Below are 72,089 nucleotides of genomic sequence, written 5' to 3'. Positions count from 1 at the left end.
AACAATCTCATTTAAATTTGCATCAAAAAACATAAAATACCTACTAATAAAATTATCCAAAGAGGTAAAGGACCTGTACTCTGACAACTATAAAGTGCTTATGAAAGAAATTGAAAAAACACAAAGATATGGAAAAATATTCCATGCTCGTGGATTGGAAGAACAAATATTGTTAGCATGTCTATCATACCCAAGCAATCTAGACATCCAAAGTAAACCCTATCAAAATACCATTAACTTCTTTCACAGAGCTGGAACAAATAATCTTAATATCTATATGGAACCAGAAAAGATTCTGAATAGCCAAAGGAATGATGAAAAAGAAAACAAACAAACAAAACTGGTGGCATCACAATTCTGGGCTTCAATCTTTATTACAAATCTGTAATCAACAAGACAGTATGGTACTTGCACACAAACAGACACATAGATTAATGGAAAAGAATAGAGAACCTAGAAATGGACTGTCAACTCTATTGTCAAGTAATCTTTAAAAAAGCAGAAAAGAATACCCAATGGAAAAAACACAGTCTCTTCAAAAAATCGTGTTGGGGGGTGCCTGGTTGGCTCAGTCGTTACACATCTGCCTTTGGCTCAGGTGTGATCCTGGAGTCCTGGGATCGAGCTCTGCATCAGGCTCCCTGCTCCGCTGGGAAGCCTGCTTCTTCCTCTCCCACTCCCCCTGCTGTGTTCCCTCTCTCACCGCCTGTCTCTCTCTCTCTCTGTCAAATAAATAAAATCTTAAAAAAAAATGGTGTTGGGAAAAGTGCACAGCCACATGTAGAAGAATGAAACTGGACCATTTTCTTACGCCATATACAAAAATAAACTCAAATGTATGAAAGACTTAAATATGAGATAGGAATCCATCAAAATCCTAGAGAACACAGGCAGCAACCTCTTCAACCTTGGCTGCAGTTACTTTTTGCTAGACACATCTTCAAAAGCAAGGAAAACAAAAGCAAAAATGAACTACTGGGACCTCATCAAGATAAAAAGCTTTTGCTCAACAAAGAAACCATTTGACAAAATTAAAAGGCAACCTACAGAATGGGAGAAGATATTTGCAAATGTCTTCTACTAGATAAACAGCTAGTATCCAAAATCTGTAAGTAACTTATCAAACTCAACACCCAGAAAACAAAACAAAACAAGAAATACAGTCAAGAAATGGGCAGAAGACATGAGCAGAGATTTCTCCAAAAAAGACATACAAATGGCCAACAGACACATGAAAAAATGTTCAATGTCACTTGGCATCAGGAAATACAAATCAAAATGAAAATGAGATACTACCTAACAGTAGTCAGAAATGCTAACATTAACAAAACAGGGAACAACAAATGTTGGCAAAGATGTGGAGAAAGGGGAACCCTCTTATACTGTTAGTGGGAATGCCAACGTTTGCTAAAACAAACGTTAAAGGAGTTCAATACCACAAAACTGGCCTTAGAAGAAATGGTAAAGGAATTTCTTGAAGCAGAAAAGGAAAGGTCATGTTTAGAAGTATGAAAATGATGAATTTTTATCATCTTAGATGTAAAATATGACAATATATACATAAAACCTGGAGGAACATGTAAGAAGATATGTTCTTTTAGAATGTGTTCATTTTCAACAGTTCCTTGGAGATTCGGGGTCTTTTCTGGTTCCATACAAATTTAAGGACTATTTGTTCCAGTTCTTTGAAAAACGTTCTCGGTATTTTGATCGGGATAGCATTGAAAGTGTAGATTGCTCTGGGTAGCATGGACATTTTAACTATGTTAATTCTTCCGATCCATGAGCATGGAATATCTTTCCATCTTTTTATGTCTTCCTCAATGTCTTTTAAGAGTGATTTATAGTTTCTAGAATAAAGGTCCTTTACGTCTCTGGTTAAGTTAATTCCAAGGTAACGTATGGTTTTTGGTGCTATCGTAAATGGGATGGATTCCCTGATTTCTCTTTCTTCGTTCTCGTTATTCGTGTACAGAAATGCAACTGATTTCTGAGCATTGATTTTGTATCCCGCCACGTTACTGAATTGCTCTATAACTTCTAATAGTTTGGGAGTGGCTTCTTTTGGGTTTTCCATATAGAGTATCATGTCGTCTGCGAAGAGAGACATTTTGACTTCTTCTTTGCCGATTTGAATACCTTTGATCCCTTTTTGTTGTCTGATTGCTGTTGCAAAAAAGGAAAAACAAAGCTGGGGGCATCACAATGCCGGATTTCGAGCTGTACTACAAAGCTTTGATCACAAAGACAGCATGGTACTGGCACAAAAACAGACACATAGACCAATGGAACAGAATAGAGAGCCCAGAAATGGACCCTCAGCTCTTTGGGCAACTAATATTTGATAAAGCAGGAAAAAACATCCAGTGGGAAAAAGACAGTCTCTTCAATAAATGGTGCTGGGAAAATTGGACAGCTACATGCAAAAGAATGAAACTTGACCACTATCTCACACCATACACAAAAATAAACTCCAAATGGATGAAAGACCTCGATATGAGACAGGAATCCATCAAAATTCTAGAGGAGAACATAGGCAGCAACCTCTACGACATCGGCCAAAGCAACCTTTTTCATGACACATCCCCAAAGGCAAGAGAAACAAAAAATAAAATGAATTTATGGGACTTCATCAAGATTAAAAGTTTCTGCACATCCAAGGAAACAGTCAGAAAAACTAAGAGGCAGCCCACGGAATGGGAGAATATATTTGCAAATGACACTACAGATAAAGGACTGGTATCCAAGATCTACAAAGAACTTCTCAAACTCAATACACGAGAAACAAATAAACAAATCAAAAAATGGGCAGAAGATATGAACAGACACTTTTCCAATGAAGACATACAAATGGCTAACAGACACATGAAAAAATGTTCAAAATCATTAGCCATCAAGGAAATTCAAATCAAAACCACACTGAGATACCACCTTACGCCAGTTAGAATGGCAAAAATAGACAAGGCAAGAAACAACAATTGTTGGAGAGGATGTGGAGAAAGGGGATCCCTCCTACATTGTTGGTGGGAATGCAAGTTGGTACAGCCACTCTGGAAAACCGTGTGGAGGTCCCTTAAAAAGTTAAAAATTGAGCTACCCTATGATCCAGCCATTGCACTACTGGGTGTTTACCCCAAAGATACAGACGTAGTGAAGAGAAGGGCCATATGCACCCCAATGTTCATAGCAGCAATGTCCACAATAGCTAAATCGTGGAAGGAGCCGAGATGCCCTGCAACAGATGACTGGATTAAGAAGTTGTGGTCCATATATACAATGGAATATTACTCAGCAATCAGAAAGAATGAGTTCTCAACATTTGCTACAACATGGACGGCACTGGAGGAGATAATGCTTAGTGAAATAAGTCAAGCAGAGAAAGACAACTATCATATGATTTCTCTCATCTATGGAACATAAGAACTAGAATGATCAGTAGGGGAAGAAAGGGATAAAGAAAGGGGGGGTAATCAGAAGGGGAAATGAAACGTGAGAGACTATGGACTATGAGAAACAAACTGAGGGCTACAGAGGGGAGGGGGGTGGGGGAATGGGATAGACCGGTGATGGGTAGTAAGGAGGGCACATATTGCATGGTGCACTGGGTGTTATACACAACTAATGAATCATCGAGCCTTACATCGAAAACCGGGGATGTACTGTATGGTGACTAACATAATATAATAAAAAATCATTATAAAAAAAAAAAGAATGTGTTCAAACTTAAATGACTATCCAATTAATATGGAATGTTGTGCACTTAGGATCATACATGTCTGAATCTCATCATGACCAGGAACTCCAAATATATAATACATACAAAAAATATAGAAAATTATCCAAACAGGGGTGCCTGGGTGGCACAGCGGTTAAGCGTATGCCTTCGGCTCAGGGCGTGATCCCGGCGTTATGGGATCGAGCCCCACATCAGGCTCCTCTGCTATGAGCCTGCTTCTTCCTCTCCCACTCCCTCCTGCTTGTGTTCCCTCTCTCTGGCTGTCTCTATCTCTGTCAAATAAATAAATAAAATCTTAAAAAAAAAAAGAAAGAAAATTATCCAAACATAACACTACATAATGCATTCAATGCCATAAAAGAGCAAGAGAGGAAGAAAGGAACAGAGAGGGGGTGCCTGGGTAGCTCAGTTGGTTAAGCATCCAGCTCTTGATTTCAGCTCAGATCTTGATCTCAGTGTCGGCAGCTCAAGCCCTGCATTGGGCCCCATGCTGGGCATAGAGCCTACAAAATAAATAAATAAATAAATAAATAAATAAATAAATAAATAAATAAAACAAAGAACTACACAAACAACTACAAAAAAGACCCCAAAATTTCAATAAGTCACGTTCTTATCAATACTTATTTTGAATGTAAATAGTCTGTATGATCTAATAAAAAGACATAAGATGGCAGAATGGATAAAAAATAAGACCCACCTATATCTAACTACAAGAAACATATTTTAGATCTAAGGAAACATACAGATGGAAAGTGAAAGAATGGGAAAATATATACCATGTTAATAAAAGTTAAAAAAAAAAAGGCATGGTAGCAATACTTGTATCAGACAAAATTGACTTAAAAAAAGACTGTAACAACAGACAAAGAATGACATTACATTATGGTAAAGTGGTCAATCCAACCAAAGGATATTGAAATTATAAATACCTGTGAACTCACGTTGGAGCTCCTCAATACATAAAGCAAATGTTAACAGACAGAAAAGGAGAAATTGATACTAATACAATAATAAGAGGTGACCATTACACCCCACTCACATCAATGTGGATGAATCACCTAGGCAGAAAATCAATAAGAAAAGAGTGTCATTGAAGGACATATTAGACCAGGTAAGCTTTATATATATATATATATATATATATATATATATATATATATATATATATATATATATATATATATATATTCCCTCTGAAAACAACAGGACACATATTCCTTTCAAATGCACATGAAACAGCCCCAAACATAGACCACATTTTTTGCTATAAAACAAGCCTGAATAAACTTTTAAAAGTTTGAAATCATATTATGCATCTTTTCTGACCACAAAGGTATGAAACTAGAAATGAATCACAAGAAAAATCAAACAAATAAACACAAAAACACATGGATGCTAAACAGCGAGTTATGAAACAAACACTGGCTCAATAAAGAAATCAAAGAAAAAATTTTTAAAAACAAACAGGATTGTATGAAAATGCAAACAAGGTTGTCAAAATTGTGGAGATACAGCATAAGAAGTTCTAAGAAGGAAATTTATAGTGATACAGGCCTACCTCAAAAAATTTTTTAAAAAAAATCTCAGGTAACCTGAGTTGCTCAATCAGTTAAGTATCTGCCTTCAGCTCTGGTCATGATCCCCATGTCCTGGGATCGACCTCCACATTTGGTTCCCTGCTCAATAGGGAGTCTGCTTCTGCCTCTCCCTCTACCCCTCTTCCCCCACTTGTGTCCTCTCACTCACTCTATCTCAAATAAATAAAATAAATAAAGAAATAATAATAATAAATAAAATCTTAAAAAAATAAATAACAAACAGGATTTCAGAGGGTAGGTGGGTGGGGGATTGGGCTGGGTTGATGATGGGAAGTAAGGAGGGCACGTATTGCATGGAGCACTGAGTGTTATATGCAAACAATAAATCATGGAACACTACCTCAAAAACTAATGATGTACTGTATGATGACTAACATAATATAATAAAAAATTTAAAAAAAGAAAAATGTCAAATAAACAATATAACTTTACACCTAAAGGAACTAGAAAAAGAAAAAAAACTCAAGGTGAATACAAGGAAGGAAATAAGTATCAGAGGAGATATAAATAAATAAATATCATATATATATATAAATCAATGAAACCAAACACTTATGCTGTGAAAAGAAACTAAATTATTAATACTTTATTTCGACTCATCAAATGAGAGAAAGAGAACAAAATGTATAAAATAAGACACTAAAAAAAAATAACAATCAACACCACAGAAATACAAAGAATTATAAGAGAATACTAGGCAATAACATGGAAACGAATTGGACAACCTAAATGAAATGGATAAATTCATAAAATAAACAATATTCCAAAACTGAATTAGGAAGAAATAGAATTTGGGGTGTTTAATTATTGGTAATTTAATTGTATCAGTAATTAAAAAAAAAACCCTCTGGACATTGTGCGTGTGTGTGTGTGTGTATGTGTATATATATGTATATGTATATGTTAACAGAGATGTTATATATATATATATAGATCTATCTATCTATCTATCTATCTATCATCTATCTATCTATATCTGTTAACTGTTAGTCTCTTGGTGGACCCTTAGATTGCTTCCATGTATTAGCTATTGTTAATAATGTTGTAATAAATACAGGAATGTGTATATCTTTTCAAATTAATATTTTTGTTTTCTTTGCGTAAATAGCCAATATTGGCATTATTTTATTATATAGTATTTCTATTTTTAAGAGGGGAGGACAGAAGATTGGGCTAAATAGATGAATGGGAATGGGTTATATAGGCTTCCAGTTATGAGAATAAAAGACAATATAAGGAGTACAGTCAATGATATCGTAACAGTGATGTATGGGGACAGTTGGTAGCTATCCTTTTGGTGAGCATAACATAATATATAAAATTGTCAAATCACTATGGTGTACCCCTAAAACTAATGTAAAATCGTGTGTCAACTACACTCAAAAAATTAACAATGACTAAATTGAAAAAATAAAACAACCTTCAAATGAAGATCCAAGACTAACTAGCTTCATAGGTGAATTCTACCAAACATTTAGAGAGGATTTAATACCTATTTTAATGATTTAAAAAAACAGAAGATATGCAACTAATGAATCATCTAACTTTACATCAAAAACCAGGGATGTACTGTATGGTGACTAACATAATATAATAAAAAAAAACATTAAAAAAAATTAAAAAAATGAAGAAGTAGAACTTCGAAATTCATTAAATCATGCCAACACTACCTTGGTAGCAAGATATGATAAAGACATTACAGAAAAAGAAAACTATAGAATGATATCCCTGATAAACAGAGATGCAAAAATCCTCAACAAAATATTAACAAATCACATTTAACAATGCATTAATATGATCATTCATCACGATCAAGTGGATGGAAGAATTGTTCAATATTTGCAATTCAATCTTTGCAATTCATATCAAGAAAACAAAGAATAAAAACCATATGATCATCTCAATAGGTACAGAAAAAGCATTTTACAAAATTCATTCATAATAAAAACTATACAAAGTAGGTTTGGAGGAAACATACCACAACAGAGCAAAGGCTTTATAAAAAAAAAAAAAAAAGCAAAACCAAAGAAACAAGTAAACAATGACAATGACAAAACAGCTAACACCATACTCAATTGTGAAATACTGAGCTATTTTTCAAAGATGTGGAACAAGACAAGCATATCTACTATGCCACTTCCTTGCCAATATAGTACTAGAAGTCCTAGCCACAGCAATCAGACAAGAGAAAGAAACAAAAGTTATCCAGATCAGGAAGGAAAGAATTAAACTGCCATCAATTGGAGACATCATAATACTATATGTAGAAAACACTAAAGACTTGAACAAAACACTTTTAGAAGTGATGAGTGAATTCATTCAATTTGTAGGGTGCAAAATGAATACAGAGAAACCAGTTGTTTTCTGTACACTAATAAAAAAATAGCAGAAAGAGAAATTAAGAAAACAATTCTATTTACAACTTCCCAAAAAGAACAAAATATCTATTATAAATTTAATGAAGAAGATGAAAGACCTATACTCTGAAAACTATAAAACATTGGTGAAAGAAATTAAAGAAGACAAACAAATGAAAAGATACTACTACCCAATGCAATCTACAGACTTAATATAAGTCCTATGAAAATACCAATAGCATTTTCACAGAATTATGACAAATTACTTGAAAATTCATAAGGAGACACAATGACCTTGAGTAGCCAGAGCAATCTTGAGAAAGAAGAACAGAGCTGGATATATCACCATCCCAGATTTCAAGATATACTACAAATCTGTAGTAATCAAGGGTATTAAACTAGTACACAAATAGACACATAAACTAATGGGCCATAATAGAGAACCCAAAAATAAATCCATGCTTATATGGCCAGTTAATCTACAACGTAGGAGGCAAGAATATACAATGGGGAAAAGACAGTCTCTTCAATTAAAGATGCTTGAAAAATTGGACAGCTGCACCAAAAAGAATGAAACTGGACAACTTTCATACATAATACTCAAAAATGAAGTCAAAATAGATTAAGGATTTAAATGTGAGAGAGGAACCCATGAAACTCCTAGAAGATAATATAGGTAGTAAGGTTTTTGAAATTAGCATAGGAGGGGCGCCTGGGTGGCACAGCGGTTAAGCGTCTGCCTTCGGCTCAGGGCATGATCCTGGCGTTCTGGGATCGAGCCCCACATCAGGCTCTTCCACTATGAGCCTGCTTCTTCCTCTCCCACTCCCCCTGCTTGTGTTCCCTCTCTCGCTGGCTGTCTCTATCTCTGTCAAATAAATAAATAAAATCTTTAAAAAAAAAAAAAAGAAATTAGCATAGGAATATTTTCCAGGGATGGGAAATAGAAGCAAAAAATACACTACTAGAATTAAACCAAAATAAACACTTTGGGACAGTGAAGAAAACCATCAACAAAACAAAAAGACAACCAACTGAATGCGAGAAGATATTTCCAAGTTACATATGCATTAAGCGGTTAATATTCAAAATATATAAAAAAATCATACAATTCAACCACCAAAAAACAAATAATCTGATTAAAAATGAGCAGAGGACTTGAATAGACATTTTTCCAAGGAAGACACACAGATCATACAGAGGGCCAACAGATATAAAAAAACATGCTCAATATTATTAATTATCAGGGATGTGGAAATCAAAACCACAATGGATCTCACCTTATACCTGTCAGAATGGCTAGAATCAAAAAGAAGAAATAATTAGTGTTGGCAAGGATGTGGAGAGAAAGCAAGTCTTCTACACTGTTGGTGGGAATGGAAATCAGTGCAGCCACTGTGGAAAATGTAATGGATGTTCCTCAAAAAATTAAAAATAGAAATGCCATATGATCAACAATTCCAATATTAGGCATTTACCCAAGGAAAATGAAAACACTGATTTGGGAAAAGAAATACGAACGATGATGTTTATTGCAGCATTATTTACAACAGATAAGATGTGGATGCATCAATAGCCAGATGGCTAAAGAGGATGTGTACACAAAACATGCACACACACACACACACACACACACACACACACAATGAAATATATTACTCAGACATGAGAAAAAGATGAGATCATGCATTTGAGACAATATAGGTGGATATAGAGGGTGTTATGCTAAGTGAAACCAATCAGACTGAGAAAGACAAATACCCTATAATTCCACTCATAAGATGAATCTAGAAAAAATGAATAAAAATAAATAAATAAAAATAAACCCAGAATAAGAACTATAAATGCAGAGAAGACACTGATGGTTGTCAGAGGGAAGTGAGTGGGGGCTGGGCAAAATGACTGAATAAGAGTGTGAGATACAGGCTTTCAACTATGGAATGAAGACATCACAGAAAAAAAGGCCCAGCACAAGGAATACAGTTAATGATATTTTAATAGGTAGGTAATTGGACCAATTGTACCTACACTTGTGGTGAACATAACACAATGTATAACTAGTAAAATCACAAAGTTGTACACCTGAAACTAATCATATTATATGACAATTATACTCAAATTTAAAAAAAATAGTAAATAATACATAAGTGAATAAAATATAAATGAATAAAAATAAGAAAAATATATATAGATTGAATATTTTGAATATTATGAATAAAAACAAGAAAATATATAACATATATAACTTAATGAATTCTGTAAAGACCTATTCTCTAAATACCATCACATTTGGGTTTAGAGTGCAGATCAGAGTAATTTGGAGAAACACAGTTGAATCCATAGTGCAGAGCAAAGACACACTTAGGAAAATCAAAATCTTGAGATCTTTTGAGAGCTGTTGGTTTCAGAATCTGAGCTGAGACAAGGGAACACTTTTGTATAATGGATTACCCTTCTCTTTACACTTGAACCATATTGGAAATATGTGCTATCCATCACATGTACCTTTGCTTTTTGGATAGAGTTCCAGGTTCCCAGTTCAGGAATGATACTTTCATCAGAGACATATTAATAGTTCCTCTAAACCAAAAAACAGACCTGCCAGCAGATGTTTTGAGCTCCTCATGCCAGCATGTTCCTTGTGGGAAAATGCCAAACTTCTCTGTATCTTTATACTGGAAGGAAACTACACATTTATTGAACTGGTCATTCTTGCTAGATGTTTCCTGTGCACTCCTTCACATGATCCGCACACACTGTGCAATGGGAAGCCAACCTGTGTGATGGCATCCGAGAGTCCCCTTCCCTCTGACTTCTGATGGAGTGTAGCTCATGGAGTGTACCTTGCATGACTGTGTGCTCCTATACTTCCCTTATCCTTACAGAACTGAAGTACCTGTTGTTCCAGCTATCAGGAGTGCAAGCATTGATCTTGGTTGAGGAAAACTGTTTAGCCTAAGGTCACGATCCCTTCCTGGTGGCAGGCCCCATTAGATAAGTACTTCTGTGGGGGCCCTATTGCAGGAACACATGGAAGGTCCATCTCAGAAATCCACCTAAGGTAGCTGAGAACTTGGTATGGTCTGCCTCCCAGTTCAACATCTCCCTGTGCCCAATTCTGCTTCCTTTATTGCATGGGTGTTGATCCTTAGAATACTATCCCAATAAACTTCCCACATGGCAATATCATTCTTGAAGGTTTGCATCTTTGAGTTGGTTTAAAAAAAACGTTATATTTCTTTCTTTTGCTTCCTTCCTTCTAGTTTGTGGCTTTCTGTATCTGCTGTTTGGCTGGGTCAAAGCATCTGTTGTAAGGTGTTTTCCACATAGCTTGTCTAGATGGAGTCTGAAATCTACTCCATCCCTGCATGCTTGCAGGGGGAGAGTGGTTGCAAAACTTGCTCTTGCTAAAATGGAGGTCTGTAACAACTCTTTATGGTTTTCCAAAATTATGCTCACACACTTATAAACAGTCCTAAATTAATCTCAATTTTGACACCCAGAGTCATTGTAAGTTCATTGTAATTTTCTTTTAGAGTTCTGAGTGTTATGTGCCTTTCCTCCTCTGACATGAAGGTTATCTGTTCCTCATTCTCCTGTCCCGTGGAAATCTGCAGAGCATTTGATCTACATAGCACACAGTCTATTTGCCACATCAGACAGTGGCACCCTGTTTTACTAGAGCATTGTTTGACAGCCCTTTGTCATGAGGCACAGCAGAGCTTAAAACAGAAAAATATGAATATTTACTGAAAATAATATTTCCAGTCTTCCTGCAAGTCTTACTTGTAACTTGACATACTACCTGTCTATAATGTACTTCTCAAACTTAGCTAGGAGCCTGTAGTTTTGTCCAGATGTAGATTTCACTCACGTGGTAAATTATGTTTTAAATCAGAGTAGGATTTGCCACTGTCATAAAATTCAATATCCAAAGGCAGAAGTTTAAAATTTACACTGTGCTTACCTCCTAAACAAAAAATGATAATTCTTATAGCTCACATGGGTTAAGCAATTATATTATCTCATATTTGTACAGAGGCAGCATTTTACATAAACCATTGCATTCAAGAGACCTTTTTTTTTTATTTTACAATTGTGGAATGTCATCCTAATATCTTTTTTAAATTTTTTTTAAATTCCAGTTAGTTAACACATAGTGTAATATTAGTTTCAGGTGTACAATACAGTGATTCAACACTTCCATACAATGCCTGGTTCTCATCACAAGTGCATACTCCAATCACGATAATCTATTTCCATATATATATTCCATAGATATTCCATATATTCCATATATGTATGTGTGTGTATATACACACACATACATATTTCTTAGGCAAGCCAAGGTAAATGAAGTGGTAAAAATGTCACCAAGAACCAAGGTTTGCTTGGAAACTGAAAATACATGGCACAAACAATAACAAAATCTTTGGAAAGAACCCATATCAAATCAAACAGCGAAGTGATTGGCACAATAAATGCATTCTGCTCTGTTATTGCTATTATCATAGATTGTATAACTTACCTACAATATCAAATAAAATAAAATAGTAAAATAAAATAAAATCATAAAAACACAAGCTAATAAGTTTACAACACAACAATTAAGTTTAATGAGAAAAAAATAGCTAAAACCTACATGGGCTTGATCACTTTAATTACTGTCTTTGACAAAAGCTCTCTTTCAATAATGCACTGTTATCTGCCCCATCAAAGTTTAACATAGTGCAAGCATTACTTAATTCACTCCTAATGTACTTTTATTTTGTTAAAGATTTTACTTATTCATTTGAAAGAGAGAGAGAGAGTGAGAGAAAGAGAAAGAGCAGGACCAGAGGGATGGGCAGAAGGAGAAGCAGACTCCCCGCTGAGCAGGGAGCCTGTTGTGAGGCTGGATCCCAGGAACCCAGGATCATGAAATGAGCTAAAGGCAGAAGCTTCACCGAGTAAGCCACCCAGGTGCAGGAAGTTTACGGACATTTATTTACATTTTGATTATAGATGATTCTCATTTTAATTTTAATGAATCACAAGTTTCTGAAAGAATGTAAAATCTGTGATCTTTAAAATCTTCGAAAATTAAACATTTTTGTCATCCCAAGATTCAGATTTATTCTGGTCTGCTATACTAATAAGATAGTATTTTTGGCAAAAGACGTCAATAGGCCACACCCCTTAGTAGGGCACTGGATGCACTGATACAAGTGAGTTTGATGCTGCCAGACTATAAGATCCTTCCTCCTCCCAAAGAGATGCATTAGGATGACCGAGCTCAGAGAGGAAACATTTCCAGCTTGTTGAAGTCACCATTTTTATCTATGTGAGTAGCTCATAGTCATCTTTAATATTTAGTACTTTATCAGGTCTGAACTCCAGAAAATCCAAAGTCACATTACTTTCTCTGCGTAGTTTCACAAATATTTTTTTTTGTTTAGGTATATGACAATTTGAAAAACTAAAAGGTATGATAGTCTATGTAATTGTCAGGTTAAACCTCTTGCAGTAACTTGTCAATTCAGTCTAATAAATGATTTAGCTGTTATTATTTTATTTTCAACAGAACAAATTGATTAATAACCCCAGTATTTTGAGGGAAACAAATCACAGTTTTTAGGTTAAGTTATGGCAATGGGGATCAGAAAAATACAGAAGGAAAATTATCAGAATCCCGTAAATTTTCTGTGATTACAGTATGAGAAAAAAAAAAGGAGTATATATTAGTGCCTTCTATTATCAATGAAAAATATATTAGTTTATGATTCACATAAAGATACCACAATTTCAGCACCATTCTAAGTAAAAGACTGAAAACATAAAAAATGATTTCTCTTTAAAACCAGAGGGGGGGGGAATCAGAATACTAAATTTTCAATCCTATATTAGTGTTGAAATTTCTTTCTTCTACTTGATGCCATTTTAGATAGTTTATTTGCAGGATAATTTAATTTCTCATTTGGATTTTCAACCACTTTGTATGCATAGTCAATTAGGATATCCTGAATCCTCTTTGTGTAAATTTTCTATCATATTAATTAGTTAACACAATTGTGTCTCTTATATAATATGAAAATATACTTAGGAATTTTGATACAACACATAATTTAACATTATGGTTCCTGGAAAAATGTAATTTTCTACCAGTGATATTATTTAACACTTTTAGCTGATCTTGCCAGTAAATACTATAAACAAAATAGCATATTGAAAAGACAATTAGATCTGGGATGATGAATTGTTTTTATACATATATTTCACCTCAGAATAATACATAGATACATACCTACCTCCATTCAAAAGTTAAGGACTAATAATTCCAAATTTTAAAAGAACAAAAATTATAAACTTCCCAAGAAACAGTATTTACTAGTTGAAATAATAATTTTAGTTGTTGTAATGAGTCTCTAAAAACACATCCATCTCTCTTGCATACATGTAAAGGAAAAAACAAGTAGATCAAATTGCTATATTATTAAGCTATATATGTTCACATTATAAAAATTAAAACAAATATTAGACTGGTGATGGATAGTAAAGAGGGCACGTATTGCGTGGTGGACTGGGTGTTATACGCAACTAATGAATCATCAAACTTTACAACAGAAACCAAGGATGTACTGTATGGTGACTAACATAATATAATAAAAAAACATTAAAATAAAAAAATATTATAAAAAAATCCACTTAATTTATCCTTTAATATACAATTGAAGTGAATGACAGCAGCCCAAATGTCCATAGATGGAATGAATTAATAATGAAAATGTTGTATATACATACAAAGGGATACTATTCAACTTAGAAAGGAAGGAAATTCTGTCATGTTACAGCATGAACAAGTTTTGATGACATGATGTTAAGTAAAATAAGCCAATCATAAAAAGACAAATTCTGTGTAATACCACTAAACTAAAGATCCTATAGTAGTCAAATTCATAGAGCCAGAATAACAGAATGGTGGTTGCCAGATCCCAGGGACAGGAAGAAACAGGAAATCATTGTTTAATGGGCACAGAGTTTCTGTTATATATTGGTCATGGTTACAGAATAATGTTGAATATACATAATGCCAGTGTAGTGACAGTACATTTAAACATGGGTAAGATGATAGCAAGAGTTATTTTAAGAATCTCACTCAATATCCTGCAGTTATTATATTACAGATATTGCAGAACTTTAAGCGAGTTTTAAATTTTACCATTTTTCAAGAATGAGAGAGTTTAGAATAATTAAAATAAGAAGGCTTCAAGTTAAATAAATGAGTTAGGAGGGATTGGATATCCTTCAGGAAGGCACTAGAGAGACCCACAATTAGTAAATTCATATAGTTCCTAGGTGCACTGCAAATGCTACAGATTTGAGGGTGTGCAGATAACAAAGTTTTGGGAAATGCAGAGTATATCTATGAGGAGAAGTGTGTTTCAATCTTTAACTTTGAAACAACCAACTAACAACCTGAAGTAGAATGCTATCAGTACAATGATGATGCTGAAGCAATGGAGTTAGGGTTGGAGTGACATTTTTGCACTTTCTGTGTCTTGATTGGCATTCCAGTACAGGAGGCATCTGTAAATTGGGAGCAAATCAAATGACCATGGAAGAGGTGGATTCCTGTCATGCCATTCCATTGAATTAGACCATATATTTGAGATTGAATTAGCATCTTCATCTCTTCAAGCATGATCCTATTCATTCAACAAGCTAGAATGGTTTCAGTACTAGAAGATCAGCAAAGAGAATGCCTTTAGAGATTTAGATTCTCTTGGGCCTGAAGAAGAAATGAACTGATATCTATATTGGGTACTGACACATTTATTTTCTCTTATTTACCCAAAGAAGATTGTGCCTCTGTGGCTTTGAAGGGAAATATATCATTACACAAAATCCCTTTATACAGGTAATGAAATGTTGCATTTAGTATTATAGTCTTGCATTGGGGAACATATTCTAAGAAAGTAATTATATATTCAGTGCATAACTTGATAAAGTCAAACTAAATACACTAACAATTCCAAGTTAAGTTATGGTTCTATCTACAGACTACTTCCTTCTAGTTCCTACACCTGAAAATACAACTTCTCTTCTTCGGAAAGTAAAAATGTCTTCCCAGAATAATCAATGTCAGGAAAAACTATCAGATTTTGGTAGGTTTCAATAAATTGTGCTATGTTATATATGAGTAACCCTATTTAACAAGAACTTAGCTTTTTTTGTTTTTTATTATGATAGGTTAGTGACCATAGAGTACATCATTAGTTTTTGATGTAGTGTTCCATGATTCATTGTTTGCATATAACATCCAGTGCTCCATGCAGTATGTGCCCTCCATAATATCCATCACCGGGCTAGCCCATCCCCTCACCCCCTCCCCTCTAAAACCTTCAGATTCTTTCCTGGAGTTTATAGTCTCTTGTGGTTCATTTCTCCCTCTGTTTACCCCCCCTTCATTTTTCCCTTCCTTGTCCTACCGATCTCCTTGCTATTCCTTATGTTCCACAAATGAGTGAAACCATATGATAATTGTCTTTCTCTGCTTGACTTATTTCACTTACCATAATCTCCTCCAGTCCCATCCATGTTGCTGTAAATGTTGGGTGATCATTCTTTTTGATGGCTGAGTAATATTCCATTGCATATATGGACCACATCTTCTTTATCCATTCATCTGTTGAAGGGCATCTTGGCTCCTTCCACAGTTTGGCTATTGTGGAAAATGCTTCTATGAACACTGGGGTGCATATGGCCCTTCTTTTCACTACATCTATATCTTTGGGGTAAATACCTGGTAGTGCAATTTCTATTGATAGCTCTACTTTTAATTTTTTGAGGGACCTCCACACTGTTTTCTAAAGTGGCTGTACCAACTTGCATTCCCACCAACAGTATAAGAGGGTTCCCCTTTGTCCACATCGTCTACAACATTTGTTCTTTCTTGCCTTATCAATTTTTGCCGTTCTAACATGGTATCTCAATGGTGTTTTGATTTGAATTTCCCTGATGGCTAGTGATGTTGAACATTTTTTCATGTGTCTGTTAGCCATTTGTATGTCTTCATTGGAAAAGTGTCTGTTCATATCTTCTGCCCATTTTTTTTAAAGATTTTATTTATTTATGTGACAGAGAGACAACCAGCGAGAGAGGGAACACAGCAGGGGAGTGGGAGAGGAAGAAGCAGGCTCCCAGTGGAGGAGCCCAATGTGGGACTCGATCCCGGAATGCCGGGATTACGCCCTGAGCCAAAGGCAGACGCTTAAAGACTGCGCTACCCAGGCGTCCCTTCTGCCCATTTTTTATTTGATTATTTGTTTCTTGGGTATTGAGCTTGAGAAGTTCTTTATAGATCTTGGATACCAGCCTTTCATCTGTAGTGTCATTTGTAAATATATTCTTCCATCCTGTGGGTTGTCTCTTTGTTTTGTTGACTGTTTCCTTTGCTGTGCAGAAGATTTTTATCTTGATGGAGTCTTAAACATTCATTTTTGCTTCTGTTTCCCTTGCCTTTGGAGATGTGCCATGAAAGAGGTTGCTGTGGCCAATGTTGAAGAGGCTACAGCCTATGTTCTCCTCTATGATTTTGATGGATTCCTATCTCACATCAAGGGCTTTCAACCACTTGGAGTTTATCTTTGTGTATGGTGTGAGAGAATGGTCAAGTTTCATTCTTCTTTTTTTTTTTTAAAGATTTTATTTATTTATTTGACACAGAGAGAGATAGCCAGCAAGAGAGGGAGCACAAGCAGGGGGAGTGGGAGAGGAAGAAGCAGCTCCCAGCAGAGGAGCCCAGCAGAGGAGCCAATCCCAGAACACCAGGATCACGCCCTGAGCCGAAGGCAGACGCTTAAGGACTGCGCCACCCAGGTGCCCCAAGTTTCATTCTTCTGTACAGAACATAGCTTTTATATTGCTGAACCCATTGATTTAATTCAGCTTGTAAGAATGTTGACTATGCATGATAAAAGCAAGCACAAATATAAATAACAAACTGAATATTTTCATCCTTGACCATTATGTTGATAGGTAGCATGAAAACATGCTTACAACGTATTCTCAATTCATCAAGAAATTTTATTCATTATATCAATTAAGCAAACTAAACCTGAGAAGTACTTGTAAAGAAAATGAAAAATAAAAATGAAATTAAAATTATGTCCAAGTTAAAAAGACTTTACAAATCACAGATGAAGTATCTGGAATAGTTTTTTAAAATATTTTCACACAAATACTTTGCATGAAAAATGTAATTGAGATAGAACATTGAAATGATGAAAACTCTGTCATCTATTTCTTCATATGCAGTGTCACTCCTGTTTGAAATCATGAACATTTGGAACACCACCTCAGATTTCATTCTCCTAGGACTCTTTAACCACACAGAAACCCACCTATTTCTCTTTGTGATGGTTCTGATAATTGCCATCACCTCCTTAGTGGGCAATGCCCTCATGATTTTCCTGATTCACCAGGATGCCCAGCTCCACACTCCCATGTACTTCCTACTGAGCCAACTCTCCCTCATGGATATGATGCTGGTCTCCACCATTGTGCCCAGAATGGCAGCTGACTACTTGACAGGCAATAAGTCTATGTCCCCTGCTGGCTGTGGGTTGCAGATCTTCTTCTTCATCACTTTGGAAGGGGGCGAGTGCTTCCTCTTAGCATCCATGTCCTATGACCGCTATGTGGCTGTGTGCCACCCACTGAGATACGCCGTTCTCATGAGCTGGCAATTATGCCTGAGAATGACTGTGGGGTCTTGGTTCCTGGGGGCAGCTGATGGGCTCATGCAGGCTGCTGCTACGCTGAGTTTTCCATTCTGTGATGCACATGAGATCAATCATTTCTTCTGTGAGGCTCCTACTCTGGTGCGTTTGGCTTGTGCTGACACATCAGTCTTTGAAAATGTCATGTACATTTGCTGTGTATTAATGCTCCTGGTCCCATTTTCTCTCATCCTGATTTCCTATAGTCTCATCTTTGCTGCAGTTCTCCAGATGCATTCTAGAGAAGCCCGCAAGAAGGCTTTTGCCACCTGCTCCTCACATCTCTCTGTGGTGGGACTCTTTTATGGAGCTGCTATTTCTATCTACATGAGACCCAAATCCTACAGGTCAGCTAACCATGATAAAATAGTGTCAGTGTTCTATACTATCTTCACTCCTTTGTTGAACCCTATCATCTACAGTATGAGGAATGGTGATGTCAAGGGGGCCCTGAGAAAGTGTATGAGTCAGTGTCCTACCTTAAATCATGAATAAGATTACATTGATTTGCCCCAAATTTCAAGGTTATACAAAAGAAATTGTGTGAAATTTCCTAGGAAACAGTTATTTATGCATTATATCTATAACTGTTACTATTTTAATTTGAATAGTTGTGTCTACAATTATCTACTTTGGATCTTTTTTATGTATAATAATTATTTTATAGTATTTAAAAATTTTTCTTGACTTTGTTTTTTTTTCTTTTTCAACTTTTTATTTTAATTCCACTTAGAATACAGTGTAATATTCAAGTGTAGAATTTAGTGATTCAACACTTATATACAATGCCCAGCACTCACCAGAAATGACCTCCTTAATCCCCATCACCTATTTAACCCACCCCCACCTACATCCCCTCTGATAACCACCCTTTAATAAAGTGAAAAGATAGCTCATGTAATTGAAGCAAATATGTCATGTAAAGAATAAGCACCTAGAGTACATAAGTAACTCATAAATCTAAAAAACAAGCATGTTAAAGCATGGGTGAAGGATTTAAATACACATTTCTCCAAAGAATATATACAAATGTCTGATAAGCATATGACAAGATAGTCAACAATCTTAGTCATTAGGGAAATGCAAATAAAAACCACAATGAAATATTCCTTTCCCCCATTATGAAAGATACTATTAAACATTATTAGTAATAACAAATGCTGACAAGAATGTGGAGAAATTGGAATCTTAGTGCATTCTTTCTTTTTCTCTTAGTGTATCCTTGATGGGAATGTAAAATGGTCACGTGCTGTGAAAAACAGTATGACAATTCTCTGAAAATTTAACATTGAATTATCATGTGATTTAGTAATTATTCTTCTAGATATAAACAAAAATAATGGAAAGTGGAAACAAGCAAATATCTGTGCACAAATATTTATAACAGCATAATTCACAATAGCTAAAGAGGTAAGAAAAAATGCCTACAGGAGGAGGAATGCAGAAATGAAAAGTGTTATATATGCACAATGGATTATTATTTGCACTTAAAATGAATGAAATTCTGAGACATCCTACAACATGGATGAATCTTGAGAAAGTTTGTCTACGTGAAATAAACCAAACAGAAAAGGAAAATATTGTATGGTTACAGTTATATGAGGTACTTAGAATAGACAAATTAATGGAGGCAGAAAGAATTGTTAGTAGGATTATAGGGTGAGAAAATGTGGAATTTTTTGTTATAAGGTGAGAAACTTCTGTTTGGGATGTTGAAAATACGCCAGAGGTGGATTGTGATGATGATTGAACAAAAATATGAATGCATTTATGTCACTGAGTTGCACAAAGATGGTTAACATTGTCAATTTTGTAATATATATTTTATCATAAATAAGTTAGAAAAGAACCCTTTAAATTAGACTAGTGGTACCCCTTTCCCAAGAAAAATGTATCACTGATGCAAATACTAGAGTACATACAAAATCTAAGAACATTTAAGGGGTTATCTGCAATAAAAATGAATTATTATATAATCTAAATAGTAGTCCATCAAAGTAGTACTATCATTTTGTTATCTGTTTTAAAATGTAAAACATGTTTTATAACTTAATGGTAATCTCTAACTTAATGAGAATAATTCAAAAATAAATATCTACACTAAATTAATGATTATATCTGAATTGTGTAGTATTTTAAGAATTCTGCTTGTTTATATAAAATGTATCACTTTTCATTATAATGTATCTAATTTTTAAGCCAGTGTTCTACAAACTGCCAAATAAATTAATATGTTTACACATTATTATGCAATTACTGAATAACAATATATAAAAGTTATGACTCCATAAACGTTTAGAGACATAATAGTATTGGAAGAATCTGAATAAATATATTTTTCCCCACTGAATTGACCTTAAACACATCTTTGAAAACATGTAAATAAATTAATAGAACTCCTTTCCAATCTTGGCCTGAGGCCATCTTGAGCTATTAGTGACTTAAACTATATCATTCAAGTCTCAGCGGGCTTTCACAAGTGAACACACACACACACACACACACACACACACACACACACACACAGAGAGAGAGAGAAAAGGGTTATTTTCTTTAATCTCTACCTAAAGAACTTGAATCATGGTTGCTGCTGAGTTTTCCTTAAATATCTAAGATGTCAAGTGCAGGGATAGGAGATGAATATATATATTTGTTTGGAAGGTATTCAAAGAAATCTGTTCAGAAAAATGACTTTGTTCATATGATAACAGTAGGATCCCTGTCAGCTATTCAACCCAGTGATGTTGAAAAATTGGGAGATAACAAAGAGTACATGTCATAACTGTTTTTTATTTTAATTTATTACATAAGAGATAATAATCCTCTACAAGTGCTTAGAAAAATTAGATTAGAATTAATTAAGAACTGCTCTTTTTAAACCACTAAAGTAAGCAATTGATATATTAAGGTATCTCACACCCAAGGGATTTCAAAAATAAAATTTCATTTAATGGAAATGTATTTGAAAGATTGTGTGTTTGTATCTTGGAAAGGATTGGTGTTTCTCCTAAAAAATCTATTATAAATTAGCAGTGAAACAGTTAAATTGATAATATAGTCAATGGTTGATATTATCTATGAACTTCTTTCCTCGATTTATGCTGAAAAAGATTAAGGTCTATACTAAATGATGCCATGTTCATGAAAATATGGTCACTTTAAGAGTAGTAATAATTCTGTGTCACAAAATGTATACAAAATTTTATATGGATACAAAATAAAATTCAAATATGAGAAGAATTTATTTGTCCCTTAATTGAGCCAACATATTTTGAGAAACAATTTTATTTGAAATATAAATCATATTTATCAAGAAAGGGGAGCTGCATTGTCCACAGAGCCTGTGATGAATCTTCTGGAGATGGGAAAAATTGTAGTTAGGTGTAGAGTGCTTTAGTATGGTATGTGTAACCTGATTTACACTCTCCAGAAGTAGAACTTTTTTCATGCAAGCATGTGATGTGCTCATGTCAATGTTGATGCCATTGCATTAATTCTGGCAGTTAGGATTACTGTCTAGATTAAAATCATTATAATTTTAAGGTGATCTGTTTAAGAAATTAGTGACTTACTCTATGTAAAAGTGGGTCAAAACCAGAGGTAGAAGATTTTAAGTAGTGTTTGAGTAGGAACGGCTTTATTTTTACAATAAGAAGTGATTTTGGAGTTAGTTCATAAATATGGTGTCTGAATGGGAAAGGATATGAAGGTCCTTGTAAAATATGGGATTGAGTCTTAATGCCATAGGCTTTACATGGGCTTACATAAAATTTGATGAACAAAACTGACATGTAAGAGTCCAAATCCTCAATAACAACAGTAGAGAGTAGAATTTCCTTTCTTACATGTATATGTGTGTGTGTGTGTGTGTGTGTGTGTGTGTATGTGGTTTGTTTTATTTTTTTATTTTATTTTTTTTACATTTTTTTATTTGAGTATGGTTGACACATAATGTTGCATTACTTTCAGGTGTAGAACATAGTGATTTGGCAAGTTTTTACATATGCTATACTCACCATAAGTGTAGATACCATCTAACACCATACAACACTATTATGATATAACTGACTATATTTTTATGCTGTGCTTTTATTCCTGTGATTTACTCATTTAATAACTGGAAGCCCGTGTCTCCCCCTCCTGTTCTTTCTGAGGAATTTTTGCCAATGAGCACAATGGTTACATGTTTGCCAGGGCAAACTTATTATTGTTACACATTGTTTTAATTTATATGAATCTGTTACTTCTAGTTAAATGATTCCTTCTTTCAATTTTATTAAAAAATGTAAAATTAAACCATAAGAAAGGTAAAATAGTAAAATCAAAATTTGTCTATTTCTGGGGCAATTATATATTTCTAAATTTAAAGGACACCTAGAAATAATTCAAGTTTTTGTGGAAATAGTAGATATATTAGTTATCGATTTTTTTTCCAAACACAAATGGTGACTAATTTTACTGGTTTCTGAGTTTGAGTTTGGTGTTTTATCTTTTAATCCTGTGTATGTATAACTGAACTTCTAGTGAAATGAGATCTACATTAGAAATTGAGGATACTTTGTGAAAATCAGATGGAAATGACACACAGAAATGATTTGGGAACTATACTGATAATGAATCTAGGCATATCAGGTGTTGGATGAAAATAATTTGATGGTACCTTTCTTGATGTTGCTGGATGATGATAATAAAGATAGTAAATGCCACAGCTCTTTTTCAGTGATAACTTATACAAAGAACATTTTAAGTAACATTATCTTATACAATCTTATAATAACTCTTGGTTTTTTTTTCTTCCAGCTTTATTTAAGTATTTTTTGCTAAATACAAGTTATATATATTTAAAATGTATAGCTTGAGTTTTTAGTATATGTATACATTGTGAAATAATCACCATAATCAATCCAATTGATATGTCCATCAACTTACATAGTTAGCTTCCTTTTTTCTTCCTTTCTTTCTTTCTTTCTTTCTTTCTTTCTTTCTTTCTTTCTTTCTCTCTCTCTCTCTCTCTCTCTTTCTTTCTTTCTTTGCTAGTGAGGTCACTTAAGATTAATGCTCCTAGATATTTCCACTATAAAGTATAGTATTGTTAATTATATTCACATTGTTGTGCATGAGATCTTCAGTACTTACTTATCTTGCATAATGGAAATTTTACAGCCTCTGATCCAAGTCTCCCCAAATTCTCCCTCCCCTCACCTTTTGATGACTGTCATTTCTACTTCTAAGAGTTTGACCATTTTAGATTCCACATGGTAGTGTAATTGAGAAGTCTTTGTACTTCTGCATCTGGCTTATTCTACTTAGCATAATGTCATCCAATTCCACTGTATGATTCTTTTGCATGTTGCTGTTCAGTTTTCACAACATCATTTATTGAAGACACTGTCTTTTTTTGCATTGGATAGTCTTTCCTGCTTTGTCAAAGATTAGTTGATCATAGAGTTGTGGGTTCATTTGTGGCGTTTCTATTCTGTTTTACTGATCTATGTGACCATTTTTCTGCCAGTACCATACTGTCTTAAACACTACAGCTTTGTAATACAGTTTGATGTCTGGAATTGTGATGCCTCCAACTTTACATAGCTTTTTCAAGGTTGCTTTGGTTATTTATTCTAGCTCTGTGAAAAATACTGTTGGTAGTTTGATAGGGATTGAATTAAATGTGTAGGCTGCTTTGGTTAGTATAAGACATTTTAACAATATTAGTTCTTCCAATCCAGGAGCATGGAATGCCTTTCCATTTATTTGTGTCCTCTTCAATTTCTTTCATCAGAGTTTTATAATTTTTAGATTACAGGTCTTTCACCACTTTGCTTAGGTTTATTCCTAGGTATCTTATTGTTTTGAATGAATTGTAAATGGGATTGATTCCTTAATTTATTTTTCTGGTGTTTCATTATTGGTGTATACAAATGCAACACATTTCTGTGCTTTGATTGTGTATCCTGAGACTTTACTGAATTTGTTTATCAGTTCTAGCAGTCCTGGTGGAGTCTTTTGGGTTTAATACATATTCCACACTTTCTTTATCCATTCACTTGTTGATGGACCCTTAGTTGTGTGTGTGTGTGTTTTACATATCTTAACTGTTGGAAATAATGCTGAAAAATTCATAAGAGTGCAGATATTGCTTCAAGATACATATTTTACTTCCGTTGGATATATACCTAGAAGTGGGACTGAAAGATCATATGATATTTCTAATTTTAATTATTTGAGGAACTCCCATATACTTTACATAGTGTCTATACCAATTTACATTCCCAAGAATGCTGCAAAAGGATTCCCTTTTCTCTACATCCTGGCCAAAACTTATATTTTTGATAATAGCCACTTTAGCAGGTGTCAGTGGATATCTCATTGTGGTTTTGATTTGCTCATCTGTAGATGAGACTCATAGAGTTAAATTTACTAATCCAAGCTCATATTGTTAAGTTTCAAAACTAAAGCTAGATATAGTTTGGACTCCAAACAATCTGTAACTTGCTTGTGCAATAATACAGAGCAGACATATCTTTAATCTGAATCCAGACTCAAAGTGTAATTATTTTCTTTTCATCTCTCAAAGTATCTATCTACCTATTTGCCTATTTATTTACCTTTTAATGCTGATTCATCACATGAGATTCCATATGCTAAGTGAAATAAGTCAAGCAGAGAAAGACAATTACCATATGGTTTCACTCATTTATGGAACATAAGGAATAGCAGGGACATCATTAGGAGAAGGAAGGGAAAAATGAAGGGGGGGGGAACAGAGGAGGAGATGAACCATGAGAGACTATGGACATCAGAGAACAAAATGAGGGTTTTAGAGGGGAGGGGGTGAGGGGATGGGCTGGCCCAGTGATGGGTATTAAGGAGGGCATGTATTGCATGGAGCACTGGGTGTTATACGCAAACAATGAATCATGGAACACTACATCGAAAACTAATGATGTACTGTATGGTCACTAACATATAATAATAAAAAACTAAATAAAATAAATGTTGAAGTAACTGAAATTTAAAGTAAAAAAAGCATATCATTTAGAGGTACACAAATATGAGTATGGTTCATTAATATATGAAGCTGTATACCCTTTTAAACAATTAAATCACATGTTTCTTCAATGTGTAATAAAATTACTAATTCTAAGTAACTAAAGTACACAAACTATATATTCCTTGTCTTTTTTATAGTAGAATCTAGTGGAAACACTTGAAAGGATGTGTAATCTTATGTAAGATTCCATGAAAGGATAATGTGTAGAACTATGCTTGCCAACACCCCAGGGGACACTCTTTTGGGTTATCTGATTTGGAATCTCTGAAAGCCATCTCACAATGCTGTAAATTCTAGGTGACTGATGTCAATGCTAAATAATTATTATCTAGGGATATGCAAATACAAGTATGATGAAACATTTCAAATAAATATGGCAGATTTTATGAAGCCAATGAATTCAAAGTTCTCCTGGGAATCTGAACTGGTACTTTTTATTTTTTTAATAAGCTTCCTCCCTTACCGGTGAATAAGAAAGTTCCTTTTGGGAAATTTAAGCACTGTAGACTCTTTCAGGGATCTTGAGAAGAGAGGGAGTGACCCAAAATGATGTGAAATCAAAAGGAGAGTTTTTACAATTAGACGATTTTAAAGTCTAATCTGATAAACTTACAAGAAATCCAACTTAAGGCTTCTTTGGTATTTTTACATTCTTGCTGTACCAATTTAAATGATCAGAAAAATGTGACCAAACTTATTTAGTAACCAGTAAGATCTTCCTTTGGAATTTATTTTCATCAAAGTCAAGGTGGTGTAGACAACAAAACAAAACAACAACAAAAAAACACAACAACATTTTTTTTTTCTTCAGGGGAAACTGCATCATCCAGCTTCTGGAGGTCACTCAAGCAGATCTGTCACTGTATCACTACACGGTCTTGAATAATTCTCTTTATAGGAATCACTTTTTTCATCATTGTAATAAGGCTAATTTAAAAAATATATATCTCTCATCTATGGAACATAAGAACTAGGAAGATCGGTAGGGGAAGAAAGGGATAAAGAAAAGGGGAGTAATCAGAAGGGGGAATGAAGCATGAGAGACCATGGACTCTGAGAAACAAACTGAGGGCTTCAGAGGGGAGGGGGGGAGGGGACTGGGATAGGATGGTGATGGGTAGTAAGGAGGGCACATATTGCATGGTGCACTGGGTGTTATACACAACTAATGAATCATGGAACTTTACATCAAAAACAAGGGATGTACTGTATGGTGAATAACATAATATAATAAAAATATTATTATAAAATAATAATAAAATAAAAAAAATACAAATCTATTTCTTCTGGTATCTCAATGTGGTTTTTATTTGAATTTCCCTGATGGCTAATGATTTTGAACATTTTTTCGTGTGTCTGTTAGCCATTTGTATGTCTTCATTGGAAAAGTGTCTGTTCATATGTTCTGCCCATTTTTTTTATTTGATTATTTGTTTCTCATGTATTGAGTTTGAGAAGTTATTTGTAGATCTTGGATACCAGTCTTTTTCCTGTAGTGTCATTTCTAAAAATCTTCTCCCATTCCGTGGGATGTCTCTTAGTTTTTTTGACTATTTCCTTGGCTGTGCAGAAACTTTTTATCTTGATGAAGTCCCACAAGTTCATTTTTTTCTTTTGTTTCTCTTGCCTTTGGAGATGTGTCATGAAAAAAGTTGCTGTGCCCATGTCAAAGAAGTTGCAGCCCATGTTCTCCTCTAGTATTTTGGTGGATTCCTGTCTCACATCAAGGTCTTTCATCCATTTGGAGTTTTGACAAGGCAGGAAACAACAAATGCTGGAGAGGATGTGGAGAAAGGGGATCCCTCTTACACTGCTGGTGAGAATGCAAGTTGGTATAGCCACTTTGGAAAACAGTGTGGATGTTCCTTAAAAAGTTAAAAATTGAGCTACCCTATGACCCAGCAATTGCACTACTGGGTTTTTACCCCAAAGATATAGATGTAGTGAAGAGAAGGGCCATATGCACCCCAATGTTAATGGCAGCATTGTCCACAATAGCTAAATTGTGGGAGGAGCCAAGATGCCCTTCAACAGATGACTGGATTAAGAAGATGTGGTCCATATATGCAATGGAATATTACTCAGCCATCAGAAAGAATGATTACCCAACATTTGCAGCAACATGGACAGGACTGGAGGAGATTATGCTAAGTGAAATAAGTCAAGCAGAGAAAGACAATTATCATATGGTTTCACTCATTTGTGGAACACAAGAAATAGCAGGACGATCAGTAGGAGAAGGAAGGGAAAAATGAACGATGGGGTTAACAGAAGGGGGAATGAAACTTGAGAGACTGTGGACTCTGGGAAACAAACTGAGGGCTTCAGAGGGGTGGGGGATTGGGATAGGCTGGTGATGGGTATTAAGGAGGGCACATATTGCATAGTGCACTGGATATTATATGCAAATAATGAAGCATGGAACACTACATCAAAAACTTAGGATATACTCTATGGTGACTAACATAACAATAAAATTTTTTTAAAAAACATGAAAAAACAAAATAAAACAGAAATATATATATTTCTTCTGTAGATGTATAAAGTGCTAATGTGAGGCTTTTTTTCAGTTTTCATTTTAACTAAATACAAGCATACAAAAATGTATCTATGCAAGCAATATAATGGCTATTGAATTCATCTGATGATAATTGCCCATCACTTTGAAACTCATGCAGCAATTGGGAAATTTTCCTCATCATGGTGTAGGAATAAACTGAATATGTCTTAAACATGCACATTTGCAACTTGATTTACAGAGGAGATAATATGGGTGCTTTTTTGTTTTTGTTCTTGTATTTTTGGTAATCAGTATCACCTAGGACATTTTGGTACTGGGGGCAAGGCATGAATTGCAGTTCATTTGGAGGATCTGGAAATGATGTCTTGATTCACTACACCATTCATTAAAGCTGGATATTTATAAGGACAAGTGACAATGGGATGAACACAACAGAAGAAACAGAAGAAGATTTAAAAATGAGCAAAAATTAAAAACTAAATCAATTTATTTGGGCATAAATGTCATATATATTCATGACCCACTTTTATCTATACTGAATTTCTATTTTAAGATCATTCATTTTTTTGTATTTATTTTTTAGTTTTGACAAGTTTAAACAATATCCACTAATGTCAGAATTATCTTTTGAAGGATAAGACAGTTTATCAATTTAAATACAATCTTAGCTGTAAATATCTGTATCTATTCATCTAGAAGCTAAATTAGTAGGAGGGGAACCAGGAAAAGTTACATAAAATCTGAATCTTGGTTTATCATCTATAAAAATTTTTTTAAAGATTCTATTTATTTATTTGACAGAGACAGCCAGTGAGAGAGGGAACACAAGCAGGGGGAGTGGGAGAGGAAGAAGCAGGCTCCTAGCAGAGGAGCCTGATGTGGGACTCAATCCCAGAACACTGGGATCACACCCTGAGCCGAAGGCAGATGCTTAATGACTGCGCCACCCAGGCGCCCCTATCATCTATAAAATTTTTAGGTTAGATCTACCTCAAGAGCCATTGTTCAGGTTTAAATGAAATTTAATTATGGCACAAATATTGACACAAGACAGATTCTGTCCAGTGGAGATGGCAAATAAAAGCTCATAGTTCTATATTCTCTGTGTATAGGCCTTGTTCAGGTTCAAGACTTGTTTCACCAACTCAATAAGAAACCACTTGATTGATTTTCACCCTTGTATACTTAGTAGAACTAAAAAAATCAAGACATGGGAAAATCTTTTGTCAATGGTTTGTAAATATATTACTCATTGTATTTCATTTGGACTAAAGCAAAATGAAAGGGGAATATGTAATTCATTTTTGTAAAAGAAAAAAATATCTTTACTTTAGACCTTGAAATAGGTATCTACTGGCTGAGGTTGCTTCCCTTTCAGATGCAACATTTCTTTAAATAATATCACATGTAGGTTATTAGCACATACAACAGGGGAACATAGATAATTCAAAAAGATTCTGCATTGGCAGTCATGTGACAATGGAATTAAAGAAGAAATTTGACTTTCCTTTTATTATTTTGGTTCTGTGTTGTTTTCTCAGAATTAATCTGGGATAATATCAACTACCTAAGGGAATCTCTGTCATATCAGCCCTATATATGTACTACAAACAACAAGAATACTAACAATCTTAATTCCATTGGTAATTATAAATATTACATTTTCAAGTTTGTCAATAATTGAAGTTATGGATGTAAATTATACCCAATGATATCAATCTAATATTCTGGTCTCATACTTAATACAAATGACATTTTAGGAAAATAAAATAGCTCTCCTAGATTTTCCTCTGCAAGTTGTCAAATGACGCACAAAATTTGAAAATCAGTTGTTCCATGTAGACCCAGGACCTGCTGTCGTTTTTTATACATTGTATGTGGAGATTCACATACGCAATAATTTAAGTACATAGACATTACTATCTTTGAAATAATTTGTATATGACTTTAATATTTTATTCAAATAATGTGTTACATGGCATCGACAAACCACAAGGTAAAGTGATTGTCCTATAACCCACTCCTACTGACACCCAAGGTGAATACTTAAATTATTTTGTAATTTGTTCCAATATTTTCTTGATATTTTAAACAGTATGTTTACCTTCTAAAGCTTGATTTTTATTATTTATATTTTTTGATGTAAAGTTCAATGATTCATTAGTTGCGTATAACACCCAGTGCACCATGCAATACGTGCCCTCCTTACTACCCATCACCACTCGTGGTTTGTAAATGAGGCCACTGTGAATGAGATGCTGTTCCTTCTCTATATCACCACTTTTATCCTCTTTCTCTCCTCCCATGCTCTCATCACAGTTACATCCCACTGTATGTTTGGGGACATGCATTTATGGCATTGTTTCATTTTCTAGAAATTATTGGTTTTATATAAAAATATAAGATTATTGCAAAACCTGACACTATTTTATTGGTTATTACTGAATGTAAGTCTTCTAATTATATCATTATAATTTCTCTAAAGAAGTTTAAGATTATAACTTTCTGGCTGATATTAAGAATTGTCAAGAAATTGTTTACAAGACAGAATTTTAAAAAAATAATAAATAACTTATTTTCTGTGCTTCTGTGTTCTTTGCATTGTATTTAAATATTATACCTCATGTATAACAGTTCTGAGAAAAGTTTTTGTTGATAATATCACTTCTTAATTATTATAACATATGCATTTTTAAGAATACCCATATGTGGGGTGCCTGCGTGGCACAGTGGTTGAGTGTCTGCCTTCGGCTTGGGGCGTGATCCCGGCATTGTGGGATGGAGCCCCACATCAGGCTCCTCCACTACGAGGCTGCTTCTTCCTCCCCCACTCCCCCTGCTTGTGTTCCCTCTCTCGCTGGCTGTCTCTATCTCTGTCGAATAAATAAATAAAATCTTTAAAAAAAAAGAATACCCATATGTGTAAATTGAATTATATTAATGCTCTAATTATTTTATATTTTTTTAAATTGATTTTATTTTTAAAATGATTGATTGATTTAGAGTGTCATTGGGGGGAGGGGTAGAGGGAGATGGAGAAGGAGAGAAGCAGACTCTCAGCTAAGCAGGAGTGAAGACATGGTGCTCAATCCCAGGACCCTGAGATCATAACCTGAGCTGAAATCAAGAGTCTGATGTCAACTGAGCTGTCAGGCATTTTTTTTTTTAGTGTCAAACTTTTTATATTTCCTTTTTATTCTTGCTTACTTTCTGGTCAATTTTCTCCAGTTTATCTTTTGAAACTTTTAATGAATTTATTATATTAATTATTACATTTTTAATTTCCAGAAGTCATTTATTGTTATCTGACACTTCCATATATATATAAATTTGTGCTATAGATTTAACAACTTCTAATGGTATACTGAGCTTGTTTGCTGATAGCATTCCCTCTGCAGGAAAATGCTTCCACTCATTCCCGTGAAGAAGACTCTCAGAATTATATTTCTCCTTCTCCTTTTTTTTTTTGAAGATTTGATTTATTTATCTTAGAAAGAAAGAGTGAGAGAGTGTGTGGGGGAGGGGCAGAGGGAGAAGAGAATCTCAAGCAGACTGCACTTGAGCTCAATGCAGGGCTCAATCCCAGGACCCAGAGATCAGGACCTGAGCCAAAATGAAGAGTCAGACATTTAACTGATCTTGCCACCAGGCAACCCACTCTCTCCTTCTCCTTTTAAATGTAGAACTATTTCTTAAAATACCTTTTTCCAAAAGGTCCTGAACTCTTTCTTCTCTTACCCCTCTACACCATTTTCTTTTCCCATTTTCCTTAAATTCATAATGTATTTCTTTCTTTTTATTTTAAATTCAACTTATTTAATATATAATGTATTGTTAGTTTAAAGGTAAAATTTAGTGATTCATCAGTTGCATATAACATCCAGTGATCATTACATCTAGTGACCTTCTTTATGCCCATTAACTAATTACCCCAGCCCCCCACCCCCACCCCTCCAGCAACCCTCAGTTTGTTTCCTAGAGTTAAGAGTCTCTTGTGATTTGCCTCCCTCTCTGTTTACATTATATTTTATTTTTCCTTCCTTTCCCTATGTTCATTTGTTTTGTTTCTTAAATTCCACATATAAGTGAAATCATATGATATTTGTCTTTATCTGACAGACTTACTTTGTTTATCATAATATCCTCTAGTTCCATCCATATTGTTGCAAATTGTGAGATTTCCTTCTTTTTGATGGCTGAATAATATTCCATTGTATTTATGTACCAGTTCTTCTTTATCCATTTATCTGTCAATGGATATCTCTTACCATATTTTGGCTATTGTGAACATCTCTGCTATAAACTTTGGGTTGCATGTGCCCCTTTGAATCATGATACAAAAAAGGGTATTTATTTCTTTATTATCATGCCCTTGGGGTTTATGACAGAGTAGTTTTAAATATATGTGCTTATACTCTCACACTTACCTACAAATGAAAAAAGTTTCAAATGCATTACAACAAAATAGGAAAAAAGGAATAAGTAAGAAACATGCCATAAAGCAATGTGTAATGTTATGTAATATTGAGAAACAGATGGATAACATACATCTTTCAAGAGAACTTGAACATACATGGAAGTAAAAATGAAATTGGATTATAGATTCTCAGAGAAAGGGTCTATTTTAATTAAAGCATTCAAAACTTGAGTGAGGAGGCAGAAGAAAATGGCTTTGGGACACCTGGGTGGCTCAGTCGGTTAAGTACCTGCTTTTGGTTCATGTCATGATCTCAACGTCCTGGGACATAACTCCATGTCAGGCTCTCTGTTCAGTGGGGAGCCTGCTTTTCCCTCTGCTTACCTTTCCACCAGCTCCTGTATGTGCTCTCTCTCTGTCAAATAAATTAAAAAAAATCATTTTTTAAAAGAAGAAAATGGCTTTACATAAATGGTATTTGCCAATAGAGATTTGCTATAGATTTCTGAAAAATGTCATTGGTATTTTGATTGAGATGGCATTGAAAATGTAGATTGCTCTGGGTAGCATAGAAATTTTAACTATGCTTATTCTTCCAATCCATGAGAATGGAATATTTTTCCATCTTTTTGAGTCTTCTTCAATGTTTTTCTTTTTTTTAATAATTTTTATTTTGTTATATTAGTCACCATACAGTACATCCCCAGTTTTTGATGCAATGTTCCATGATTCATTATTTGCATATAACACACAATGCACCATGCAATATGTGCCCTCCTTAATACCCATCACTGGCCTATCCCAATCCCCCAGCCCCCTCCCTCTGAAGCCCTCAGTTTGTTTCCCAGAGTCCACAGTCTCTCAAGGTTCATTCCCCTTCTGTTTACCACCCTTCATTCTTCCCTTCCTTCTCCTACCGATGTTCAATGTCTTTTAAGAGTGATTGGTAGTTTCTAGAATACAGGTCCTTTACATCTCCAGTTAAGTTAATTGTGAGATAACATATGATTTTTGGTGCTATTTTAAATGGAATGGATTTCCTAATTTTTCTCTCTTCTGTCTCATTGTTCGTGTATAGAAATGCAACTGATTTCTGACCGTTGAGTTTGTGTCCCGCCACATGACTAAATTGCGCTATAACTTCTAGAAGTTTGGGGGTAGAGTCTTCTGGGTTTTCCATATAGAGTATCATGTCATCTGCGAAGAGAGACAGTTTGACTTCTTCTTTGCCGATTTGGATACCTTTTATCCCTTTTTGTTGTCTGATGGCTGTTGCAAGGACTTCTAGTACTATGTTGAATAATTATGGTGAGACTGGGCATCCTTGTCGTGTTTCTGATCTTAACGGAAATGCTCTCAGCTTTTCCCCACTGAGAATGATATTCTCTGTAGGCTTTTCATAGATGGTTTTTATGAGAATGAGGAATGTACCCTCTACCCCTACACTCCGAAGGGTTTTAATCAGGAAAGGATGCTGTATTTTGTCAAATGCTTTTTCTGCATCTATTGAGAGGATCATATGGTTCTTGACTCTTTTCTTGTTGCTATGATCTATCATACTGATCAATTTGTGCATATTGAACCACACTTGCATCCCAAGGATGAATCCCACTTAGTCTTTGTGGATAATCCTTTTAATGTACTGTTGGATCCTATTAGCTAGGATCTTGTTGAGAATTTTGGTGTCCATATTCATCAGGGATATCGGTCTGTAATTCTCCTTTTGGAAGGGGTCTTTGCCTGGCTTGGGGATGGGGGTAATACTGTCCTCATAGAATGAGTTTGGTAGTTTTCCTTCTGTTTCTATTTTTTGAAACAGCTTCAGGAGAATAGGTATTATTTCTTCTTTGGATGTTTGGTAGAATTCCCTGGGAAATCCCTCAGGCCCCGGACTCTTGTTTTTTGGGAGGTTTTTGATCACTGCTTCAATCTCTTCATAATTTATCTGTCTGTTTAAATAATTAATTTCTTCCTGTTTCAGTCTTGGTAGTTTATATGTTTCCAGGAAGGCATTCATTTCTTCCAGGTTTTTTAATTTATTGGCATAAAACTGTTGATAAAAGTTTCTAATGATCCTTCCTATTTCACTGGTTTTGGTTGTGATCTCTCTCCTTTCATTCATAATTTTATTAATTTGGGTCCTTTCTCTATTCTTTTGAATAAGTCTGGCCAGTGGAACAAAGAAACAAATAATGACAATTGATATCTAAAGAGCTGTTATGACAATCTTTTGGAGGAGGACTCAGAAAAAGGAATGTAGATTGCACATGACCTAATAGGCTACTGAAGTTTCTGAGATATTAGGGTTTAAATATAAAAGATAAAAATTATCCCCTAAAGGTAAACAAAATTTACTCAAATTTGAGTCTATAATTTATGCATTTACATTTATTTAGTATGCATACATTTAACTTATAAGTTCTGTCTTTGAAGATAACTGAATTTATGTAGGAAAATAAAAAGTATATATCTTAATGATGTTATTAGAGAAAAGTATACATAATGCAATAGAAAATAAACTAAAATATAATATATATTTATTTGTATATATATATTTATATATACATATATGCATAGTGCAATATAAAATAAACTAAAAAATATATATAAATTTATATGTATATATTTATATATACATATATATAATGCAATAGAAAATAAACTAAAATGTATATATATACATATTTACATATATATACATATATATATACATATTTACATATATATACATATATATATATATATAAAATTTATTTATTTATTTGATAAGTGAGGAGATGCAGAAGGAAAAGAAGAGGGAGAGGAAGAGAGAGCACCTCCATCAGACTTCCCACTGACTGGAGATACTGATGTTGGGCTAAATCTCACAATCCTGAGATCATCACCTGAGCCAAAATCAAGAGTCAATGCTCAAATGATTTGCACTGAGAAATATATTATTCTTACAAATTCATAGACTTGTAAAGAATATTTTGACCACAGATGTTTGCCTCATGAAGATTTTACCTGTAAAGCAAAAACTGAGGATCTTTATTCATAGTAATTAAGTTTATTCTTCATTTAGAAGCTGCAATATTCAATGAGTAAATCAAAATGTGAATGAAATAATGAAATAAAAATAGCATTCTGTTCTATATTAATTTACTGTTGTGTCTGTTTTTAGGGAAAAAATAAGAATTAATACCCCATGAAAATTACAATCAAACTTCTGATTTCATCTTATTGGGGTTATTTCACCTTCAAGAATTGGCCTGTTCTTCATTCTCATTGTTCTCATTTTCTTAATGGCTCTGTTTGGCAACCTGTCCATGATCATCCTCATCCTCCTGGACAGTCATCTCCACCTACCCATGTATTTTCTACTTAGTCAGCTCTCCCTCATGGACCTGAACTACATCTCCACCATTGTCCCCAAGATGGGTTCTGATTCTCTCTCTGGAAACAAGTCTATTTCTTTCATCAGGTGTGGAATGCAGAGTTTCTTCTTCTTGACTTTAGCTAGTGCAGAAGGATTACTATTGGCCTCCATGGCCTATGATCATTATGTGGCTATTTGATTTCCTCTTCACTATGCCATTTGTATGAGCAATTGAGTATGTGTGCTGATGATAACAGGATAATGAGCTTGATCAACTCCTTTGCCCACACAACATATATTCTCCATATCCCTTAACCAGTCCAGAGCCATCAACTATTTCTTCTGTAATGTTCTGGCCATGTTGACTTTGGCTTGCATGGACACCTGGATCTAAGAGTACACAGTGTTCGTAAGCTCCACCTTCTTCCTTATGTTTCCTTTCATTGTTATTGTACTATCCTATGGCTGAGTTCTCCATGCAATCTGACACATGCAATCAACAGAAGGGAGGAAGAAGGCCTATTCAAACTGCAGCACCCACATCACTATAGTGACTTTCTTTATCCCCCCTTTGTTTATACTTATCTATGCTCTAGATTCCTCCAATCGCCAACAGAGGACAAGATTCTGCTTGTCTTCTACACCATCCTGACCCCAATGCTCAGACCCATCACCTACAGCCTAAGAAACAAGAAGTTGATCGGGGCTCTGAGACAATTGATTCAGAGAATCCACTCAGTGAAAATGTAGACAATATACATTAGTTTTCAAGCCTCAGTTATATGTCAATTTAGCTGTACAGCATTGTGAAGAAAATATTATATGCGTATAGTGAAAGAACATAAACTAATATAGAAAATTGAATAAATTGAGGCTTCTGTAATAATTTTATTTTCCAAGGCATTATTTTTGTTTTTCTTTATGATCCTTTAAAGGGAATGCATTTCCCACTAAACTTGTGGGCAAAATTATTTTACTAACATGTTAAATGGAAAATGAAAACTGACTAAATTAATGATGTCATTCAGCATATCAGTTCTACAATATTTTTTCTACAATATTTTTTCTTTTTTTAACCAAAATTAGTAAATTAGGACCTAAAAATAATAAATAATTTATGATGAACATAACATAATTGGAAAGAAATACTTTATATATTTGCATAATAATTTATACTTTTTAAACTATATTGACATCATTGACAAATAAAGTTGTATATTTTATGGTATACAATGTCATAATTTGATATACATTGTGAAATCATCTCCACAATTTAGTTAATTAACATATATATCACCCTACATAGTTACTTGTGTGTGTGAGAGAACAGTTAAGAACTTTTTTGTTAGCAAACTTCAAGTATGTGATATAATACTGTTAACTATAGTCATTTTTATTGTATATTAAGGCTCCAGAATTTCTTCATCATGCACATCTGAAACTTTGCATTATTTGAGTAAAATTTCCCTATTTACCCACCAGCTAGACCCTGGAAAGAACATTATACTGTCTTTTATTAAGAGTTTTATTTCTTGGGGCGCCTGGGTGGTGCAGTCGTTAAGCGTCTGCCTTCAGCTCAGGGCGTGATTCCGGCGTTATGGGATCAAGCCCCACATCAGGCTCCTATGCTATGAGCCTGCTTCTTCCTCTCCCACTCCCCCTGCTTGTGTTCCCTCTCTCACTGGCTGTGTCTATCTCTGTCAAATAAATAAATAAAATCTTTTTAAAAAAAGTTTTATTTCTTTCACATATAAGTGAGATCATGCAATACTTCTCTTTCTGTTTCTGACTTATATCACTAAGCATGATGTTCTCCAGATTCATCCATGCTGTCACAGTGAAAAAGTTGTTGTTTTGTCTTTTATCCAAACCTAAATAATATTCCATTGTATACATATTTATGACTCCTGTAAATCCATTCATCCGCTGATAGATACTTACGTTGTTCCCGTGTCTTAGTTATTGTGAATAACACTGCAATACACATGGGAGTGCAGATACTTCTTTGAAATAGTGATTTCATGTTCTTTGGATATATACACAGAAACGAGAGTGTTAGATCATATGGTAGTTCTATTTTTAATTTTTTGAGAACATCCATATGGTTTCCCATAATCACTGTGCCAATTTACGTTCTATCAACAATGGGAGAGACTTAAAAAGATCATGTAAATTTGGACATTTTTATCACTATGGCAATTAAGCATTTAGCATTTAATAGAGCAGTAACTGATTAAAAACTTGACTTATAGAATGATAGTTGGTTATAATTTGCATCTCTCCAAATTTAAAGAGAATTAAGCATGAGAGATTATGGACTCTGAGAAACAAACTGAGGGCTTCAGAGGGGAGGGGGGTGGGGGAATGGGATAGACTGGTGATGGGTAGTAAGGAGGGCACGTATTGCATGGTGCACTGGGTGTTATACATAACTAATGAATCATCGAGCCTTACATTGGAAACCGGGGATGTACTGTATGATGACTAACATAATATAATTAAAAAATCATTAAAAAATAATAAATAAACTAAAAAAAATAAAAAAATAAAGTAAGTGGAATTTTTTCAACACAAGTAAATGAATGATAACGCCCCATTAGTGTGGGAAAACATAATAGCTGCTTATTTTTGAAAGATTTAACTCATCTCTTTAACTTGGCTACAGGACTATAAAATTTGAAGATATCTGAAAAAGTGTAAAAAAACATTAAAAGCATGAAAAATACAAATGCTCCACAATGACCAAATACCTACCAAGGACTTAATACATTGTGAGCAACACACAGACACATTTCACACAAAATGTTAAGCCAATAAGAAAATCACAAGTGAATAGAAGCAATCTGTTCTTTCATTGCAATAAACTAATCAATGAAACAATTTCCTCAACTTTTTTCTACTCAAGTATTTTATAATCTTTTTCAATCACTGTTATCACTGTCTTACTCCAGATCCTCAAGCTCTCTTTACTGGAGTATTTTCTACAAGATTTTCCAACTGAATCAAATTGGAATTTGGAATCCTATATTATCAGTTAGAGATCCTAACTGGAGAAAGACATGAATTTAGTCCAATTTTAACTGATAATGTTTATTAAAATACTTTAAAACCTTACATAATCTCTAAATATATAAGTGAATCATATCTGAAACTCTACAACCATAAAAAATGTCCAACAACAGCCTGAGAATGAGTGCTGTGAGAATACAACCATTGCCCCTTCTGGGTGCAATTTATACCTCAGAACCATGTGATGGATGATCCCCCTGAAAAGTTCAAGAATTTATTTTTGTTGGATTCATGTTCATTTAGAGGTTGTGTACTTGCTCTGTTTTTTGTTTATTTGTTCATTTCAGTGACCCATTCCTAAGATAAAGGTGCAAATAAAGAATCTAACGCAAAGTATAGATATATATTTTGGCCACAGGTATAAGTCAGGCACAGAAGTGAACATTTGAGTTCTACCATAGATATTGAAATGTTCACTCTCAAAGGAATATCCAAAGACAGTCCATGTAGAAAATAATGATAAATGGGTTGTAGACTTTATGTTTAAACGGGAAGACCCTTTATCTACTTACAGGAGCCATTATGTGTGAGATACAGGAATATACGATAAGTTTGTTTTAGGTACAATGTCTGGGAAAATAGACATGATAAATGAAAAAGTAGAAAACATTTGGTCTGTGCTCTGATTAAATCACACACACACACAAAAATGCCTATGACACCTATTGGATAGACACAGTGAAAAGAAGTGGGTAGAAAGAGAGACAGAGAAGGAGAGAGAGTGAATGAGAAAGACAGTATCATGAAGTTTGTAAAATCAGTGTACAAACACTGGTGCCTTTAAGGCCTGATTACATAATGTGGCCAAGAGCTGTGTAGAAAGGCCAATTCTACAATTCAATAATAAAGATAATGTGGTGGCAACAGTGCACAAATGCATCTTTTGTCTTCTTTCTTTGTCTTTTAACAGGCATCTTTCAAATTTCCTAAAACTGACTTCCAGGGGAGGATCCTAAATAGTCATTCTCACTTATTCTCACAACTTACAGGAATCTGAAGATTACCATTTTAGCTATAGTCTCCTTGCACAATCGTTTGTCCGCAATCTCTCTTTATATATAGAATGACTTGAAATTTTTTTTCTTTTAATGATTTTTATTATATTATGTTAGTCACCATACAGTATATCCCCGGTTTCCGACGTAAAGTTCGATGATCCATTAGTTGCGTATAACACCCAGTGCCCCATGCAATATGTGCCCTCCTTACTACCCATCACCAGTCTATCCCATTCCCCCACCCCCTCCCCTCTGAGGCCCTCAGTTTGTTTCTCAGAGTCCATAGTCTCTCATGCTTCATCCCCCTTCTGATTACCGCCCCTTTCTTTATCCCTTTCTTCCCCTACCGATCATCCTAGTTCTTATGTTCCATAGATGAGAGAAATCATATGAGAATTGTCTTTCTCTGCTTGACTTATTTCACTTAGCATTATCTCCTCCAGTGCCACCCATGTTGCAGCAAACGTTGAGAACTCGTTCTTTCTGATAGCTGAGTAATATTCCATTGTATATATGGACCACAACTTCTTAATCCAGTTATCTGTTGAAGGGCATCTCAGCTCCTTCCACGATTTAGCTATTGTGGACAATGCTGCTATGAACATTGGGGTGCATATGGCCCTTCTCTTCACTACATCTGTATCTTTGGGGTAAACACCCAGTAGTGCAATGGCTGGATCATAGGGTAGCTCAATTTTTAACTTTTTAAGGGACCTCCACACTGTTTTCCAGAGTGGCTGTGCCAACTTGCATTCCCACCAACAATGTAGGAGGGATTCCCTTTCTCCACATCCTCTCCAACAATTGTTGTTTCTTGCCTTGTCTATTTTTGCCATTCTAACTGGCGTAAGGTGGTATCTCAGTGTGGTTTTGATTTGAATTTCTCTGATGGCTAATGATTTTGAACATTTTTTCATGTGTCTGTTAGCCATTTGTGTGTCTTCATTGGAAAAGTGTCTGTTCATATCTTCTGCCCATTTTTTGATTTGTTTATTTGTTTCTCCTGCATTGAGTTTGAGAAGTTCTTTGTAGATCTTGGTTACTAGTCTTTTACCTGTAGCATCATTTGCAAATGTATTCTCCCATTCCGTGGGCTGCCTCTTAGTTTTTTGACTGTTTCCTTGGCTGTGCAGAAGCTTTTTATCTTGATGAAGTCCCATAAGTTCATTTTATCTTTTGTTTCTATTGCCTTTGGAGATGTGTCATGAAAAAGGTTGCTTTGGCCGACATCGTAGAGGTTGCTGCCTATGTTCTCCTCTAGAATTTTGATGGATTCCTGTCTCACATCGAGGTCTTTCATCCATTTGGAGTTTATTTTTGTGTATGGTGTGAGATATTGGTCATGTTTCATTCTTTTGCATGTAGCTATCCAATTTTCCCAGCACCATTTATTGAAGAGACTTTTTTCCACCAGATGTTTTTTCCTGCTTTATCAAAGATTAGTTGCCCAAATAGCCAAAGGTCCATTTCTGGGTTCTCTATTCTGTTCCATTGGTCTATGTGTCTGTTTTTGTGCCAGTACCATGCTGTCTTTGTGATCACAGCTTTGTAGTACAGCTCGAAATCTGGCATTGTGATGCCCCCAGCTTTGTTTTTCCTTTTCAACAGTTCCTCGGCGATTTGGGGCCTTTTCTTTCCATACAAATTTAAGGACTATTTGTTCCAGTTCTTTGAAAAATGTCCTCGGTATTTTGATTGGAATAGAATTGAAAGTGTAGATTGCTCTGGGTAGCATGGACATTCTAACTATGTTAATTCTAGAATGACTTGAAATTGCTCTGGAGTTATCTATCTTAATAAATATTGATGATGTTACTTTCCTTACTATGATAAGCAAGGATCTCCTCTAGCTTGTACATCCCTACCTCTGCAGGATCATACAACACAACTACTACCTAACTCTATGTTTCCTTCAAATTACAGTTAATGCAGTCCTCTGAAGAAGTTTAAACATCACAATTATATCAAGTATAGAATTGCCTGTATCTTCAATTTATGATGCACTATTCTACATAAAGTTTTTTGATGGAATAATTCATAGTTTTCACTGTTCTTAAGGTTGAGATCTGTTGTCATTTACATAGGGAAGCTATATCCTTCCTCTCTGTTCTCACAAATTTCAGTATGCCCACTAATAAAGCTTGACATCATCATATTATCTTTATTATTTTTTTGTAATCACTCCACGGACAATTATTGTTTGCATTTTACCTTCTAAAAAGTACTATCGATTTTGTGCCAGTACCATGTTGTCTTGGTGATCACAGCTTTATAATATAGCTTGAAATTAGGCAACATGATGCCTTCAACTTTGTTTTTCTTTTTTGACATTTCCTTGGTAATTCAGGGTCTTTTCAGGTTCAATACAAGTTTTAAGATTGTTTGTTCCAGCTCTTTGAAAAATACCGTTGGTATTTTGATCAGGATGGCATTGGATGTATAGATTGCTCTTGGCAGCATAAACATTTTCACAATGTTTATTCTTCCAATCCATAAGCATGGAATGTTTTTCCAAATTTTTGTGTATTCTTTAATTTCTTTCATAAGTGTTCTGTAGTTTCTAGCATATAGATCATTTACCTCTTTGGTTAGGTTTATTCTAAGGTATCTTATGGGTTTTGGTGCTATTGTAAATGGGATCAATTCTGTAATTTCTCTTTCTACAGTTAAATGTTAATGTATAGAAAAGCAACTGACTTCTGTGAGTTGATTTTGTATCCTGTCACATTACTGAATTGCTGTATGAGTTCTAGTAATTTGGGGGTGGAGTCTTTTGAGTTTTCCATGTAAACTATCATGTCATCTGTGATGAGAGAGAATTTGACTTCTTCACTAATTTGAATACTTTTATTCAAAATAAATAAATAAAAATAATTGTATTTCTTTTTGTTCTCTGATTGCTGAAGCTAGGACTTCTAGTACCATGTTAAACAATAGTGGCAAAAGTGGGCAAATTTGTCGTGTTCCTGATCTTAATAAGGGGAAACTGAGAAGGGAAAAGCTATCAGCTTTCCCCCATTGATAATGATATTCCCTGTGGGCTTTTCAGATAGCTTTTATGATATTGAAGAATGTTCCCTCTATTCCTATACTCTGGAGAGTTTTAATCAGGAATGGATGTTGTATTTTATCAAATGCTTTTTCTGCATCAATGGAGAGGATCATATCTTTCTCTTATTAATGTGATCTACCACATTGATTGATTTGTGAATGTTGAACCACCTAGCATCCCAGGAATAAATCCTACCTGGTCGTGGTGAATAATCATTCTAATGTACTGTTGGATCCTATTGGCTAGGATCTTGTTGAGATTGTTGGCATTCATAGTCATCAGGGATATTGGTCTGTAATTCTCTGTTTTGATGGGGTCTTTGCCTGGTTTTGGGATCAAGGTAATTCTAGCCTCATATATGAGTTTGGAAGTTTTCCTGCTGTTTCTATTTTTTGAAACAGCTTCAGGAGAATAGGTATTATTTTTTCTTTGAATGTTTGGTAGAATTCCCCTGGAAGCCACTAGGCCCTGGACTCTTGTTTTTTGGGAGGTTTTTGATCATTGCTTCAATCTCGTTATTAGCCATTGGTTTATTCAGATTGTCTATTTCTTTCTGTTTCAGTCTTGGTAGTTTGTAAGTTTCCAGGAAGGCATCCATTTCTTCCAGGTTGCTTAATTTGTTGGCATATAGTTACTGGTAATAATTTCTAATAATTGTTTCTTTTTCTTTGGTGTTAGTCATGATCTCTCCCCTCTCAGTCATGATTTTATAAATTTGTGTCCTTTCTCTTTTCTTTTGGCTACGTCTGGCCAGGGGTTTATCGATTTTATTAATTCTTTCAAAGAACCAGCTTCTAGTTTCATTGATCTGCTCTACTGTGTTACTGGTTTCTCTTTCATCGATCTTTGCTCTGATCTTTATTAATTCTCTTCTCCTGCTTGACTTAGGCTTTATCTTTTGCTCTTTCTCCACTTCTTTAAGGTGTAAAGTTAGCTTGAGCATTTGGGACTTTTCTATTTTTTTGAGTGAGCCTTGGATGGCTATGAATTTCCCCCTTAGGACTGCCTTTGCAGTATCACATAGGTTTTAGACTGATGTGTTTTCATTCTCATTAGTTTCCATGAATTGTTTAAGTTCTTCTTTGATTTCCTGATTGACCCAAACATTCTTAAGGAGGATGTTCTTTAGCTTCCAAGTGTTTGAATCCCTTCCAAATTTTTTTCTTGTGATTGAGTTCTAATTTCAAAGCATTGTGGTCTGAGAATATACAGGGAATAATCTCAATATTTTGCTGTCAGTTGAGACTTGATTTGTGACCAAGTATGTGGTCTATTCTGGATAAAGTTCCATGTGCATTTGAGAAGAATGCGTATTCTGTGGTTTTAGGATGGAATGTTCTGTATGTATCTGTGAAGTCCATCTGGTCCAGTGTGTCATTCAAAGCTCTTGTATCTTTGTTGATTTTCAGCTTAGATGATCTGTCTATTGCTGTGAGTGGAGTGTTGAGGTCTCCTTTTATTAAAGTATTAATATCAATATGATTCTTTATTTTGGTTAACAGTTGGCTTATGTAGCTTGCTGCTCCCATGTTGGGGGCATAGATATTTACAATTGTTAGATATTCTTGTTGGATAGACCTTTTAAGAATGATATAGTGTCCTTCTGTATCACTTACTACAGTCTTTAGCTTAAAATCTAATTTGTCTAATATGAGAATTGCTACCCCAGCTTTCTTTTGAGGTCTGTTGGCATGAAAAATGGTTCTCCATCCCTCGCTTTCAGTCTGGATGTATCTAGGTTCAAAATAAGTCTCTTGTGGATAGCATATGAATGGGTCCTGTCTTTGAATCTAATCTGCAACCCCGTGGTGTTTCATGGGAGCATTTAGGCCATTCACGTTGAGAGTGATTATTGAAAGATCTGATTTTATTGCCATCATGTATCCTGTGAAGTCCTTGTTTCTATAGATTGTCTCTGTAAATCTCTGGTCTATATTTCTCTTGGGGTCTTTCTACTTTTATAGAAACCCTCCCTAATATTTCTTGAAGGGCCAACTTGGTGGTCACGTATTCTTTCAGTTTCTGCTGGTCTTGGAAGACCCCTGTCTTACCATCCATTCTGAATGACAGCCTTGCTGGATAAAGTATCCTTGGCTGCATTTTCTTCTCATTTATTACCCTGAATATATCTTGCCAGCCCTTTCTGCCTGGCCAGGTCTCTGTGGAGAGGTCTGACGTTATTCTGATGTCCCTCCCTCCATAAGCAATCTCTTCCCCCTATCCACTTTCAAGATTTTTTTCCTTGGATCTATGATTTGCAAATTTCACTATTATATGTCAGGGCATCAGTCTGTTCTCATTGATCCTGCAATGAGATGGAATAATTCTTCTGCCTCTTCTGCCTCTTTATCATGAATGCTTGTTTCTTTCCCCAGAATAGGGAAGTTCTCAGCTACGATTTGCTCAGATATAACTTCTAGACCTCTCCCTCTCTCTCTCTCCACCCCCTCACGTGTCCAAATAATTCTGACATTGGAACATTTAATGGTATCATTAATCTCTCTCAGTCCAATACCTTGGGCTTTAATCTGTTTTTCCCAGGTATCCTCAGTTTCCTTCTTTTCTATCATCTTATATTCTAGCTCACTAATTTGTTCTTCTTCCTCGTTTACCCAAGAGATCAGAGTATCCAGCTTAGACTGCATTTCATTCATAGAATTTTTAAGTTTGTCCTGATTAGATCATATTTCTGCCCTTAAATATTCTATATTGTTGTTAATATTTTTCTCAAGTCCAGATATCTACTTCATAATTGTTACGCTGAAGTCTAATTCTGACATCTTGCTTATATCCATATCCATTAGTTCTGTGGCAGAGGCCACTGTCTCTGGTTCTTTTTGTCATTGGGGGTTCCTCTTCTTAGTAATTCTGATGAGGTGTGTTTGAGGAAATGTACAAAGTCCAAAGTATTAACCATGACCCAAGCAAGATGCACCTGTTTACAGGGACCTTAGGGTTGTCTTCCTCTTGTTCTTCCAGCCAGTCTTCTGGGGGAGGGGCTTCCCCTGCTTGGTCAGAGTTGCCCTGCCCCTGTTGGGGGATTGGGTTCAGAGAAAAAAACTTTTTTTGGGGGGGAGCTTTTGTTCTCTGGTGGCTTTCCCTGTTGGCTTTCTGCATCTTTTCAGAGAGTCAAAGCAGAAGTGACCACATCCAAACCTGTGTCTCAGAACAGAGAAATTGCAGTCCGATCTTCACTGAGCTCTCTAGGCCACACTGTATATGTTTCTGTCTGTGCTGCTAACAAGCACAGCCTCCCCAGTTGTGGCCCTACAGCAACACTCCCAGAGGTCGATCCCCGGGCTGGGCACATCTCTGCTCCTTGTACTTCTAAAACCACAAACCACCCCCAGTTCATGCATGCTCACCCACAGCTCCTAGATCCTATCTGGGAGCTGCACTAAAGTCCTTTCCCCTCTGCACTGGTCTGTGAGTCTGTGCCCAGTCCACATCATAGGATCTTTTTGTGCTCCAGTATTATATCACCATCCTGGTGCCAGCTAATGATGGCTCCCTCCCCTTCTGATTATCTTCCAATACCTGTGTGCAGAATCATGGCTCCCCACTTCATACCTCGAGACCATCAGAGATATTCTGTTTATAGAGATCCAGATATTCTTCAATCTCAGGCTGATTTTGTGTGTGTTCCGAATGATTTTGTTGACGTCTAGCTAAATTCAGGGGATCTCTTGAAATAGGGTCCCCTATGCTTCAGCCATCTTTTTTTTTTTTGGTGACTCAATGGAACAGAATAGAGAACCCAGATATGGACCCTGACTCTATCATCAACTAATCTTCAACAAAGCAGGAACAAATATCCAATGGAAAAAAGACAGTCTCTTCAGTAAATGGCCCTGGGAAAATTGGACAATTATATACAGAAGAATGAAATTTGACCATTCCCTTACACCAGACACAAAGATAAACTCTAAATGGATGAAAGACCTCAATGTGAGACAGGAATCATCAAAATCCTAGAGAAGAAAAATAGGCAGTAAACTTTTTGACATCACCCACAGCAATTTCTTCCTAAACATGTCACCAAAGGCAAGGGAAATCAAGGCAAAATTAACTATTGGGACTTCAACAAGATCAAAAGCTTCTCCACAGTGAAGGAAACAGTCAACAAAATAAAGAGGCAACCGATGGAATGGGAGAAGATATGTGCAAATGACACTACAGATAAAGGGCTGATATCCAAGATAAAGAACTTCTCAAACTTGACATCCAAAAAACAAATGACCCTGTCAAGAAAGGGACAGTAGATATAAACAGACATTTTTCCAAAGAAGACGTACACATGGCTAACAGACACATGCAAAAATGTTCAACAAATGGGCAGAAGATATGAACAGACACTTTTCCAATGAAAACATACAAATGGCTAACAGACACAAGAAAAATCTTCAACATCATGAACCATTGGGGAAATTCACATCACAACCACACTGAGATACCACCTTACACCAGTCAGAATGGCAAAAATTAACAAGGCAGGAAACAACAAATGTTGGCAAGGATGCGGAGAAAGGGGAACCCTCTTACACTGTTGGTGGGAATGCAAGTTCGTAGAGCCCCTCTGGAAAACAGTATGGAGGTTCCTCAGAAAGTTAAAAATAGAGCTCCATACAACCGAGCAATTGCAGTACTGGGTATTTGCCCCAAAGATACAGATGTAGTGAAAAGAAGGGGCACATGCATCACAATGTTCATAGCAGCAGTGTCCACAATAGCCCAACTGTGGAAGGAGACAAGATGTCCTTCAACACAATGAACGGATAAAGAAGATGTGGTCCATATACACAATGGAATATTACTCTGCCATCAGAAGGATGAATAATCACCATTCCCATTGACATGGATGGAACTGGAGGTGATTATGCTAAGTGAAATAAGTCAAGCAGAGAAAGACAATTATCATATGGTTTCACTAATATGTGGAGCATAAGGAATAGCATGGAGGGCATTAGGAGAAGTAAGGGCAAAATGAAGGGCAGCAAATCGGAGGGGGAGATGAACCATGAGAGACTCTGGACTCCGGGAAACAAACTGAGAGTTTCAGAAGGGAAGAGGGTGGAAGATGGTTTAGCCCTGTAATGGGTATTAAGGACGGCACATATTAAAATGAACACTGGGTGTTATTCGCAAACAATGAGTCATGGAACACTACATCAAAAACTGGTGAATAATGTGTGGTGACTAACATAACATAATAAAAAAATACTATTGAAATATGATATCCAAACAGTTGATAGATTTTCAATACAGTAGTAAGAGAAAAGACAAGAATCATATGATACTCTCAATTGATCCAAAAAAAGCATTTGACAAACTACAGCATCCTTTCTTGATTTAAACTCTTCAGAGTGTAGGGATAGAGGGTACATAGATCAATACTATAAAAGCCATCTATGAAAAATCCACAGTGAATATAATTTTCAATGGGGAAAAACTGAAGAGCTATTCCCCTAAGTTCAGGAACATGGCAGGGATGTCCACTATCACCACTGCTATTTTACATGTTACTAGAAGTCTTAGCCTCATAAATCAGACCAAAAACAAACAAACAAACAAACAAACAAACAAAAAACAAATGGGCAAAGAAAGAAGTCAAACTATCACTCATTGCAGATGATATGATACTTTATTTGGAAAACCCAAAAGATTCCACTCCCAAACTGCCAGAACTCATAACAGAATTCAATGAAGTGGCAGTATATAAGATCAATGTACAGAAATCAGTTGCATTTCTATACACCAACAAAGCAGAAGAAAAGAAATTAAGGAGTCGATCCCATTTACCATTGCACCCAAAACCATAAGATACCTAGGAATAAATCTAACCAAAGAGGCAAAGGATCTGTACTCAGAAATCTATAGAATACTCATGAAAGAAATTGAGGAAGATAAAGAAATGGAAAAATGTCCCATGCTCATGGACTGGAAGAACAGATATTGTTAAAATGTCTATGCTACCTAGAGCAATCTATACATTCAGTGCAATCCCTATCAAAATACCATCAAGTTTTTTTTTTCAAAGAAATGGAAAAAAATAATCCTAAATTTTTTATGGAACCAGAAAAGACCCCAAATACCTAGAGGAATATTGAAAAGGAAAACCAAACTTGTGGCATCACAGTTCCAGAGTTTAAACTCTATCACAAAGCTGTAATCATTAATAGAGTATGGTACTGGCACAAATGCAGACACAGATCAATGGAACAGAATAGAGAACTCAGAAATGGACTCTTAACTCTATGGTCAACTAATCTTTGACAAAGCAGGAAAGAATATCCAATGGAAAAAAGACAGTCTCTTTGGGTGCCTGGGTGGCCCAGTTGGTTAAGCATTTACCTTCAGCTCAGGTCATGATCCTGGAATTCTGGGATTGAGCCCCACATCAGGCACCCTGCTCAGTGGAGAGCCTGATTCTCCCTCTCCCCCTGCTTCTCCATCTCCCTCTGCTTCTCCCTCTACCTCTACTGCTGTTCCATCTCCCTCTCCTGCTCCCCCTGCTTGTGTTCTCTCTCTCTGTCAAATAAGTGAATAAAATCTTTTTAAAAAGATAGTCTCTTCAACAAATGATATTGGGAAAATTGGACAAGCACATCCAGATGAATGAAACTGGACCATTTCCTTACACTATACACAAAAATAGACTCAAATGGATGAAAGACCTAAATGTGAGACAGGAATCCATCAAAATCCAAGAGAAGAACACAGGCAGCAACTTCTTTGACCTCAGCCACAGCAATTTCTTCCTAGACACATCGCCAAAGGCAAGGGAAACAAAGACAAAAATTAACTATTGGGGCTTCTTCAAGATCAAAAGCTTCTCCGCAGCAAAGGAAACAGTCAACAAAACCAAAAGACACCTGACAGAATGGGAGAAGATATTTGCAAATGACATATCAGATAAAGGGATAATATCCAAAATCTATAAATAACTTATCAAACTCAACACCCAAAGAACAAATAATCCAATAAAGAAATAGGCAAAAGACATGAACAACAGAAACATCCAAATGACAGACACATGAAAAAGTGCTCAACATCACTCAGCATCAGGAAATATAAATCAAAGCCACAATGAGATATCACTTCACACCAGTCAGAATGGCTAATATTAACAAGTGAGGAAGCAACAGATGTTGGCAAGGATGCAGAGAAAGGGGAACTGTCCTACACTTTGGTGGAAATGCAAGCTGGTACAGCCACTCTGGAAAACAGTATGGAGGTTCCTCAAAGAGTTGGATGGAACTGGAGGGGATTATGCTATGTGAATAAGTGAAGCAGAGAAAGGCAAATATCATATGGTTTCATTTGTACGTGGAACATAAGAAATAGTGCAAAGAACCACAGGGGAAGGGAGGGAAAACCGAATGGGAATAAATCAAAGAGGGAGAGAAACCATGAGAGACTCTGGACTCTGGGAAACAAACTGAGGTTTACGGAAGGGAGGTGGTGGTGGGATGGGATAATCAGGTAATGGGTATTAAGGAGGGCACATGTGGTAATGAGCACTGCTTGATATATGCAATTAATGAATGGTTGATCATCACATCAGAAACTAATGATTTCCTATATGCTGGCTAATTGAACATAATAATAAAATAAAGAAAAATAAGTAAATTTAAAAAATAAAAAATATATATTAAAAATATTTAAAATAACTCAAGAAAGAAAAGAAAAAAAGAAAAGAAAAGAAAAGAGGAAAGGAAAGGAAAGGAAAGGAAAAAAAGAAAGAAAAGAAAAGAAAAGAAAAGAAAAGAAAAGAAAAGAAAAGAAAAGGGAAGGGAAGGGAAGGGAAGGGAAGGGAAGGGAAGGGAAGGGAAGGGAAGGGAAGGGAAGGGAGAAAAGGAAAGTACAGGAAAGAAAAAGAAAACTTGTAGTATTTACCACACACAGGGGTTGACTAATACCAATTTTCTGCTAATGGTTACTGTAATACCATTAGAAAGAGGTTAAAAATGAAGAAAGGTATGATGTATCACATTGATTGATTTGCGAATGTTGGACCACCCTTGCATCCCAGGGATGAATCCCACTTGGTCATGATGGATAATCATTTAATGTACAGTTGGATTCTATTAGCCAGGACCTCGTTGAGGATTTTGGCGTCCATATTCATTAGGGAAATCGGTCTATAATTCTCCATTTTGTTGGGGTCTTTGCCTGGTTTGGGGATCAAGGTAATATTGGCCTCATAGAATGAGTTTGGTAGCTTTCCTTCTGTTTCTATTTTTTGAAATAGCTTTAGGAGAATAGGTATTATTTCTTCTTTGAATGTTTGGTAGAATTCCCCAGGAAAACTGTCCGGGCCTGGAGTTTTGTTATTTGGAAGGTTGTTTATCACTGGCTCAATCTCTTCATAATTAATTGGCCTGTTTAAAAAATCAATTTCTTCCTGTTTCAGTCTTGGTAGTTTATAGGTTTCCAGGAAGGCCTCCATCACTTCCAGATTGCTTAATTTATTGGCATAAAGTTGTTGATAAAAATTTCTAATAATCCTTCCAATTGCATTGGTGTTGGTTGTGACCTCTCCCTTTTCATTCATAATTTAATTAATTTGGGTCTTGTCTCTATTATTTGGATAAGTCTTGTCAGTGGTATGTCAATTTTATTGATTCTCTCAATGAACCAGCTTCTAGTCCTGTTGATCTGCTCTACTGTACTCCTGGTTTCCAATTCATTGATTTCTGCTCTAATCTTGGTAAACTGCTTCTTTGTGCATGGGTTAAGCCTGTTCCTCTGTTGCTGTTCCAGCTTCTAGAGGTGAGAATATAAAAACTGCATTTTATATTTTTCTATTCTTTTGAGTGAGGCTTAGATGGCTCTGTATTTCCCCCTTAGGACTGCCTTTCAGTATCCCATAGGTTTTGGACCATTGTGTTTTCATTCTCTTTGGTCTCCATAAATTGTTTAAATTGATTTTTGATTTCCTGGTTTATCAAGTCATTCCTGAGCAGGATGGTTCTTAGTTTCCAAGTGTTTGAGTTTCTTCCAAATTTTTCCTTGTGGTTGAGTTCCAATTTCAGAGCATTGTGGTCTGAGAATATGCAGGGAATAATTTCAGTCTTTTGGTATCGGTTGAGACCTGTTTTGTGACCCAGAATATGGTCTATTTTGAAAATGTTTCATGGGCATTAGAATAGAATGAGTATTCTTTGGTTCTGGGGTGTAGTGTTCTATATATAACTATGAGGTCCAACTCCTCGAGTATGGCATTCAAAGCTCTCATTTCTTTGCTGATTTCTTGCTTAGGTGATATGTGTATTGCTGATAGTGGAGTGTTGAGGTCTCCTACTATTAATGTATTTTTATCTATATGTCTCTTTATTCTGGTTAAGAGTTGGCTTCTGTATCTTGCTGCTCCACTGTTGGGAGCATATATATTTATAATTGTCATATCCACTTGTTGGACACATCCTTTAAGAATAATATAGTGCCCTTCTGTAACTCTAACTATAGTCTTTAGTTTAAAATCCAATCTGTCTGATATGAGAATTGCTACCCCAGCTTTCTTTTGGGGTCCATTGGTGTGAAAGATGGTATTCCATCCGTTTACTGTCAATCTGAATGTATCTTTAGGTTCAAAATGAGTTTCTTGTAGACAGCAAATGGATGGGTCATGTCATTTTATCCAATCTGCAACCTGGTGTCATTATGGGAGCAATTAGGCCATTTACAATGAGACTGATTATTGAGAGATATGATTTTAATGATGCCATGTTGCCAGTAAAGTCTTTGTATCCATAGATTGTGACTTTCTGTTCTGTATCACTCTTGGGGCCTTTTTACTTTTATAGAACCCCCCTTAATATCTCCTGTAGGGCTGGTTTTGTGTTTACAAAATTGGTCAGTGACTGGCGATTCTGGAAGGTCTTTATTTCTCCATCAATTCTGAATGACAGCCTTGCTGGATAAAGGATCCTTGGCTGCATGTTTTTGTCTGAAAGAGCTTTAAAAATCCCCCCCCCCAACCTGTTCTCTCATTCCAGGTCTGTGTAGACAGGTCTGATGTAATTCTGACACCTTTGCCTTGGTATGTGAGAAATTTCATTGCCCTGGCCGCTCTCAGGAAACATATGATCCTTTCAATTGATGCAGAAAAAGCATTTGACAAAATACAGCATCCTTTCCTGATTAAAACCCTTCAGAATATAGGGTTAGAGGGTACATTCCTCAAACTCATAAAAACCATCTATGAAAAGCCTACAGCAAATATCATTCTCAATGGGGAAAAGCTGGAAGCATTTCCCTTAAGATCAGGAACACTACAAGGATGCCCACTCTAGCCATTACTATTCAACATAGTACTAGAAGTCCTTGCAACAGCAACCAGACAACAAAAAGGGATAAAAGGTATCCAAACCAGAAAAGAAGAAGTCAAAATGTCTCTCTTCACAGATGACATGATACCCTGTATTGAAAACCCAAAAGAAACCACTCCCAAACTATTAGATGTTACAGAGCAATTCACTAATGTGGCGGGATAGAAAATCAATGCTCAGAAATCAGTTGCATTTCTATACACGAATAACAAGACTGAAGAAAGAGAAATTAGGGAATCCATCCCATTTACAATAGAACCAAAAACCATATGTTACCTTGGAATTAACAAGAGACGTAAAAGATCAATATTCTAAAAACTATAAATCACTCTTGAAAGACATTGAGGAAAACACAAAAAGATAGAAAAATATTCCATGCTCATGGATCAGAAGAATTAACATAGTTAAAATGTCAATGCTACCCAGAGAAATCGACACTTTCAATGCTATCCCGATCAAAATACCATTGACATTTTTCAAAGAACTGGAACAAATAGTTCTTAAATTTCTATGGAACCAGAAAAGGCCCCGAATCACCAAGGAACTGTTGAAAAGGACAAACAAAGCTGGGGGCATCACAATGCCAGATTTTGAGCTGTTCTAAAAGCTGTGATCACAAAGACAGCTTGGTACTGGCACAAAAACAGACACATAGACCAATGGAACAGAATAGAGAACCCAGAAATGGGCCCTCAGCTCTTTGGGCAACTAATCTTTGATAAAGCAGGAGAAAACATCCAGTGGAAAAAAGACAGTCTCTTCAGTAAATGGTGCTGGGAAAATTGGACAGCTACATGCAAAAGAATGAAACATGACCACTCTCTCACACCATACACAAAGATAAACTCCAAATGGATGAAAGACCTTGATGTGAGACAGGAATCCATCAAAATCCTAGAGGAGAACATAGGCAGCAACCTCTACGACATTGGCCAAAGCAACCTTTTTCATGATACATCTCCAAAGGCAAGAGAAACAAAAGATAAAATGAACTTGTGGGACTTCATCAAAATAAAAAGCTTCTGCACAGCCATGGAAACAGTAAAAAAACTAAGAGGCAGCCCATGGAATGGGAGAAGATATTTGCAAATGATGCTACAGATAAAAGACTGGTATCCAAGATCTACAAAGAACTTCTCAAACTCAATATGTGAGAAACAAATAAAGAGATCATAAAATGGGCAGAAGATATGAACAGACACTTCTCCAATGATGACATACAAATGGCTAACAGACACATGAAAAAATGTTCAAAATCATTAGCCATCAGGGAAATTCAAATCAAAACCACACTGAGATACCACCTTACGCCAGTTAGAATGGCAAAAATTGACAAGGCAAGAAACAACTGTTGCTGGAGAGACTGATCCCTCCTACATTGTTGGGGGGAATGCAAGTTGGTATGGCCACTCTGGAAAACAGTGTGGCGGTCCCTTAAAAAGTTAAAAATTGAGCTACCCAATGACCCAGCCATTGCACTACTGTGTATTTACCCCAAAAATACAGATGTAGTGAAGAGAAGGGCAATATGCACCCCAATGTTCATAGCAGCATTGTCCACAATAGCTAAATCGTGGAAGGAGCCAAGATGCCCTTCAACAGATGACTGGATTAAGAAGTTGTGGTCTATATATACAATGGGATATTACTCGCTATCAGAAAGAACGAGTTCTCAACATTTGCTACAACATGGATGGCACTGGTTGAGATAATGCTAAGTGAAATAAGTCAAGCAGAGAAAGACAATTCTCATATGATTTCTCTCATCTATGGAACATAAGAACTAGGATGATCGGTAGGGGAAGAAAGGGATGAAGAAAGGAGGGGTAATCAGAATGGGGAATGCAGCATGAGAGACTATGGATTCTGAGAAACAAACTGAGGGCTTCAGAGGGGAGGGGGTGGGGGAATGGGATAGACTGGTGATGGGTAGTAAGGAGGGCACGTATTGCATGGTGCACTGGTTGTTATACGCAACTAATCAATCATCGAACTTTACATCAGAAACCAGGGATGTACTGTATGGTGACTAACATAATATAATAAAAAAACATTAAAATAAAAAAAAAACAAAGAAAGGATTTGAAAGAGCACCAATGGTCCTCATTTCTATTTTTTTATATTTATGTTTAAAATTATCATAAACAAATACAAATTTTAAGTGAGATTAACCTAGGTGTTAGTTTTCTAAATGTGTTTTATTTCTACTCTTTTCTGTATATTGCAAATATTCCAATTTATATTAATTATTATCTCTTCCATGAAAGTATTCTGAATTTGATACAAATACGTCGTTTCTATTGATAAAATTGATAAGATGGTATAAACTTAGGTATAATTATCTATTTGGATCTTTAGTAATCTTGATGATTTTCTGGAAGAAATCTCTCATCACAGACAGAAACTCATCCACTATCATTTCATGGATATGATATATGATATGAAGTACATTCTCTCAGCATATTTCTGTGAAGCATATTTTTTAAAAATTTTCCTTATGTTGTTAGGAAGCACGTTTTTATGATATTTCCTTTACACATATATCAATTCATTACAATGAATGGTATAGTGATTGTATTTTGAAGTAGAAATTTGGACTTTTATTTAATACTGATAAATCAGTCTAATTTTCATTTGTGAGGTTGAATGAACCCATTTGGGCCTCATGTTTTTATATTCAGACAGCAGGATACATTGCTGTACTGTTAAAAACTTATTATGTAACTGGTAATGATTATGTATCAAGCAGAGGCTGGTTAGTTGACTGGTTTGGTGTACAATTCAGAAAGAGGACACTTTGTTACTAAGAGACTTAGTCCTCTGCAAGTGTTACCATGGCAACCACACAGCTTTGTCCGATGAATTTGCTAATTAAGGGTTCCTACAGATCCTAGAGAATTATCCTCAATTCCCCTAATAAATCAAAGATCCAATTAACCACAATTTCTAAGGGGAAATATAAAGTTTTAACTCTTGCTAATTGGGAGGTTATTTAACAAGGCTCTGTGGGTGCTCAGATTAGACAAACTCATTAAAAGTTTTTCACCTCTATCCCAGAGGCCTGATTTAATAAGCCCCTGAACACTGTTCTTTCAATTAAGACATTTCTCTTTCATGCTTAGAGCACATAAATGTGTATGATTAATGCCTTGTTATCTTTGTTAGTGAACATCCCTTCCCCAGTAATGTGAGAGAAAAAAAAATAAAAATTATCATAACTTATCTAGATTTCCAGGAAGTTGGAAATGCTTTTAAACTTCTGTTTACCAATTTTATAAAGATATATTGAGTAGCAGAATACTCCACAACCCCTCTCAACACGTTTTAAAATGTATCTAAATAAAATTACACACGTGTATTAGATTATATTGTAGGTCCAACAAACCCAGTAGTGATTAGGAGGGCTTCTGTGGTAATCTCCCATATCCAGAATGTTGGAGAAATGCTATTCGTCTGTTTTGCTTCTTAATAATTTAATATGTGAACATTTAAAGAAATGAAACAAGAATCTCTCAGACAATCTTAGTGAGTCATTTAATTCAGTTGCACTATATTTGAAGAGAAAGAAGAAAGAAAGAAAAAGGAAGGAAGGAAGGAAGGAAGGAAGGAAGGAAGGAAGAAAGAAAGAAAGAAAGAAAGAAAGAAAGAAAGAAAGAAAGAAAGAAAGAAGAGAGAAAGAAAGAAAGGGAAAGAAAGAAAGGAAGGAAGAAAAGAAAGATTATCAAACCAGTTGACTTTTGAGATCCTTTTCATCTCTTAAGTGCTGTACTATATTACTGATATATTCACTTACAATGATAGGCATCAAAGTGTTAAGGCATTGCACATTTGTTTAAGTCATGAACTGGGGATCCAAGGACTTCCCTCTTTGATTACCCATAGCTACTCACATAGATGACCTCTCTGATAGAAATAGACACCATGCTGAATGCTAGGCAAAAAGACCCTTTGTAACTACTATGATTTGGGGGGCTTGTTTTTCTTTTCCAAAACCCATTTAGTTGCTTGAAGATCTAAACCTGACTGTGTAGTTTCTTTAATTATGCTGAGTTTCATCTATTTCCTTTCTTCCAAAATTCACAAGCAAACTTGAAATTGTATAGATTCCCCTCTGAGAGTGAAAAAACATGACCTCAGGAGCACACACAGACTCTAAAGTAAATGAAAGTTTTTTCCATAAAAATTAAAATATTTTTTTTCTTTTTTCGAAACTTGGATATCAAACATTAGTTGAGTCATTAAATCAATGTATCATGTCACAGTTGTATTTTATACTCATGGTAGAATACAAAATATGAGGGACCGTCTAGGCAAATATACCCATGCAATCATGTTTTAGGATAAGAGGCAAAGTGAAATGTATTTTTCCTATAGCAATGCATTAATCATAAATATCTAGCTACCTCATGCATTCTCAGGCAAGCAATTTCCTAAAACAAAATACCCTGGCTTATCTCCTGCACTGATAATTCTCATCATTTGGAAACATAATCTAAAATGGCAGAAATGATATTGAAAGAATTTACCTGCTTTCTCTGATATATCCTAAAGATATATTTTTACATTCTTGGCCCAACTTATTTATTTAAGTAAGCCAACCTGCTGCTCTTCCTTTTTGTTAAAATGAAAAGCCAGAGGAGAACTGAGTTCTAAGCTATCTTCAAGCTACCTTATTGATTTATCAAAGTTACCTATGTTTTCAGGAGAATAAATTTCCATGCAAGTTCAATCCAATATTACCTCACCACATACTTGGACTGTACTCCTGTTGTTACCTTCCTCAAGCTTCCTTCGTTATACCAAAGTCACAAATATCACAATACAAGCTTGGTGCCCATGCATATGCAAAACTGAAATATGGATTCATGAGATGAAATTCTATGCATAACTCCTCTTTTATTCTTTCTAGAAATACTTTTTTAAAAATAATATTTAGTATGTTATATTAGTCACCATACAGTACATCCCCAGTTCTTGACTTTTCTACATGAACTTTCTATGGATTTAGAGAAAGTGTCCTATGAAATTGAATCATTAATGACATCTGTTGGTAGCTGGCTGGGAATATACATCCTTACTGATGCCCCTTTTGTTCCTGCTCATTCCTCTTCTCCTTTTTGCTATTGAGTCCTAGGTTGGTTGTTTCCAAGGAAATAGTAGGATACAAGCCTTCTCCTCAGGCTTTGTTTGTGGGGATTTTGGGACAAGGGAATTTTTAGAAAGAGGGACACTGAATAAAGACACTTGAATTGGGATAAAGACATCACTGTTGGTGATGAGTTTGGTGCTGATGCCCATGGATGAAGGAACAATTACCCTGTAGCTAAACTAGATGAGACATAGCTGAAATATTAGAATTTTGGGTATATGGTAGTTGTTGCACTTGAATAAGGTGGGGCAATAAAAATTATAAGAATTTTGCAGTAACTTAGTTCTTGTTAAAAATGATTGAATATTGAAAAGACAAAATGTGAAGTTCAAAGAATTGAATTGCTAATTTAAGACATTCTAAAAAAGGCAGAGTGTGACTGTGTCAGCTGTGGAGAGATCCTCATTGTCAAGCAAAAGGGAAAATATGACAAAAATCAAATGCAAGATTTATTTTTTATAATAATTTTATTTTGTTATGTTAGTCACCATACAGTACATCCCCAGTTTTTGATGCAATGTTCCATGATTCATTATTTGCGTAAAATACCCAGTGCACCATGCAATATGTGCCATCCTTAATACCCATCACCAGCCTATTCCAATCGCCCACCCCCTCTTCCCTCTGAAGCCCTCAGTCTGTTTCCCAGAGTCCACAGTCTCTCATGGTTCATTCCCCCTTCTGTTTACCTCCCCTTCATTATTCCCTTCCTTCTCCTACTGATCTTCCTATTTTGTATGTTCCATAAATGAGTGAAATCATATGAAAATTGTCTTTCTCTGCTTGACTTATTTCACTTAGCATAATCTCCTCCAGTCCTGTCCATGTTGCTGCAAATGTTGGATAATCATTCTTTCTGATGGCTGAGTAATATTACATCGTATAGGGGCGCCTGGGTGGCACAGCGGTTAATCGTCTGCCTTCGGCTCAGGGCGTGATCCCGGCGTTACGGGATCGAGTCCCACATCAGGCTCTTCCGCTATGAGCCTGCTTCTTCCTCTCCCACTCCCCCTGCTTGTGTTCCCTCTCTCGCTGGCTGTCTCTCTCTGTCGAATAAATAAATAAAATCTTTAAAAAAAAATTACATCGTATATATGGACCATATCTTCTTTATCCATTCATCTGTGGAAGGGCATCTCGGCTCCTTCCATGATTTAGCTATTGTGGACAATGCTGCTATGAACATTGGGGTGCATATGACCCTTCTCTTCACTACATCTGTATCATTGGGGTAAATACCCAGTAATGCAATTGCTGGATCATAGGGTAGCTCAATTTTTAACTTTTTAAGGGACCTCCACACTGTTTTCCGGAGTGGCTGTACCACCTTGCATTCCCACCAACAATGTAGGAGGGATCCCCTTTCTCCACATCCTCTCCAACATTTGTTGTTTCTTGCCTTGTCAATTTTTGCCATTCTAACTGGCCTAAGGTGGTATCTCAATGTGGTTTTGATTTGAATTTACCTGTTGGCTAATGATTTTGAACATTTTTTCATGTGTCTCTTAGCCATTTGTATGTCTTCATTGGAAAAGTGTCTGTTCATATCTTCCACCCATTTTTTGATTTGATTATTTGTTTCACATGTATTGAGTTTGAGAAGTTCTTTGTAGATCTTGGATACTAGTCTTTTATCTGTAGTGTCATTTGCAAATATCTTCTCCCATTCCATGGGCTGCCTCCTAGTTTTTTTGATTGTTTCCTTTGCTGGGCAGAAGCTTTTTATTTTGATGAAGTCCCAAAAGTTCATTTTTTTTCTTTTGTTTCTCTTGTCTTTGGAGATGTGTCATGAAAAAAGTTGCTGTGGCCCATTTCAAAGAGGTTGCAAGATTTAACTATAAGAATGAAGAACTTCACTGGATGCTGTATTTACATTCTCAACTAATCTCCTATGTCAAAATCACAATCCTGGTAGAAAATAAGACCTGTGTCCCTCATCAGTACCCATGAAGGAGACAAGTCTGAAAACCTTTACAATTTTTTTGTTTGTTTGTTTTTTGGTTTTTTTGTGGTTTTTTTTTTTTTTTTTTTTTTTTTTTTTTTTTTTTTTTTTAAGAAATGTACAAAACCAGGGGAGTCCGACCACCTTTGGCAAATGAAAATTTTTTCTTTTGCTTGGACACTTATCTAATACCTAACCTGAAGCAGGTCTTTCAAATACCGATAACTCTCTCTGATGATCTCTCCCCATTATTCCTCATAGGTCTAGACGGACAGGTGGCATCAGAATTCAATATTTGCTCTGAGGGAAGGTATCAAGATCTGGATAGACAATATTATCCAAAACCTGTGTGCTGCATATGAGATTGTTTCTTGAGTGTGCTGGCCTGGGAGTAATCATATCATATGTCTGTTTAGGGGACAATTACTTTTTTTTAAGATTTTATTTATTTATGTGACAGAGAGACAGCCAGCGAGGGAAGGAACACAAGCAGGGGAAGTGGGAGAGGAAGAAGCAGGCTCCCAGCGGAGGAGCCCGATGTGGAACTCGATCCCAGAATGCCAGGATCACGCCCTGAGCCGAAGGCAGCCGCCTATGGACTGTGCTACTCAGGTGCCCTGAGGGGACAATTACTTATTATACAAGCACTCTTCTTGACTCAGGATATAAAATTTTGGTGTAAACCTGGAATGTAATAGAAGTTTGGAGACAAATGTATCCAGTGTAAATATCAGAGATGCCAGAACTGCTGTAGGAGTGCACTAAGGGAGGCTCAGAAACCTTCGGTTGTTGGAAACATTAAATCAGATAAGTTGTGTGAGACCCAAGCACCCACAACTGACTGTGTATCTTAGGAGAGCCTTGATCACCACTCCCCTTTACTATGACCTTAAGGGAGACTCTAGTGAAAAGATGATACAACTTTGAAAAAAAATGTGGCTGTTTTCTGCAGCCAGAGTTAACAGTGGGAGGGGCTGTCATGGTGTCTGTAGGAATGATGGTATTCTAGGATGTCAGAGTATTTGGCAATTGGAATGTAGATATGGTTAGCATAAAGAGAATTAAGGACTGAATGATAACTGACAAATCCAGGCCTACAGGAAACTTTAGTGAAAAAAATAGACCACAGTATTCATAAAAGCAAGATAGATGGGCAGCCAAGGATGTGACTTGGTAAGAATACCAAATAAAAAATTGAAAAAAAAAAACCCAAATAAACAAGCAAACACATATGTACATCTGTCCCATGAAAGGGTAACAACAGACAAAGTTGAAAATGACAGTCCCTTGCCAAGTATATTTTTATTTTTATTTTGTTACAAATTTTTATTTACATTCTAGTTAGTTAACATGTAATGTAATATTGGTTCCAGGAGTAGAATTTAGTGATTTGTCATTTATAGATAACACCCAATTATCATCATAACAAGTGCCTTTCTTAATACTCATCACCCATTCAGCCCGTGCTCCACCCATCACTGCTCCATCAATACTCAGTTTGTTTTCTATACTTGTGTCTTTTCTCTTTTCTTTTTCCATTCCCCTATGTACATGTTTCATTTATTAAATTGCACATATGAGTGGAATCATATGGTCTTTGTCTATATCTGACTGACTTATTTTTCTTAGCATAATACACTGTAGTTCAATCCATGTCATTGAAAATGGCAATTGTGATGGCTGACTAATATTCCATTGTCTTTTTATACAACTTTTTTTGTTTGTTTATTGAGACACTTTTCCTCTCAATAAATTACTAATACTTTTCTTCATATAAGTCCTGCAGTATTGTTAATTTTAAGTAGTTTATACTTTTATCACTAATACAAGTAGATATCTTTCGTTACAATTCTTATTTTTTTATGTTTGCCAGCATATAGTACATAGAAAGTTTTTGATGTAGTGTTCAGTGAATTCATTAGTTGTATATAACACCCAGTGCTCATCACAAAGTGTTCCCTACTTAATACCCATCACCTCATTCCCCATCTTCCCACCCCCCTGCCTTCTAACCCTCAGTTTGTTTCCCAGAGTCTAGAGACTCTCATGCTTTGTCTACCTATCTGATTTCTTCCGTTCAGTATTCCCTCCCTTCCCCTTTAGGCCTCCACTCTATTCCTTATAGTCCACATATGAGTGAAACTATTTGATCATTCTAATTCTCTGCTTGACTTATTTCACTTAGCATAAACCCCTCTAGTTCCATCCATGTTGATGTGAATGTGAGAATTCATCCCTTCTGATGGCTGAGTAATATTCCATTGCATATATGTACCACTTCTTCTTTATCCATTCATCTGTTGAAGGGCATTGCAACACCTTCCACAGTTTGGCTATTGTGGACATTGCTGCTATGAACATTGAGGTGCATATGGCCCTTTTCTTCACTATGTCTGTGTCTTTTGGGTAAATACACAGTATTGCAATTGTTGGATCATAAGGTAGCTCTATTTTTAATGTCTTGAAGAACATTCCATACTGTTTCCCAGAGTGGCTTTACCAACATGCATTCCCACTAACAGTGTAAGGAGGGTTCTCCTTTCTCCACATCCTTGTCAACACTTGTTATTTCCTGTCTTGTTAATTTTGGCCATTCTAACTGGTGTAAGGTGGTATCTCATTGTGGTTTTGATTTGTATTTCCCTGATAGCTAGTGATGTGGAGCATTTTTTCATGTGTCTGTTAGCCATGTGCTTGTCTTCTTTGGAGAATGTCTGTTCATGTCTTCAGCCTATTTATTGACTGGATTATTTGTTTCTTGGGTGTTGAGTTTGGGAAGTTCTTTATAGATCTTGATAACCAGCCACTTATTTGAAATGTCATTTGCAAATATCTACTCCCATTCCATGGGTTACCTCTTTGTTTTATTGACTGTCTCCTTTGCTGTGCAGAAGCATTTTATCTTGATGAAGTCCCAAAAGATGATTTTTACTTTTGTTTCCCTTGCCTTTAGTGATGTGTCTTGAAAGCAGTTGCTGTGGGCGGTGTTGAAGTGGTTACTACCTAAGTTATTTTCAAGGATTTTTATGCATTCCTCTCACAATGAGGTTTTCATCAATTTTGATTTTATCTTTGTGTATGGTGTAATAGAACGGCCCAGTTTCATTCCTCTGCACATAGCTGTCCAATTTTCCCAGCACCATTTATTGAAGAGACTTTTTTATAATAATTTTCTACTGTGTTATGTTAGTAACCATACAGTATATCCCTAGTTTTTGATGTGAAGTTCCATGATTCATTACTTGTGTATAACACCCAGTGCACCATGCAATATGTATTGAAGAGACTTTTATCCATTGGATGTTCTTTTCTGCTTTGTCAAAGATTAGATGACCACAGAGTTGAGGATCCATTTCTGGGTACTCTATTCTGTTCCATTGATCTATGTGTCTGCTTTTGTGCCAATACCATGCTGTTTTAATGATCACAGCTTTGCAATATAGCTTGAAGTCAGGCATTGTGGTGCCCCCAGCTTTGGTTTTCTTTTTCAACATTCCCCTGGTGATTCAGGGTCTTTTCTGGTTCCATAGAAATCTTAGGATTTTTGGTTCCAGCTCTGTGAATAATGTCAATGGTATTTTGATAGTGATTGCATTGAAAGTGTAGATTGCTCTGGGCAGCATAGACATTTTCACAATGTTTATTCTCCTAATCCATGAATATGGATTGTTTTTCCTTCTCTTTGTGTCTTCCATTTCTTTCATAAGTGTTCTGTGGTTTCTAGAGTATAGATCTTTTACCTCTTTGTTAAGTTTGTCCTAGGTATCATATGGTTTTTGGTGCTATTGTAAATGGAATCAATTCCTTAATTTCTCTTTCTTCAGTTACATTGTTAGTGTATAGAAATGCAACTGACTTCTGTGCATTGATTTTGTATCCTGCCATGTTGTTGAATTGCTATATGAGTTCTAGGAATTTTGGGGTGGGTTCTTTTGGGTTTTCCACGTAAAGTATCACATCATCTGTGAAGAGAGAGTTTGACTTCTTTGCCCACTCGAATGCCTTTTATTTCTTTTTGTTTTCTGATTGCTGAGGCTAGGACTTCTAGTACTATGTTGAACAATAATGGTGAGAGTTGGCATCCTTGTCGCCTTCCTGACCTTATTAGAAAAGCTCTCAGTTTTTCCCCATTGAAAATGATATTCTCTGTGGGCTTTTCATGGATGGGCTTTTATGATATTGATGTGTGTTCCTCTTTCCCTGTACTTTGAAGAGTTTTAATTAGGAAATGATGCTGTATTTTGTCTAATGCTCTTTATGCATCAATTGAGAGGATGATATGGTTTGTGTCTTTTCTTTTATTAATGTGTTCTATCATGTTGTTTGATTTGTGAATGTTGAACTCTTGCATCCCAGGGATAAACCCCACCTAGTCATGGTGAATCACCTTTTAATGTACTGTTGGATCCTATTGGCTATGATTTGGTGAGTATTTTGTCATCCATGTTCATCAGGGATATTGGTCTGTAATTCTTCCTTTTGATGGGGTATTTGCCTGGTTTGGGGATCAGGATAATGTTGACCTCATAGAATGAGTTTGGAATTTTGCATTCTATTACTATTTTTTGGAACAGCTTCAGTAGAATAGGTATGATTTCTTCTTTAAATGTTTAGTAAAATTCCCCTGGGAAGACATCAAACCCTGGACTCTGGTTTTGGGGGGCTTTGGATTACTCTTTCAATTTCCTTGCTGGTTATTGGTCTGTTCAGATTGTCTGTACCTTCCTGTTTCAGTCTTGGTAGTTTGTAAGTTTCTAGGAAAGCATGCATTTCTTCCAGGTTGTTTAATTTGTTGGCATATATTATTGGTAATAATTTCTAATAATTGTTTCTATTTCCTTGGTGTTAGTTATGATCTCTTCCCTTTCATTCATGATTTTATTAATTTGGGTCCTTTTCATTCTCTTTTGGGTAAGTCTGGCCAAAGGTTTATCAATCTTATTAACTCTTTCGAAGAACCAACTTCTAGTTTCATTGATCTGTTCCACTGTTTTTTCTGGTTTCTATTTCATTGATTTCTGCTCTAATCGTCATTATTTCTCTTCTCCTGCTTGGTTTAGGTTTTATTTACTGTTCTTTATCCAGCTCCTTTAGATATAAGGTTAGCTTGTGCGTCTGGGATATTTCTTTCTTTCTTTCTTTCTTTCTTTCTTTCTTTCTTTCTTTCTTTCTTTCTTCTTTTTTTTTAATTAGGGAGGTTTGAATGGCTATGTAATTCCCTCTTAGAACTGTCTTTCCAGGATCCCACAGGTTTTGGACCAATTTGTTTTCATTCTCATTATTTTCCATGAAATGTTTAAGTTATTCTCTAAGTTTGTGATTTACCCAATCATTCTTTAAAAAGATGCTCTTTTTATTATAATAATGTTTTTTTTATTATATTATGTTAGTCACCATACAGTACATCCCTGGTTTTTTATGTAAAGTTTGATGATTCATTAGTTGCATATAATACCCAGTGCACCATGCAATACGTGCCCTCCTTACTACCCTTCACTGGCCTATCCCATTCCCCCATCCCCTCCCCTCTGAAGCCCTCAGTTTGTTTCTCAGAGTCCATAGTCTCTCATGCTTCATTCCCCCCTCTGATTACCCCCCCTTTCTTTATCCCTTTCTTCTCCTCCTGATCTTCCTAGTTCTTATGTTCTGTAGATGAGAGAAACTGTATGATAATTGTTTTTCTGCTTGACTTATTTCAGTTAGCATTATCTCCTCCAGTGCCATCCATGTTGCAGCAAATGTTGACAAGATGCTCTTTAACTCACAGGTGTTTGAGGTCCTTCTGAACTTCTTCTTGTGGTTGACTTCCAGTTTCACAGCATTGTGTTCTGAAAATATGCAGGGAATAATCTCAATCTTTTGTTATTGGTTGAGACCTGATTTGTGACCCAATATGTGGTCTATTCTGATAAAAGTTACATGTGCTGTCGAGAAGAATGTGTATTCTCTTGTTTTAGGATCAGATGTTCTGTATATGTCTATGAAGTCCATCTGGTCCAATTTGTCCTTCAACATTCTTGTTTCTTTGTTGATCTTCTGCTTTGATGATCTGTCCATTGTTGTGAGTGGAGTGTTTATGTCTCCTACTATTACTATATTACTATTCATGTTTTTTTATCTTTTTTATTAATTGGTTTATATAATTGGCTGCTTCCATTTTGGCAGTGCAAATATTTACAATTGTTATATCTTCTTATTGGATAGACCCTTTAAGTATGATATAGTGCCCATCTACATATCTTACTACAGTCTAGGGTTTAAAATCTGATTTGTATGATATGAGAATTGCTACCCCAGCTTTCTTTTGAGGTCCATTAAAGTTGTACATCATTCTTCACCCCCCCCCAGTTTCAGTATGGAGGTGACTGTAGGTCTAAAATTACTCTCTTGTAGACAGCATATGGATGTGTCCTGCTTTTTTATCCAAACTGAACCCTGTTTCTCTTGATGGGAGCATTCAGCACATTCTCATTGAGAGTAGCTATTGAAAGATATAAATTCAGTCCTATTGTATTTTCTGTAAGGTTCTTGTTTCTGCAGGGTTTCGTTTGTTTGTTTGTTTCTTTGTTTCTAGTCTGTGTGACTCTTGAGGTTTCTCTTTGTTTACAGAATCCCCTTTAATATTTCTTGCAAGGCTGGCCTGGTAGTCACATATTCTTTTATATTCTTTATTCTCCATCCATTCTAAATGACAATCATGCTGGATAAAGTACTCTTGTCTGCATGTTCTTCTCAATTAGTACCCTGAATATGTCTTGCCAGCTCTTTCTGGTTTGCCAGGTCTCTGTGGACAGGTTTGATGTTATTCTGATGTTCCTCCCTCCTTAATTAAGAAATCTCTTTCCCCGGCTGTTCTAAGGATAGCTTCCTTGGCTCTAAGATTTGCAAGCTCCACTATTACATGTTGGGGCATTGATCTATTTTTACTGATTTTAGGAAGGCTTCTTTTTGCTTCTTGGACTAAAATGCTTGTTTCCTTCTCCAGATTAGGGAAGTCCTCAGCTATGATTTGCTTAAATATTCCTTCTTTTCCTCTCTCTTCACCCCTTCAGGGACCCCATTAATTCTGACATTGGAGTGTTTCACTGCATCGTTGATCTCTCCAAGTTTAATCTCATGTGCCACTAGCTGCCTTTCCCTATAATCTTCAGTTTCCATCCTTTCTGTCAACTTATCTTCTAGATCACTAATTCATTCTTCTGCCTCATTTACACTGGCTGTTAGAGTATCCAGTTTAGACTGCATTTCATTCATAGCACTTTTAAATTGGCCCTGACTAGATCTCATTTCTGCTCTTAGAGGTGCTATATTGTCACTAATGCTTTTTTCAAGCCGAACTATTACCTCATTACTGCTATCCTGAAGTCTGTCTCTGACATCTTGCTTATATCGATATCCATTAGTTCTGTGGGGTAAGACATTGTCTCTTGTTCTTTCTTTGTTGAGAGTTCCTCCTCCTAGTCATTCTGTCAACAGATGGTTGAAAGAATGGACAGAGTCCAAAATATCAACTACAACTCAAGCAAGATGCACCCTAGCAAAATTCAGAATGGTCAGATGCCACTACCAAAAATACAAAGCCAAAATGAAACACAGGAATAAAATGAAAAAATAAATAAGTATATGTACGTACATATGTATGCATGTATGTATTTATTTATATATACACATATACTTGAGAGATAAATGTATATAAATATAATAATATAAATAAATAAATAATAAAATAAAATAAATGGGGAGGAAAAGGGAGGCTATAATCTCTCAGTGTGGAGAAAACAGGGTTTTTCAGTTTTCCTGGGTGTATTTTGGTCTCTGTGTTAGAGAACACTATGCCCCAACATTGCTAGGAAAGTAAAACTTGTACATATAAAAAGGAAAAATTGAGTAGAGTGAACAAGGGGCTAAAATAAAGCATATATCTATTAAAAAATATAGGTGTGTAAAAATACAAGTTTAAAGGGCCTATGAAAAAATGAGTTGGTATAATAGACATCTAGTTGAAATGGGGAGAAGGTAGAAAGAAGTATACAGCAGGGGAAAACAACATAATAAAGGAAAAAAAAAAGAAAGAAAGAAAGACTAGAAAAGGAAAATTATATCTGAAAAGTAAGCAAGTCATGAGGCCACACATGGAGCTCAATATCCATTTTTCCCCTTGTGTTGGGATTTTCCAGTCTTACAGGATTGTCATCCATCTGTTCTTCCAGCCTGTCTTCTGGGGGAGGGGCCTGCTGTGCTTCTTCTCAGGTAATCCTCCCTGTGCAGAGTTGCCCCATCCCCTGTCTCAGGGATGTGCTCAGTGGAAATTAGACGTGTGAGTGCCTTTTGTCTTCTGGGGCCTTTCTGTGCCTCTTCAGGGGATCAGAGCAAAAATGGCTGCAGCCATACCTCTGACCCAGAGCAGAAAATTCACAGTCTGCCTTCTTTATTAAAGTCTGCAGGACAGTCTCTACTTCTGCTTGCATCACTGAAAACCACAGCCTCCAACAGTGCATGCCCACAGCTACTCTCAGAAGTGTTTTCATGGGCCTGGGAAGATCTCTGCCCTTTGTGCTTTTATTTATTTATTTATTTATTTATTTATTTATTTATTTATTTGATATTTATTTGATTTTTTAAATATTTATTTGATATTTGATATTTGATATTTATTTGATATTTGATATTTATTTGATATTTAAGACTTTTTAAAATTTTTTATTATGTTATGTACTTCATTAGTTTTTGATGAAGTGTTCCATGATTCATTATTTGCTTATAATACCCAGTGCTCATTGTAATATGTGTCCTCCTTAATACCCATTACCAGGCTAACCCATCATTCCACCCCCTTCCCCTCTGAAACCCTCAGTTTGTTTCCCAGAGTCCATAGTCTCTCATGGCTCATCTCTCCCTCTGATCCCCCCCTTCATTTACACAGAGCAGCTGTGGCATCACCCATATGCCTGAGGCTCCAGAATCAGGTCTGGTTCCACCATAAATCCCCTTTCTGGCCATTACTGCTCTGTGGGTTTTTGCACTGTCCCAGGCAATGTTCCCAGATTTTTTCAGGCTGTTCAAGGAAAGAGTGGCTATCGACCCATCTGTTTCACAGTTTCTGGTGATCCTAGTTGTGAGTCCCTTTTACTCTTTGCTGTCTACAACGTGCTTCCTGGCTCCAATGCTTGGGCCCTCCACCGGCTCAGGAATCTCTTTTTGCTCTGTGGTCCCCCTATCCTGAGACCACAATGACTTACCTAAAATTCTGCCTTTTCATTTCCAAAGCTCCCCTCAGGGAGGGGTGTATCTTACTAGAGCAGATTTCCAAGGGCTCCAGTTTTGGACTCCAAAGTTCTATCACTTTCCAGGTGCCAGCTTATGGTGGCCCCCTCCCCCTTCTGTTTATCTTCCAATATCTCCCTGAAGATTCACAACTCTGCCCTTCCTACTTGCCATAGGCTGCTGCTTCTCTGCTTGTAGAAATCCAGATATATATTCTTACATCTCGGGTTAATGGGGTCCCCTACTCCTCCACCATTTGCCTCCTCCTTACCACAACTTCTTTATCCATTTATCAGTTGATGGACATTTGGGGTCTTTCCATAATTTGGCTAATGTTGATAATGCTGCTATAAGGGGTGCATGTGCTCTTTCAAATAAGTATTTTTGTATCCTTAAGTAAATACCTACTGGGGTAATTGCTGGGTCATGTGGTAGTTATACTTTAAACTTTTTAAATATTTTTTTATTATATTATGTTAGTCACCATACAGTACATCCCTAGTTTTTGATGTAAAGTTACATGATTCATTACTTGTGTATAACACCCAGTGCACCATGCAATACGTGCCTTCCTTACTACCCATCACCAGCCTATCCCATTCCCCCACCCCCTCCCCTATTTTAAACTTTTTGAGGAAACTTTATATTGTTTTCCAGAGTGCCTGCTCCAGTTTGCATTCCCACCAACAGTGTAAGAGGGCCCTCATTTTTTCAAATCCTCCACAGTATCTGTGTTTTTTGTGTTGTTAATATTAGCCATTCTGACAGGTGTGAGGTGCTATCTCATTGTTTTGATTTGTATTTCCCTGTTGAAGAGTGATGTTGAGCAACTTCTCATGTGTCTATTGGCCATCTGGATGTCTTCCTTGGAAAAAATGTCTGTTCCTGTCTTCTGCCCATTTCTTTACTGGGTTATATGTTTTGTTGTTGTTGTTGTTTTATTTTTGTTTTATTTTGATTTTATTTATTTATTTGACAGAGACAGCCAGCGAGAGAGGGAACACAAGCAGGGGGAGTGGGAGAGGAAGAAGCAGGCTCCCAGTGGGAGGAGCCTGATGCGGGACTCGATCCCAGGACTCTGGGATCACACCCTGGGCTGACGGCAGACGCTCAATGACTGAGCCACCCAGGCTCCCCTGGGTTATTTGTTTTTTGGGTGTTGAATTTGGTAAGTTCTTTATAGATCTTAGATACTAACCCTTTATCAGATATGTCATTTGCGAATATCTTCATCCATTCTGTAGGCTGCTTTTTAGGCTTGTTGATTGTTTCCTTTGATGTGCAGAAGCTTTTTATCTTGATAAAGTCCCAATAGCTCATTTTTGCTTTTGTTTCCCTTGCCTTCAGATACCTGTCTAATAAGAACTTGCTCCAGCCGAGGTCATAGTGGTCACTGCCTGTATTCTTCTCTGGGATTTTTATGGTTTCCTGTCTCACATTTAGGTCTTTCAGCCATTTTGACTTTATTTTTGTGTATGTTTTAAGAAAGTAGTCCAGTTTCATTTTTCTGCATGTGGCTGTCCAGTTTTCCCAACACCATTTTTTGAAGAAACTCTTTTTTTTTTCTACTGGGTATTCTTTCTTGCTTTGTTGAAGATTAGTGGACCATATAGTTGTGGGACCATTACTGTGTTTTCTATATGATCCCTTGATCTATGTGTCTGTTTTTGTGCAAGTACCATACTGTGTTGATTATAGTTTTAAAATAGAGCTTGAAGTCTGGAATTGTGATGCCTCTAGCTTTGCTTTGCTTTTTCAGGATTACTTTGGCTATCGTGGATCTTTTGTTATTGCAAACAAATTTTAGGATTGTTTGTTCTAGCTCTGTGAAAAATGCTGTTGATATTTTGGTAGGGATTGCATTAAATGTGTAGATTTGGGTAGTATAGGCATTTTAACAAATATTAGTTCTTCCAATTCAGGAACAGGGAATGTTTGTTTTTTTTTTTCCGTCTCTTTGTGTCATCTTCAATTTATTTCATAAGTGCTCTATAGTTTGTAAAGTATGGGTCTTTTACTTGGTTAGATATATTCCTAGACATCTTATGGTTTTTGCTGAAATTGTAAATGGGATAAATTTCTTGATTTCTCTTTCTGCTGCTTCCTTATTGGTGTGTGGAAATGCTACAGGTTATCTGTATATTGATTTCATATCCTGAGACTTTGCTAAATTTGTGTATCAGTTTTAGCAATTTTTTTTAGTGGAGTCTTTTGGTTTTTCTACATAGGGTATGATGCTGTGTGTGAATAGTGAAAGTTTGACTTCATAGCCCAATTCAGATATCTAAGGAAGTTGACAGTTCAGAGTGCATTACTTAAGGCTTCTTTCCAGGAAGCACTGTGACTTCCCCAAATAAATACACAGTAAATGTGTCTCAACTCATTCTCCAAAAGTTTGTGTAACCAAATTTTGTGTACCTATTTTTAGAGTTATTGTACTAGGGAAACAGAAGCATCTAAACTTACTGAATATTATTAGGTAG

The 72,089-nt window shown here is 35.8% G+C and overlaps 1 protein-coding gene and 1 pseudogene across 1 annotated transcript; both read left to right on the top strand.

The window, feature by feature from the left end:
• Nucleotides 1-17,953: 17,953 nt before the first annotated feature.
• Nucleotides 17,954-18,949, top strand: LOC113261438 (olfactory receptor 2T8-like). The gene has a single exon (XM_026507563.2). It carries the CDS (start codon nucleotides 17,954-17,956, stop codon nucleotides 18,947-18,949), a length of 996 nt encoding a protein of 331 aa, XP_026363348.2.
• Nucleotides 18,950-29,967: 11,018 nt separating this feature from the next.
• LOC125282945 (olfactory receptor 2L8-like) lies at nucleotides 29,968-36,551 on the top strand (annotated as a pseudogene).
• Nucleotides 36,552-72,089: the final 35,538 nt, after the last annotated feature.

The sequence above is a fragment of the Ursus arctos genome, unplaced genomic scaffold (genome assembly GCF_023065955.2).
Source record: "Ursus arctos isolate Adak ecotype North America unplaced genomic scaffold, UrsArc2.0 scaffold_5, whole genome shotgun sequence".
Taxonomy (NCBI): domain Eukaryota; kingdom Metazoa; phylum Chordata; class Mammalia; order Carnivora; family Ursidae; genus Ursus; species Ursus arctos.
This window is presented reverse-complemented; position numbering and strand designations above follow the sequence as displayed.

Excerpts from the sequence above, each read along its gene's own strand:
- LOC113261438 (XM_026507563.2), top strand. The coding sequence starts at position 17,954 with ATGATGAAAACTCTGTCATCTATTTCTTCATATGCAGTGTCACTCCTG.